This window comes from Artemia sp. Qi Xiang Cuo, chromosome 15 (genome assembly GCF_049724085.1).
Source record: "Artemia sp. Qi Xiang Cuo chromosome 15, ASM4972408v1, whole genome shotgun sequence".
NCBI lineage: Eukaryota > Metazoa > Arthropoda > Branchiopoda > Anostraca > Artemiidae > Artemia > Artemia sp. Qi Xiang Cuo.
In genome coordinates this window covers 55,593,108-55,665,196 of record NC_142808.1, presented here as the reverse complement: position 1 = coordinate 55,665,196, position 72,089 = coordinate 55,593,108, and the positions used below count along the sequence as shown (strand labels likewise).

The 72,089-nt window shown below is 35.2% G+C and overlaps 2 protein-coding genes across 4 annotated transcripts; both read right to left on the bottom strand.

Annotated features, from left to right (window-relative positions):
• Positions 1 to 25,039: 25,039 nt before the first annotated feature.
• On the bottom strand, positions 25,040 to 36,159 carry LOC148943876 (uncharacterized). Its single transcript, XM_089101271.1, has 4 exons — positions 36,063 to 36,159; positions 29,234 to 29,412; positions 25,871 to 26,365; positions 25,040 to 25,824 (listed from the first exon to the last, which is right to left on the bottom strand). Exons 1-4 carry the CDS (start codon positions 36,157 to 36,159, stop codon positions 25,195 to 25,197), a joined length of 1,401 nt encoding a protein of 466 aa, XP_088957397.1. The 3' UTR covers positions 25,040 to 25,194.
• Positions 36,160 to 37,006: 847 nt separating this feature from the next.
• On the bottom strand, positions 37,007 to 55,684 carry LOC148943875 (uncharacterized). 3 transcript variants are annotated; one of them, XM_089101895.1, is made up of 3 exons: positions 55,575 to 55,684; positions 38,939 to 39,145; positions 37,007 to 37,275 (listed from the first exon to the last, which is right to left on the bottom strand). In XM_089101895.1, the coding sequence occupies exons 2-3, from the start codon at positions 39,069 to 39,071 to the stop codon at positions 37,019 to 37,021; spliced, it is 390 nt and encodes a 129-aa protein (XP_088958021.1). In that variant the 5' UTR covers positions 39,072 to 39,145; positions 55,575 to 55,684; the 3' UTR covers positions 37,007 to 37,018. The 3 variants fall into 3 exon arrangements, with proteins under 3 accessions (XP_088958021.1, XP_088958020.1, XP_088958019.1); XM_089101894.1 differs by lacking the exon at positions 55,575 to 55,684 and adding an exon at positions 43,354 to 43,408; XM_089101893.1 differs by lacking the exon at positions 55,575 to 55,684 and adding an exon at positions 40,027 to 40,453.
• Positions 55,685 to 72,089: the final 16,405 nt, after the last annotated feature.

The following is a 72,089-nucleotide window of genomic DNA, read 5'->3' as shown; positions in this document are numbered from 1 at the left end:
ATTTAGACCTCTGGTTGGCAGTAGGAATAATACTGACCTCCATTAATACCCTGCTTTTTTTTCAGACAGAGGAGAAAACTGTGGGTCAATCCAATCCTCAGTCAGAAGGAAAGAGAGGAAAAGGGCCAGATTAGACCGGGTAACATAAACAAATTCAACTACAAACAAAGGAACGGTTTACAATAGATTTCAGCAAGACCACAAAAGTTGCTTTTGTAGATTATGAACTAGCAGGCTTTGTCTGAGAATGGATTGTTATATGATTATTAAGATTTGATTTAGAAGAATATCCTCTCTTGTATATATTACACTTAAACGGCTTCACCCGTGTTTACTCTTTGGTGTTTAATCAAATTGCTTGACACAGAAAAGGTTCTCTCACATACATCACGTTTAAAGGGTTTTTCACCTGTGTGTACTCTTTGGTGCTTAATCAAGCTGCTTGACTGAGAAAAAGTTTTTTCACAGACCTCACATTTAAACGGTTTTTCCCCTGTTTGCATTCTTTGATGCTTTTTCAAATGGCTCGAATGATAAATGCTCTTTTCACATGCATCACAAATATATTGCTTTATCGCTGTACAATTTTTTTTAATATTCTAAGTTTTTTAATACGCAAGGAACTATTCAAATATGTCTTATGGTTGTCCAAGTTTTTTGCTTCAGAATCCAGTTCAAATGAATTTAAGCAAACACTTGTAGAAGGATTCTGCGTAACAGCTAGTGATTTACTTCCCTGTAGTTCTAACTCAGACATGCTTGGTAAAAAATGACCATGAATAACTAGATGTTGACTCACATCGCCAATACATTCACACAAACAAATAGGACCTCTTCTTGTCTCTCCCATCTGGTTTCCCATAATGTGAGCAAAAAAATTTCTTCAATGCCTAAATATTGCAGGGAAGATGTCACACTCTATTGGTGAAAGTTCTTCACAGCCAGTGTCTATGTGAAGATCTAGCATAAAAACACATTTTTCTTATTTTGAACAGAAGCCGCAACGCCATATACCAGCTGTTAATTCTTCAATAGCCTTCTCTGATAGCTTCTTCACCTTCAAGATTGGTTTTGGGCCAAAGAGTTTTGGTTGATCTACACCACCAGAACTGTACATAGTAGAATGAATTATCTATATAGTAAAAAATTATTCTATTAATATCAAATACGGTGAAAACTATTCTATAATTAGAGGAACGGTCAGCATATTAAATTGAAATTTCTGGGGATACTACTACTACTTCAGCTGATATTACTACTCTGAAACTAAATAAATAGTGTTTAAGAGCATCGAAGTTATCTAAATAGAAGTAATGCGATATCTCAGGAGTGGAATGTTGTAACAAGTAAAAATTTCAAGGAAAATTTATTTTGATATAAAATTAAGGTACTTTGGGCTACTATGGCAATATTGAAAGGCACTGAGTGTATATAGGTTGTCAAGGGGTATATGATTAATGTCTTAGGGACGGCTTAGAATATTAAGTTGGAAACTCTCAGAGCTTGTATTAATACTATTGCTACTATTACTATTAAACTAAAACAAAGAGTGAACTTAAAGTCAGGTTTTCAAAAATGGCACAGATTCAACGTTCCAGGAACAAAACAGGGTATTAAGTCTTATTTTAAGGAACCTTGAGGGGGTATAAAACTAAGCCAAAAGGTGCTATGTGTATCCGGATTTTAAAAAAGATGTATGTGCAATATCCAACGAAAATCTAGAGAAGTTATATTGGAAATTTCAGACCTTGTTACTAGGGATGTTGAACAAAATCAAAAGACCTTGTGTACATTCAAGTTCCTCAGAAGGTCGGGTTTGTTAAATTTCAAGAATGGCTAAATGTATTAAGTTGAAACTTCCAGGGCATGTTGTACATTCAAGTGTATCAGATGGTCGTGTTTGTGAAATTTCAAGAATTGGTAAATGCATTAAGTTGAAACCTCCAGGGTATGTTGAAGGGAATGTTTAAGTAAACACTGTTGTTAGAAAGGTGTATCTGCACTATCTGGAATTGCTAAGTGTATTAATGTGAAGCTTCCAAGGTATGTTAGATGCATCTTTAAATAAATTAAAATGCACTGTATGTATATGTATTAAACCACGCCTACTTACGATAGCGAATGCTTGTGACTGTCTTTACTTGTTACTGCTTCCTTCTATAACTACTTGAGACTGCGAATTCTGGCAATTGCAAGAAATTGTGTTTGTAACTACTTCTAACCGTAACTCCAACTAATTGAGACTGCGACCACTTACGAATGTGACTATAACTACTTGTGACCATGACTTTGACTACTTGATGCTGTGACTAATACTACTTACGGCTGCGGCAACTTATGATCACTACTGCGAATACTTGGGACTGCGACTGCAACTGCAAACTACTGTAACTGCAACTACTACTGTTTCCAATTGCTACTGTTGAACTAAATAAAAAATTTTAAAGTGAATCCAGGTTGTTAAAATGGCAGTTATGCAATATCTCAGGAATAGAATAAGTTATTAAGTTGAAACTTTTATAGTATGTTTTTAGGAATGTTTAACTAAATAAAAACACAATGTGAGCATCCAACTATGTCCAAAGGGCATACCTGTGATATAACCGGAGTTGCTAAAAGAGTTAAGGTAGGTGGAGTAAGGAAGTATTTGGGGAGGTTTTGGTCGCGGATAGGTTCGTATGTTTGCCCAATATGCAGAGAAATTGAAGATTTAAAGTACTTTTTGTGCAATTGTAAGGAGATGAAGGATTTGACGGCAGACATTTTTGGGATTGGGGTAAAAGGGAGGGGTTGGATGGTGGGAATTAAAAAAAAAATAATTGCAAAGTGGATATTAAGAATGTGGGAAGGTACGCCCATGTAGCCATGCAGCACAGAGAGAGATTTTTGTAGGTCGGGCGATAGCCGGGACAGCAAATATGTTGAAATTTGTTTTATAAGGCATGCTTGAAGTATTTCATTTTTTTAGCTATGTCCCATGTAGCTTTAAATTATTTACGATATATAGATCATATGTGCAACATTTTGTGTAATTATGTTAGTTTATGGTATTATGTTCCTTATTATGTTTGTTTTTGTTTTACAGTCGTTATGCTTTTTAATTGCTATTATTATATGACATGTTTTGTTGTGTGTTAGTATCGTGTGGTATTATTTTGTTTTATTTATCTTTTTTGCGATGTCCCAAAGCGGCTTTTGTTGTAATAAATATCTGTCTATCTATCCATCTATGCATGCTTATACTAATAGTCCTATTATTGCTAGTCTTGCAACTTCCACTATTTCTCAGGCTGGGGATATTTAGGTGAAACTTCCAAGAAAAGTTAAGGAGGCTGCTGAACTGAATCAAAACTCATCCTATGCATACATATTAGCAATATCTTAGGAACGGTTTAGGGTATTAAGCAGGAACTTTTAGTGCATGTTAAGCGGTATGCCGAAGTAGCAAACGCACTATGTGGGTTGTACTACTACCGCTTCTACAAATTTTAATGCTCCTGTTACTACAACTGCTACCTCTACTGAGGCTGTGGGTACTAAGATGAAACATTCAGGGAGTGTTGAGGGGGATGTTGAACCAAAAAAAAAAAAAAATTAGATGGACGCAGGTTATCAATCGGACTTTTCAGCTATATCCTAGAAACAGCTCAGAGTATTAAGTAGAAACTATACGCACAAATTAAGGGGAAAAGATGTTGAAATAAGGAAAGGCACTATATGCATTCTTATGCTAAGGCTAAGGGTATTAAGGTGAAACTCTCTGGATATGTTGAAGGAGATTTTGAATTGAATTAAAAAACACAGTAGACTGGGATGATGTCTAAAGATCACACGAGGGATAATATAATCACCTCTTATAGCATAAAGTTGAACCTTTCAGGGTATATTAAGACGAATTTTGAACTAATGAAGATAGTATGGGTATGCTATCACTTGTAGTTGTAGTAGCACTGCTACGACTGATCGTTTAACTAGTTTTACTATTATCAAACAGACTTTTCAGCTATATTCCAGAAACAGCTTTAAGTATAAAGTTGAATCTTTCAGTGCATATTAAGGGGGAAGGTGTTGAAACATTGAAAAGCAATATGTGCATGTTTATACTAAGGCTAAGGGTACTAAGGTAAGACTTTCTGGATGTGTTGAAGGAGATTTTGAACTTAATTATAAACACAGTATGTTTGGAAGATGTCAGAAGATAATATGAGCAATTTATTGTCACTTCTTAGAGCATTAAGTTGAACCTTTCAGGGTATTTTTAGAGGAATGATTAACTAATGAAAAGACAATATGGATATGCTGCTACCAGTAGTAGTAATACCGCTACTACTACTAGTTTTACTATTGCTAAGACTTAGGGTATAAAGGTGAACCTTTAAAAGATTGTGGAGGAGAATGTCAAACTGAATAAAAAAATACTGTGTATATAGAGGACTTCAAAAGCATATCGTGAATATCCCAGGAATGGCTTAGGCTATTAAGTTGAAAAATTTGGGTATTGAGAGGGATTTTAAACTAGCCTAAAGGCACTTTAACACAATATGTTGGCATGATGTCAAAGGATCATATGAGTAATGTGTCGTCACCTCTTAGAGCAATAAGTTGAACCTTTCGGGGTATATTAAGAGGAATGTTGAACTAATAAAAGACAGTTTGGGTATACTACTACTAGTAGTAGCAATAGTAGTACTACTAGTTCTACTATTACGAAGATTAAGGGTAATAGAAGTGATACTTTCAGAGATATTTGAGGAGGATGTCAAACTGAGTGAAAAAAACACTACGTACATGTCTGATGTCAAAAGCATATCGTGAATATCGCAGGAACGGCTTAGGCTATTATGTAGAAATTTTAAGGTATCAAGAGTGATTTTGCGCTTTCCAAAAGGCACTATATATATATTACTAAGTGCTACTACTGCTATTCAAGGAATGTTGAAAACTAAATGTATAAGGTGGAATGTATAATGCATACAAGTTTCGATATAAGCATTTTCTTCAGCATAGTTGCGCATGCTATAAAACTAATTGCTGCTTTATGACTAATTCAAAAGACACTAGCTGTGTTTTTGATCACTATTCAGTGAAACAGTTGAACTGAAAACTTTGGACGTTTAGTTGCTTAATTTTTGTTTTTACTGTAAGGTTGACGTTTATGAGGCCGTTCAGCGTTCTTTACTAAAAACAGAAATCAAGTATGGAAGGCTAAAGTAGCTCGGGTTGTTTAAATTACTGTCAACAGGGGCTGTCTTTTTTCAAGAAAAATACCAAAAAAGGCTTTATTGATAAACAGGATATCCCCCAATTTTTTTTTTCAAAGTTCAAGGAGAAGGTGGTTTCCTTTTTTAAAGCTTAGACAGTGCAGCACTACCATAAATAGAAATAATCTCGAAGCCTTTAAGAGCTTATCTGATGGGGAATTAAAATTTCTATTGCCTTTTTTAAGAGCCAAAACTGATTTGAGAGCGAGAAGCCATCTGCCGATGCGCATTAATTTTCTGAATACATCCAATCAAAGTTTTGATATCAGCATTTTCTTCAGTATAGTTTAATATGCTGATTTAAAACTAAATCAAAAGACACTAGCTGAGTTTTTGATCACTATTCAGTGAAACAGTTGAATTGGTAACTTTGGACGTTTAGTTGCTTAATTTTCGTTTTTACTTTTGTTGTACGGTGGACGTTTATGAGGCCGTTCGGCGTCCTTTATTAAAAACAGGAATCAAGCATGGACGGCGAAAGTAGCTCGGGTTGTTTAAGTTACAGTCAAGAGGGGCTGTTTTTTTCAAGAGAAATACCAAAAAAAAGGCATTATTGATAAACAGGATATCCCATAAAAAGTTTTTTTGCAAAGTTCAAGGAGAAGGTGGTTTCTATTTTAAATTGATGCCAATATTGGACTCTAGATCTAAACCTAAAATTTTTTCAGCCAGCTCAACTACTGTCCAATATAATAAAAAGGTCATCATCTAGCATTCAAACCAGTCTAGTCTTAATTCTTACCTTAATAATTTAGGTGAAGGCAAAGGACATTATTCCAACATGTGATAAAATCAAGTTTGATCTATATTAGCTCAGAAACTAAAGCCTTAAAACTGATGAGGATATTTATGATAAGGCAAATTTAAACTAATGCATACAAGTTTAATCGATTGCAAAGTTATTACATTTGCATATTAAATCTTTTATTAGGCTAATTATGGAATGTCTTACTTTTCTTTTTGAGCAGGAAGTTAAGTCATTTTAATAACAGGTTAATTTAAAATTAGCATATAGACTAATAAACCAGTTACCCCTAACTGGGGTAACTGGTAGCTCATGCTTGTCCATTTTATTGTCTAAATTTAATCCAGGCTGATTCCAAAATGAACTTCCAACGTCCTTCTAATCAAAGTTCAACGTTCTATTGCTTTTTGCCGTAGATGTTTGACATCACCGGTTACCGTTCACAGTTTTACTCGAGCAAAACGGAAATAAGCACAATGATGAACTTGCCGGCCATCAATAACAGATTTTAAGCAGGACGATGGTTTAACGGCGATCAAAAACGCAGCTACTGTGTGTATGCTGGTTGCCAATAAGACATCTCAGCAAAATCCCAAGAACGACTGAGGGCATTAAGTCGAAACTTTCAGGGCTACTACTATTAATAGGCCTACATCTGCTCTTATAATTTAATTAAATCAAAATATTGTAAGTTTATTCAGGTTGTCAAAGGGCATGGGTATAATTTTTTGGGAATGGTTTTAAAGGTATTGCTTTTTCACATGAACTCGAGAAAATATAGAACTAAATTAAAAACTACTAATTGATTCAAGATTTACAAAAGGGTGAAGATAAATCTTTTCAAACATAGAAATAGCAAACCAAACAATTGATTTTAATACAAAAAAAAGAAAAAGTATTATTATTTTCTTTTTCCATGAAAAAGATAACGTCAATAATAAACGAACAGAAAACAATTTAAAAATTTTTTCCACAAAATAAGTTTTTCAAAGAAGAGTAAAGAGCGATATTAAAACAAAAACGATAAAAAAAAGTCAAATAATTGTCGAAGCGTAAAAGAACCACAAGTTACTATCATTGAATAAATGAAACCCAAAAGAAACAGAAATGAAAATGGGGCTGACACCACCCATGCCTTTTAAGAGCAGAATATAATTTGTACTATACTAAAATTCAATAAAAGAATGTAGATTGACAGTTAAATGTCCATATGCTGATTTTTATTCCTCATAGTTTAAATAATTTTTGATTTATTAAAGTTAAAAATAGAAACTTTCAAGATATGTTTTGTTTCCAGTAAAGTGCAATTATGTTCTGGTCTTCAGAAGTCATGGGGGCGTCAACCAAGGGCATAGCTCCAGCATTTTGTCGGTGGGGCAAAAGGGGTCCACATCCGAAGATTTAAGGGTATATGCTATATAATAATTTTCATCTCCAAATTATTGGGGGGACAACTGACCCCCCTTGTCCCTCCCAAACAATGCCACTGGTGTCAACTCTACTCTTTGTTTTCAGCCCTACTCATATCAATTTCTGCTCGTTTGAGTTTGATTCGGTTAGTTTTTGTAGTTAATTTAAAAAACTTTTTCCACAAGATAAGTTTTTCAAAGAAAAGTAAGGAGTTCCATTAAGCCAAAAATGTGCAAAAATGAAGTCAAAAAAATCTTCCAAGCTTAGAACTACCGTAAATACTAACAATAAATAAATGAAACTCAAAACGAACAGAAATTAAAACAAATAACCTAGTCCAACTCAAGACAAGCGAAAAGTAATACTAGTAGGCCTAATAACCCCTATGCCTTCTCAAGATCAGAACACAATTTGCGCTCTACTGAAAAAAAAACAAAGAAATGACCGTCGATTGTCAGTTTAATTCACATATACTGACATTTCTTCCTTAACGTTTTGATAATTTTTCTTTTATGAAAGTAGGTAGGGTGAAAACACTTCAAACACATTTTGTAGTATTCCCAAAAGTTTCAGCTTAATACCCCTGGTCGTTCTCGATATATCTCGATATAGTGTCTTTTTGGCAACCATAAATAAAATGCCTTTTGTTTTATTTTAAAGCAACGTTTAGTCTTAAAGCATAATGGGCCAATTGCATAATTGTGGGAGGTTGACATTCATAATATTCCTAAAAACATAGTTCCTGGACAGTTCTAATATGCTGAACCAAACTGATGTCTCAAAAATGTTGTTTGGATGTGTTTAGAAAGTTAATGCGCTTGATAGAAATGCTGTTTGCCCTCCAGTCTCTTGTTACTCTTAAAAAGGGCACCAAACACTTGCACTGTAATTGGAATACAAGGGGGAGGATTTCCTCCTTCATATATCTTTAAAAACATTTAAAAAAAGCATAAACAAAGTGAAAACATTTAAAATTTATTTTTTTGTCAGTAAAAAGTAAATTATGTTCTGATCTTGAGAAGGTATGGGGGTTGTCAGCCCTACAAATGTTAATTTTTGCTCGTTTTGAGTTTGACTCGGTTATTTATTGTATGATTTAAATAAACAAAATACGTTTAAAATGTTTTAACTTTAATAAATTAAAAATTATTAAAACTTTAAGGAAAACATATCTGTACATGTATACTTAACTGACAATCCACAGCCATTTTTTTTTCAGACAAGTGCAAATTGTCGTCTGGTCTTGCAAAAGTATGGGGGCTGTCAAAGACATAATTTGCAGACCTTTCAACTACACTGAATAAAATTGCTATCTAAAAATTTTGATTAAATGCGTTTGGGGAAATGGTGGGCATGCAAGGGGGGTTAGTTGCCCTCCAATCACTTTTGACCATTAAAAAGGGCACGGGCTCTTTCAATTTCTAATCAAATGAGCTGTTTGAAAGTTTCTGAAACAAAAATGGCCATCCAAAAATGTCTCTAAGATACATTTTGGAAAAATACAAGATGGGTGTGTGTGTGGGGGGGGGGTGTTTATCCACGCTCCGATCACTCTGAATCTCAAAAAGGTCACTAGGACTTCTGATCACCAATCCAATGTAACCCCTCCAAAGCTTATATGATCACCCTTTATATATATCTATATATATCTATATATATATATATATATATATATATATATATATATATATATATATATATATATATATATATATATATATATATATATATATATATATATATATATATATATATATATATATATATATATATATATATATATATATATATATATATATATATATATATATATATATATATATATATATATATATATATATATATATATATATATATATATATATATATATATATATATATATATATATATATATATATATATATACCTTATATACCTTAAAGTAACAAGGACACCTAAAATGAAAACTAATTCATTAAATTAATCAAGTGTAAACTTACACAGCCATATACGTCTTAAATTAGTGTGAAAAAACCTATAATTCATTGTTTATGGAGAAAGATCGCCTGTTCAAATAATTTATTCCAATACGCAATTTCGTTGCAATTTTCAAAAATAAAGAACTTGTTATTTTAAACAGCATAAAATGACCAAAAAAAAAAAAAAATCAGTATATAGCCTTAGAAAGTGTTGTTTTCTTGTGTGTTCTGGTAAAAAAGAAATAGGAACCTAGTTTAGCAAAGCTCTTTTCTTGGAAAAATACTTGTAAGGAATGCTTCTTGAAAAGAGCTTGGCTAGACTAGGCCTAGTCTTGATGTTACTAGGATATTTGGCATTCCAGGATCTTTTAACCATGAAGCAGTGTAAAGGTAAACATTAATGATTCTAAAAGAAAGCATCAACATATAGGCTACCCTATTGGTAGTTTTGCAGACCTAATGACTTCCACTGATAGCCTACCTTATGTAGGCTAAGATAAGACACCTAGTAGGCTGTGTGATTTGCTTGAATATTTTGATATAAATCTACCTCATAGTTACTATATAATAGTAGCATATACATTTTATTCTTTTTTTATATTAGAAATAAAAATTATACTACTTGTGTAAGCAATTTTTGACTATGCCTATTATAGTCATTGGTTATTTATACTCTAAGCAACAAATATTGTCATTTACTCTTATATACAAAGCACTATAAAATCAAAACAATAGGCAATAGCCTATTGTGTTTCCTTTAAACATGGGGAATGATATAAAGTCTTCTCTATGACTTTTTAAACATCAAATTATTATAGAGAAACATGAATAAAGTTATACTGAATGCTTTTTGGTTTTCTTATTTAATATATGATCCACTAAAATGTCATACAAAAGAAATTACATTACCCCACTGATACATATAGAAAACAACAAAGTCATACAGATGGCTTTTCATAGTTCCAATTGCAGTTCAGGCAACTTGGTGGTCACATATCAATCCTAAAACTTAGTCAACCTTGATAATTTATGTGGCCAGGAAAATTAGGCTTAGGATGCTTCTTCATCAGCAAGTTCCATAGACATTGTCTGTTGTGAGTCAGCCCAAAAATCTTAGTCATCTCTATTATAATTCAAGCAGACTTTCCAAGTAGGCCTGTCCCCCTAGAATCTAAGGTATTTTGAACAAGTTTTAGGATTAATATGACCACTAAGTCACCTGGACTTGCAGTCCTCAGTCAGAAAACCAAATCTGGAAGCCAAGACAGTTACACTAAAACAGAGTTAATTGAAAATTGGTTCACTGAAAAGTTGCCTTGCCTTGTGTGCAAACAAGTGGTATAGGGTCTACCTGCCTAAAGTCTTAGACAGGCAACCCAGTTTATAAGCTCAGACATTTACACTAACACAAAATTCATTAAAAATTATTTGACACAAAAAGTTGCATGGATTTGCATGTGCACAAGTGACATAAGGTCTGACTGCCTATGGTCTCAGTCAAGGGCAGCTGAGTTTTCGGACTGACATATGAACATCAAATTCTCACAGGCAGACAGCAGCAATAATAATAATCAATTGCATTTTCAGAACATATATCCTATAGGCCTTCCAAAAATCATTGGTATTAATTAGTGGAATGGATGTCACGCTGTTATACTAAAGCAATGCATGGAAAAAAGGCACTGTTCTAATATCTGGGAAACATGCGAGAAGTGAAGTTTGGTTAATGCTAGTGAAATAAAACAGAATAGTATAAAAATATGACAGTTGAGAAACAAATTTTTGCTGTATATTTGCACATTAGGAGGTTGGGGGTAAAGCATAGCATATAATAGATACTTAACTTAAACTAACCTTGGGACCTTTTTTCCTCCTAAACCCCTAAAAACTAAAGCTTGAATATAGTTCCTGGAGTGAAAAACTTCTTGTTTGTAGACCATAAGATAAGAAATTACTGGGTAATATTATATGTTCTTGGCTTTTCTCAAGTTGCATTCTTGCATGTTGCCCATATATTAGAGCAGTACCAAAAAAAATTTAGTGGAACAAAACAGGAATTATATTAAGAACAAAATTAGAGAGTCATGGCTTCTCTGAATGACAAATGTTTATTAAATAAATCAATACTATTAGATCATTATCTGTCATTGTTATTATGTAATATATATTATTATATTATGAATCATATACAATATATTATTGTATTGTTTGTACTTGCCACTGTACACTGTTTATTCTAATTCAGCATTAGGCCACATAATTTTGTGGTGCCAATTATGTGAGGGGAGAGCAGTTGCCTCAGTTAGACTTTGAAAAATACCTTCTTATTTCTATTTTGCTACTTTTTATTTTATCATGGCTAACTGGTTATTTTTGCCCCATTGACATTTTGAGGATTGGAATCACTGACATAATTACCAGATACAGATCATCAGCACAACTGGGTTATATTTTGTTTAGTGATGAGCCTGAATAAAAGACTCTTGCTTAGTTACTTAATAATAAATAAATTATTATGGTTATTAGACTTTGAAGTTGATACCACGAGCCTCTGCTTTACTCCCCCCTAATATGGAAATATATAGCCTAAGTCAGCTTCAATCATTAGTCAGCTACATATGACCTATTTTTCTCCTTAGCGAGTTATTTGAAGAAGCAAATTTTTGAGCATAGGGTTACTAGGTTTCTATGGGCTGCTCTGAGTCTTCTAGCCCCTACATGGCTCAAAATTAATTGTCCCCGTAAAGTGATTATTTAATTATAAAAGAGCATGAAAAATACTCATTATTTTTAATTGTGCTGAAACGCTAAATTTTTTTGAAAAATGCAGTCTAGGCTATATACCAAAAATATGGTGTTGATTTATAATTCAGGGTATATTTTTCACCATTATGGAGGGAGGGAGGGGGGGAGTCTTGATAAATTTATCTATATATGGATTTGCAATGGAGTTCTGACTATACGTGCGTCTTATTTTTTAGGCCAGACCATCTTAATATTAAATTATGCTAATCAGAAAACTTTGAATATAGCTTTGAACTTAGAAGCTTAATTTTTTTATAATGCCCTTTCCCTATCACATTTAAAACATTTAAAATGGGTGACTGATATTGATTGTTTTTTTTTTGTGCTCTTTTGGATTCTTAAAAAGATGTCTTGTATTAAAAACAGGTACTATAAATGTACTATCACTTAAATATAATAGCTCCCTAAGCCCCCCCCCGCTTCTATACTATCTTGATAGGATACTGTCTGTGCTTTAAATAACAAAAATATTTAACTTATTGGCACCCCTTCTTTAAAAAAAATCGAGGTATTATGATTTAAATATTATAGCTCACTACTCCCCCCCCCCTCTCTGGATACCACCTTGATAAACGACAGTCTATGCTTTAAATTAGAAACAAAAAATTGGGGAACCCTGCTTTCAATAAAAAAAATTACGATATATTATCATTTAAATGTAATACTTCCCCCCCCCCTCTGGATACCACATTCATATGATTCTGTCTCAGCTTTCATTAGAAAAATAAGTTAATTAATAATTAACTAGGTAACTATATTGTTCAAACAAACATTTAAAATAACTTTAAAAAGATTTGTGTTCATTGAAAAAAATTGAGTTTTTGAGTAAGGGTGTACAAATACAAAAACAAAAATGTAAAAAATAATCATATATAAATCAAATTATAGTCAAACTGAGTAAGATAATTGCCGTGTCATTCAATAAGATCCAAAGAATATAATTAAAAGGGAGCACACACTGGAGCCGATTTAGGCCAGTAGCCCATGAGAAATTGTAAAACACCCAAGGCAATGACCAAGTCCTAATTGAGGGCCTTGAGTCCATCAAAATATTTCAATTGTTTACAAGTGTCTTTTATATAATTTTCTTCTGAATCTATTTTAAATGAGAAAAAAAATGACCCTTGTGGCATCCCCACTTTCAATAAAAAATGAGTTAGTATCATTTAAAAATGATAGACCCCTATCACCCCACCTATCTTAAATAAGTTACAAATTATTTTTTAATCATATGTTTGGTTTAAATTAAATTTCAATCTTTAATTAACAAACATTTTAAATAGCTTAGTCTATAGCTAAATTTGTCACAATAGAAGGTTTTTTTTGGGATTCAATTTGAAAATAAAATTCTTGACTGCAAACGATGTAAGAAATAACGATTGGGAAACTGCATTCTAAATGGTTTGAACTCATTTCATAAAGACCATCCTGTTTTTGTCAACATATGAAGATCTGTGTATATTGCACTATTGGCAATTGCATCTGTCTCTTATTTATGCAAAGTAACAAAAGAGACAAAATTTATGAACAAGAGAGTAGTGAAGAATTATGGTATGCAAACTAATATTTGGCAGGGAAAGTCAATGGTGATAAATCGCTAGGGGTGGAAAGTCACCGTGATTGCGTGATTCTCGAGAATTTGGGGAACCAATTTTTTTTCGGGGTGACGCATAGATTTTCAGGGAAATACCCCAAAATTTGGGGATAGTGCAAGCCCTGCTGGATTTCTAATCAGGAAAATCGAAATACTAAACCACACAAGAAGGAAAAGCTCCGAATTTGCGGTTGACGAAATAAAGAATTGCCGAAAAATTAATTTGAAATCGACCGAACGCCGCCGCCTCTGTCGGCGGCGGGGTGCCTTCAACGCGCCGTTGGCATTACGACACTTCGGTGGCGCCAAGCCTCTCGTCGGCGGCGTTTGATCGATCCACCGGCACGGTGTCGGGTTCTAGCTGGAACAAGTATCTTGAAATGGTATCTTGCATACCATCTAGCGCTTATATTTTCTGACACATCAGAATAGTCACTTTCTGAGCTTGAGGTCATATTTTTTCACAAAATGTATTTTCACTAATATATATATAACAATCAACAGATTTTGTAAATTTGAATTTTCACAAATGAAAAACAGTGTCGGATTCGTAGGAAATAGTTTTCGCTAATATTATTCAGCTCCGAAGTTTATTGTTGTTTTATTATTGACAACACTGTTTTGCGAATTTATTCAAACTAAAAATGCTAATAGCAGCTAAACAAAAAATCATAGGAAACCCGGATTTTCAGGTATGAATAGACCTAAAATAGATTAAGAGGGCTAAATGTGTTTTCATTTTGGTGTCCTTGGTACTTTAAGGGCATAACTTACAACCCTTGCCCAAAGGGTTGTGATCCTCAAAGAAATAATTTCCCGACCTTTCAATAACGTTGAACAAAATGGCTATCTCAAAATGTTTATTGGATGTATTTGTGGAAATTTTGGGCGTGGGAGGGGGATTAGTTGCCGTCCAATAACTTTTGACTATTAAAAAGGGTACTGGCTCTTTCAATTTCAAATCAAACGAGCATTTTTCGAAGTTTCTTCGACAAAAAAATGACCATCCAAAAATTTCCATCTGATGAATTTTGGGAAAATACGAGGTGTGGGGGGGGGGTATCAACCCTCCGATCACTTTGAATCTTAAAAAATGCATTGGAACTTCTTATTACCAATCTAATGAATCCTCCCCCGAAAAGTTTATATGATTACCGCAGCTCTATAAGATACAGTTAGAATTAGACCCCGGCGCCGCGCCGGCAGATCGACCGAACGCCGCCAACAAGAGGCCCATTTGACCGCCGCCGAAGTGTCCCTACGCCATCGGCGTGCCACCGCCAGCAGAGGCGGTGGCGTTCGGCTGACTTTGAATTAATTTTGCTGCAATTCCTTATTGCGTCAACCGCAAAGTCGGGGCTTTTCTTTCTCGTGTGGTTTAGTATTCCGATTTTCCTGATTAGAAATCAAGCAGGGCTTGCACTATCCCCGAATTTTTGGGTATTTGCCCGAAAATCTCTGCGTCACCCGAACAAAAATTTAGTTTCCCGAATCCCCGAAAATCACCCAATCGCGGTGCCACCCCTAGCGATTTATCACCAGTGACTTTCCCTGCCAAATATTACTTTGTATACATTAATTCTTCGCTACTATCTTGATCGTTATTTTTCGTCTCTTTTGTTACTTTGCATAAAAACCAGACAGATGCAGTTGCAATATACACAGTTCTTCATATGTTGACAAAAGAAGTATCGTCTTTATGAAATGAGATTAAATCATTTCAAATGCAGTTTCCCAATTGCTATTTATTACATCATTTGTAGTGGAAAGTTTTATTTTTAGTTGAATAGAACGCATTCACTACTATACAGCTTCAATTGGATTTAGAAATTGATAGTCGACAGATTGTTTCTACAGCTGAATCGTAAGTTTGCAGAATTTTGTTTTCTTTTGCTGTTTTTAGATAAGTTTTTCTTAATGTTTAATACATAATTGTTGAACGCCTGATAGATTAAAGAAATTACAATCTTCTTTCTGAAAACATTTTGCCCCTCCCTCCTCCCATAAAAAAATTTCTATTGTGACAAAATTTAGCTATAGACTAAGCTGTGTAAAAGGTTGGGGAATTAAATATTGAAACAGCAGTTACCCCAAAAATATGATTCATAGCAAAATTGTAAATTATTGCCTATAGGGGGGATAGTGGCTATCATTTTTAAATGATAATACCTCATTTTTTTATTGAAAGCAGGGATGCCAAAAAGGTAATTATTTTTTCATTTAAAGTGGAGACGGAAGAAAATGATATCAAATTCCCTGGGAAACCTTTGAAACATTATGATAGACTCAGGGCCCCCCATTAGGACTTGTTCATTGTCTTGGGTATTTTGCAATTTCTCATAGGCAACTGGCCTCATTTGGCTTTTGTGTGTGCTCCCTTTTAATTAGATTCTTCGGATCTTATTAAATGCCACGGCGAATCTATGACTCAGTTTTCCAATGATTTTTGGTATATCTGAATAATTTCGAAATTTTTGTTGTTGTCTTTGTACCCCTTTACTCATACCCTCAATTTTTTTTTCAAGGAACACTAAGCTGTTTAACGCTATTTTGCGCTATTTTGCGCTATTTTACGCTATTTTGCGTATTTAATGTAAAGTTGAGACGGTATTGTATCATGTTGGTATCCAGAGGGGGTGGGGTAGGGAGCTGCATATTTAAATGATAATACCTCGTTTTTTTTGAAAGCAGGGATTCCAATAAGTTAATTTTTTTTTAATTTAAAGCAGAGACGGTATCCTATCAAGATGGTATCTATAGGGGGGAGGGGCCTAAGGAATTATTATATTTAAGTGATATTACCTTGAATTTTTTTTTTTTTTGAAAGCAGGGATGCCAAAAAGTTATTTCTTATTTAAAGTAGAGACGATATTCTATCAAGGTGGTATTCAGAGGGGAAGGGGTAGGAAGGTATTGTATTTAAAAGGAATATCTCAAATTTATTTATTGAAAGCAGGGATGCCAAAAAGTTAATTTTTTTCTTAATTTAAAGCATTGACGGATCTTCTAGAATATTATATGACTGCTTTAAAAAATACCAAAGGGAGTGTGAAGGGACGTGAGATTTTTACAAGAATATGACAGTTTGGTTGCTACCAATAGCTACTAGGTAGAGTATCCTATCAAAGTGTACTGTCAGTGAGTAGAAAAAACAAATTTGTAAACTTAAGCTGTGATTTGAGAAAGACTGATGAAAACATTAATGTTTGCGGTCAACATTGATCGCGCCGGTGGCGCACCGCTAAAAATACCACAGAGAAGGAGAATAAACATCTTAAAGAAGAACTTAGTGAAAGTGCTAGAAGAAACTTTGCTGAGTTGCTTCTGGTTCCATGTGAACATTTGAATTTGATGAAAATACTTATTGTTGAAGTTTCAGCCCAAGATGAAAACCAGTTTCCAGTGGAAAGTGTAAGCTTCAACCAGTTGTTGCCAGTTGAAGATTGTTCTAATAGTGAAATTCTTAATGGCCTTGCTGGTGGTTTATTGTCAGGAATGGAAACAAGTGAAGCCAGCTTGAGAGAAGCTGCATTCCATGACAATTCTGCGTATTTCGAGAGAAGTGTGACTGAAATTCCTGAAAGTGTTTCTGATTCAGAAGGTGGTACTGAGCGGTCACTAAATGAAAGCCTAGGATCTCGCAAGAGCAACGGAAAAGGAAGGTCAAAGCCTGGGGTAAAGTGTTTGGACTAATACTACGCTTTATGTTAGGGAAAAGCATACATTGGAAGAAAAGTACAAAGCAAAAAGGGTGACAAATGGAGTACCACTGAAGTAACAAGGCCTGCTCGTACCCTTGGTCCTTGTTGCGTTAATGATGGGATGGACCCTGGCAAGATAAAAGACTTTGAATGTTCTGTTGTTTCGTAAATGGACAGAGAGCTTATCTTTACAGAGTATTGGACGAAAAGGTCGTGGGAGCAGAAGAAAATATATATTGAAACTCTTGTTGACTGTAGGTTCTGGGACTCTTAAGAAATATTTTAAGCATCTCTTTGGATCTTTGACTGAAATCCTCTCTGCTTACCAGACAGAAGCAGAGAAGCTTGGAAAAGACACTGTTGGCATCAGTGCGTTCAGAGATCTTTTAAAAGACAAAGGTTTGGCCATTTTCAAACCAAAGAAAGACCAGTGTGTTGTCTGCATTGCATACAAGCTTGGGATATTCTAATGAGGAAGCATATCAGTGACACATGACATGTAAAGAACATGCTAGGTCTGCCAAGAAGAAAGACGAAGATGATGCAAGTAAGATTGCAGGCAGAACTGTTGTCAAGACACACGATTTGCAGTTGACCCTTCTATGTCCCCGAATTAAGGCTTCATCCCCTTACTACAGAAGAAAAGTTGTCATTCGCAACTGGACTTCATAAAACCTAGTCTCGTTTGACGCACTGAATATAATGTGGGACGAGATGAAAGAACAGTTGAATGCCACATAATTCGCTACTTGCGTTGTAAAAAGAGTGGACGACTTGCGTGGAATTTACCCTAATGCAGATACGATTATCTTGTGGAGTGAGAATTGTAGTTAACAAAACCGGAATAGTGTTCAATCGAATGCTTTGGTAAACTATGCATGTGAGTCTAACATTACAATAGTTCAGAAATATCTTGAAATGGGAAGGGATATACGCAAATGGATTGCGACAGCTTGCATCAAAAATTGAAGTTCGCTGCCAAGATCGCGATATTTATCTTCCATCTGGGTATGTGTCCGAGATAAAGTTAGCTCGTAAAAATCCATTTCCGTATCGCGTGATACAAGCTGATCACGACTTGTTCAGCGATTTTTCTGATTTGAAGTATTTTCATGACTATCGCCCAGGCTCAAGAATAGTAGTGATATCACAGTGCATGAAGTGGTTGCTTACAAGTGTAGTCCAGGAATACTTGTCGAGTACAAACAGTGGCATGGTGATGAGTGGGCTCCACTCCATGACACGAATTGGCTGTTGACCCAGCCAAGCTACGTAATCTCGTGGATCTGCTACTGGTGTTACCGAAAGATTGCCCTGGTTTCTATGTTGGGATTCAAGCTAAAGCTGTTAAATGTTGACTTAAGGAATGCTAGTTTTTTCTTACCTGCTTTTGAGAACAACAATGTGTTTTTTTCTGAATTTAATTTCAAAAATAGCCCAGGGGCCATGCGTTTTTTTCTTACCCAAGTTGAAAAAAAACATGTGCTTTTTCTATGATTTGTAATATTCATTTCAAACAAGACCTCAGTGACAATGTGATTTTGAGTTGTTTTTTCTAATCAAATTTGAAAAATGAAAAAATATTTGAATATTTGCCGTTTTTGTTAATGAAAGGTACCATGCTTTGCCGCACTTAGTTGGCGTATTAACATGCGTTAAGGTACAGTAATAAAAACTTCTAAATCTGTGTAGACCCATTTTCCGAATAATAATGCTAAGCTGAATACGGCTCTAATTTTTGTAAGCCACGCTATTGCACCGTAGCATCTGTGACTAATCGCGTTGATTCACCTTAAGAAGTAACAGTGCACCTATTAAGACAATACTTTTGACAACACCTGGATTCACACTCATACAAAGGGACAATAACTTTTCAGCAGCTTTTTGATCAACGATCTTACTCTTCTCCTTTAAGTTTCATATAAAGTCTTGCTCGATTTAGTTTAGTCGTGCTAATAAATCTAACAACGGTTTGCGTGGGTTTACTTCGCATATTCTGTAGTTTGCCAAAAATCAAAACTCTATTCTGAGGCATACTAAAAAAGAAGCACCAGCAACCCTCCGTCCATTCGCTGCTGAACAAGCTACTGGCGATCCTTCTTCTGTAGGTTCAGGCGGTCTAGCCATGTAGTTGTGTTTAGCCGAAGTGATGTATAGCGTCTGCTTGTTGCCGTCGTCTGTTAAAACGTTGTCGTGCTGTTAGATAAACCCTCGCGATTGCCTAATTACTAAAATAAAAATAGTTTTTTGAGTCGTTACAAACCTCGTATGAGCGAAAGCAGCTTGTTTCCCACCTTGTATAAATGGAATGCTACTGAAGCAAACCATGTATGTACTGTCTCACGAACAAACCAACCCCAGATACTGATAAAAACTATATCATCACCTTCCAATGAATTTTATGGTTTTTTTTTGTGTAACTACCAACCTCCTAGGTTTTATGAAGATACGAGGTTTGCATGCGGTGACTGCAATATCAGCAATATTTTAGGAACAATTTGGTGCGTGAAATTAAAACTCACAGATCATGCTGTGGGTGATGTTGAACTAACCAAAAGACAACATTTACATCCTAATACTAATGCTTCTACTCGTACTACTGCTACTCTTACCGGTAGTACAATTACTACTGCTATTATAGCTAAGGCTGTAACTACTAATTCTGCTACTTTCAACTACTGCTCCTCGAGCTATTGGTAAAAAGAAGAAAGGGTGAGTGACAAGTATTGTCAAATGAGTGACAAGGCAATATCTCAAGAACAGTTAAGTTGGATCTTTCAGGGTAAATTGTGACATATTTTTAACTAGTCAGAAGGCACTATGTGTATACTATTAATGTTACTGCTGCGATTGCTGCATCTAATGGTGGCAAGGGTATTAAGGTGAAACTTTTAGGGAACGATTAAAGAAGGATTTTCAATTAAACGATAAAAATATTTGGACGAAGGTTTTCAAAAGGACATATAAAGCATAAGCAGCGCATCTACTACTACTACTACTAACAACTCATCGCAGCACCAAGCCGCCTGAGGTCAACACAGCTACGCATGCTCCTCCTCCGCCAAAATCTATTCAAAGCCTCCCTTTTTACACCCGCCCACGAAGTTCCCATTTCCTTTAAATCTTTTTTTATCACGTCCTCCCACCCCAGACAAGACTGACCTGCTTTCCGTTTAGTCCTAGACGGTTGGCCGAAAAGAACAATCTTCGGCAATGTGCCATCCTTCATCCGCATAACATGCCCCAACCCCCTCAACTTTTCTTTCATTATAGACCTAGAAAGCGGTATTGAACCACATTTTTCATATAGCCAATTGTTTGAAATACGCTCAGTCAGTCAGGTACCCAGGACAATCCTTAAGCAGTTTCTCTGGAAACATCTAGCAAATCTTCATCCACTCTTCGGAGCGTCCATGCTTCAGAGCCATATTTGACCACTGTCATCACTGTAGCTTCTAATATTCCAATCTTGGTTTGCAGACTTATCTTCCTATTCTTCCAAACTATTTTTAACTGTGAAGAAACACCCTGAGCCTTGGCTATTCTACTTTTAACATCTTCACTGCTCCCACCATCTTTACTAATAATACGACCAAAGTAAGTGAAGCTGCCCATCTGATCAATCTTTTCATTACCCAAAGTCACCTTTTCATCTTCACTTATTCCTAGCCTTAGTGACTTAGTCTTCCTAACATTAATTTTCAAACCAATACTAGCACCGTGAACTCGTAAAACCTCTAAAACTTCATTCATTTTGCTCACACTTTCATCTAGGATGCTTAAATCATCAGCATACTCCAAGTCCAGGAGACTTTTTCCTCCCCATTTGATTCTGTGGTCTCCCATTGCCTTTCCTGTGCTCCTTAAAACAAAGTCCATCAAAATCCATAGATAGTAAGTAAATCTGACGACACTAGACCCTTAAAGTCCAAACCGGCGGTGCTGATCTCTGTTTCGTCGCCCTTCAGCCAGGTAGTGCAATAGAGGGTTGGGGGCCAGCCATCCTGTGCTTTCGCACACCCTTCCTGCATACCTTCCCCAGATTTCTTCAGGTACCCGTCTAGAGCCGGGTTAGCTCTGGCTGAGCCTACAGAATCACACATCTGACCCTCGTCCCAGACCAAATAACTGATCACGCCAAGGATCGAACCCGTACCACTTGGACAAAGAATTCTCAACCCAGCGCACGTCCACTTAGCCATATTGCTATCTACCATAGATAGCAATATCATCGAAATTTTTAAGAACTTATCCGATTTAAAATTAAAAGTTCTAGTGCCTTTCTTAAGAGCCAAAACTGATTGGTTGACAACAAGCCCTCTCCCGTAGCCCGTTAAATTTTGTGAACATATCCAATCAAAATTTTGACATGACCATTTTTTTCAGCATAGTTGCAAGATCCAGTAACTGTGTCTCTAGTGATAATGGGCAAATCAACTCTCCAGAGTTATGCAATTTGCCCATTATCCTTTAAAACTAGATGTTGCTTTAAAACTAAATCAAAAGACACTGTGTACATGCTGGTTGCCAATAACACATCTCAAAAATAACACAGGAGACATGCACGACTGAGGGCATTAAGTTGAAACTTTCAGGCTACTACTTATACTACTTCTGCTATTATAATTTAACTAAATCAAAATATTGTAAGTTTATATCCAGGTGTTCAAAGAGCATGGGTAAAATTTTTGGGAATGGTATTAAATTTTATTTTTCACATCAACTCGAAAAAGTATAAAACTAAATTAAAAACTGCTAAATGTTTCAAGATTTCCAAAAGAGTGAAAAGGGCGAAGAAAAATCTTCTCAAACGTAGAAATACAAAGTCAAACTATGGATTCTAATACAAAAAAAAAAAAAAAAAAAATATAAAAAATATTTTTCCCATGAAAATGTCAATGCCAATAATAAACGAATAGAAAACAATTTAAAAAGCTTTTTTCACAAAATAAGTTTTTCAAAGAAGAGTAAAGAGTTTTAGTAAACCAAAAATGATCAAAAATGAGGTCAAATAATGGTCAAAGGGTAGAACTGCCACAAATTACAATCCTTGAATAATTGAAACCCAAAACAAACAGAAATGAAAGTAGGACTGACAACAGTCATGCCTTCTAAACACCAGAACATTATTTGCACTTTACTGAAATGAAATAAATGAATGTGGATTGACAGTTAAATGTTACAAATACTGAAGTCCAAAGATTTGCGCTTTGCTGGAAACGAACTATTTTACAAATATTTTCTTTTGTATTTACAACATTGAAAACAAAAATAAAATAAAATCTTGGAACTGCTAAGCTTTCAGCAATTAACTTAATTATATATTAAATATTCAGTTTCATATATTAGTTGTTGTCCAGGACTGTTTAAGACACCACCTTGAAAGCACACAGTTAGGTTTTGCCCTCCTTGAAAGCACTATTATGTGATCTTTGAACTATTTTGAACAAAATAGCTATATCAAACTTTTGATCCTATGCAATTGGTGAAAGAAGGGCGTAGGGGGCTGGTTGGCCTATGATCATTTATGACTCTTACAAAGGCAACTAAAACTTTCCATTTCCAATAAAATGAACATCTTCCAAAGTTTATACGACAACTCCTTCAATAAAACCCTATATACAACCCTTGTCTCCGGGCTCTGGGGTGTTGTCCACCCCGCAGGCATTTTCGTATGATATGTGGACAATTTTGAACAAAATAGAAATCTCATAATTTGGAATAGATGTATTTGGGAAAAAGAGAGTTGGGGAGGGGGCTATTTGCCCTCCAATCACGTTTGACTTTAAAAAAGGGAACTATAAACTTTCAGTTTCCAATCAAATGAGCCCCCTGTAAAGTTTCTGATTGCAGCATTTCCATAAGAGTGTTTCCTTCTCAACAGCTTCAACTACTGTACTTCTTATTCTTACTGGGTGATTGTTAGTTGCTGTTAAAGCAATAATAAAGAATAAAGTCGCCTAGCAATTTTATAAATTATAACATTTTTAGGCAAATTTCTATTTTAGGGGCTTTTTGCTATCTTGGAAAGCAGTTGAATTAAGTGAAATAATGTTAAGAGGAACAGCCTTGTTTATTTATTAATTATCTTTTGCTATTCAGTGTGTTCAAATCTTATCTCTTTTGAAAGAAAACAATATTAAGGTACATCTGAGGTCTTTGATATTACTTCTTAGGCTGGTTTTTTTTCTTTGCAAACCTCTTCTTTTAGTCTTTTCTGATGGATAACTCTGAAATTGTTCATCCAATTACTAAACTTTTTTATTACTAGCTCATTTTGGTAACAATCAGTAATCTTAAATTGAAAAAAAACTGGGTTTCTCTTGTGTTCACTAGTCATTGTTAGATGACAGCAATTTGCACATTCTTTAGGAATTTTGACCACCAGGTATATTATATTGACTTTAGATTCAATGAAGTCCATTTCTGGTTCTAAATTTCAAGACGAATTCAGCTACCATATTTTTTCTAGTCAGACTATTTTTTTCAAAGGAGCAATAGCTTTGTTTTTGCTATTTTGAGGGATCTGAAGCTTTGTTAAGGTGCAACATTAAGGCTCAAACATTGTGGTATTTAGTAATGTTACATTTGAGTAGGGTCTTTCATACCAGGCAAATCAGGTGTTGAGCAATAGTCTGGATAAAGTACTTCCTCCTATCCACATGAATTTAGACCTCTGGTTGGAAGCAGAATAATGCTGACCTCCATTAATACCCTGCTTTTTTTTAGAAAGAAGAGAAAATTGTGGGTCCGTCCAACCTTCAGTCAAAAGGAAAGAAAGAAGAAGGGCAAGATTAGACCGGGTAACATTGCTACAGACGCGCAGATCAAATGATATTGCTTTCTGAAACTTTTTTTAGGGGAAAGATCAAGTAAACTGTTCATTTAAAGAGAATAATCATATGCAAATAAAGTGACATGTTGTTAGATAAGGGATAGTCAAATACCAATCTATCACTCAATTATAAACACTTCACAACGAAATTAATGAGTACAATTATATTGCTTTCTTTCACACTGCTGTGTATCCAGTAGAAATCACAATAACAATATCATATCCAAACCTTTTTCTCCTAGCCTTTTGGATAGTTTTGCACTATGTTAACTATAAAGCACCGTAAAATATGTTAGTATAGTATTTGAAATATGTAAAATAGGTAAAGAACCAATTTTAAGGGATTCCATTAAAGTACGGCAAAATACCCGGTTTTACCCATTACAACACTAGAATAAACCAATATTTCTCTTTCTTTACTTCTGCATTGGTTTCCCCAAGGATATATAATCACTCAAAAGGACATCCTCCCCTTATCTCTTGATTAGAAATCCTGGTGACAATCAGTTTTAAGGATTTATGAGGACAGATCAAAAACTACATACATCTTTGTTCACAATTTTTCAATCCAAATGATAAGCAAAGAGATTTTAAAGAAAGGTGAGAAAACATTATCAGAAGAATAAAATTGATTTTACTGGGGTATTTGCTCAAACATTGATACATGTAGTGACTAATTTTTTTTTTTTGGGGGGGGGAGGGAAGTCAAATCCAAAAGATGGAACAAATTGAAATAAAAAGCTAAAGAAAATCCCTGAACAAATAAACAAAAATAGTCCACAAATCAATTTATGAACTGAAAAAAATATATAAATGAGTAGCAACAAAACAGACGAACAGTTTACAATAGGGTTCAGCAAGACCACAGAGGTTGCTATTGTAGATTATGAACTAGCAGACTTTTTCTGAGAATGGGTTGTTTTATGATTGTTAAGATATAATTTAGAAGCATATTCTCTTTTGCATATGTCACACTTAAAAGGTTTCTTACCAGTATGTACTCTTTGGTGCTTAATCAAACTGCTAGACACAGAAAAGGCTTTATAACATATACCACACTTAAATGGTTTCTCACCAGTATGTACTCTTTGGTGCTTAATCAAACTGCATAACTGAGAAATAGGTTTATCACATATATCACACTTAAACGGTTTCTCACCAGTATGTACTCTTTGGTGTGTAATCAAACTGCTTGACTCAGAAAAAGTTTTCTTACATACATCACACTTAAACGGTTTCTCACCAGTATGTACTCTTTGGTGCTTAATCAAACTGCCTGACTGAGAAAAAGTTTTCTTACATATATCACACTTAAACGGTTTCTCACCAGTGTGTACTCTTTGGTGCTTAATCAAATTGCCTGACTCAGAAAAAGTTTTATCACATATATCACACTTAAACGGTTTCTCACCAGTATGTACTCTTTGGTGTGTAATCAAACTGCTAGACACCGGAAAAGCTTTATCACATATATCACACTTAAATGGTTTCTCACCAGTATGTACTCTTTGGTGCTTAATCAAACTGCTTAACACAGCAAAAAAACGTTTTCTCACAGACCTTACATTTAAACGGTTTACCCCCAGTTTGCACTCTTTGATGCCTTTTCAAATTGCTCACATGAGAAGGATTCTGTGTAACATCTAGTGATAAGCTTCTCGGTCGTTTTAACTCAGACGCGCTTGGTGAAAAATGAACATATATAACTAAATGTTGCCTCACATCACCAATACATTCACACAAACAAATAGGACATCTTCTTGTCTCTCCCATTTGGTGTTCTATAATGTGAACAACAAAATTTCTGTAATCCCTAAATATTGCAGGGCAGATGTCACACTCTATTGGTGAAAGTTCTTCACAGCCGGTGTCTATGTGAAGATCTAGCATAAAAAACGATTTTTCTGCTTTTGCACAGGAGGCACAGCGCCAAATTCCAGCTGTTAATTCTTCAATAGCCTTCTCTGTCAGCTTCTTCACCTTCACGATTGGTTTTTGGCCAAAGAGTTTTGGTTGATCCCCACCACCAGAACTGCACACAGTAGAATGAATTATCTATATAGTAAAAAATTATTTTATTAAACTTAAATAAGGTGTAAGTAATTCAATAATTTGACATCATAGCATTATAAGTGAAAGCTGAACATTGTATAACTGGTACCTGTTTTGGATCTACAATACCTACCACTTTCGAAGGAAACAAAAATGAAAGAACGAAACTTGAAATTAGTTTCACTTAATATAAGAATTAGAATTTGAATAATAATATAAAAAATCTTTATCAGCTTTAAAAATTGAAAATCATACGGGATTAAAATAAATTTTGATAGGTTTTAACGAACAATTTCCTTTCCTACCCCTCTCCCCTAGTTGAACTTGAATTAAACTTGTATCGTAATTTAACTTTGACAACTAATTAAACGGCAACTTTAAATTAAAATAAAATACAAAATAAAATAAAAATTAAGCCCTTAGTCCCATTTTAGGTATATTCGTAACTGAAACCTCATTTTTTAATATTTTTATTTTGGTTGGTTCAAAATTATGAAGTTTTTCGGTGAGTACCGCATTTTCGCCACTGTTGTCACCTTGAACTGTGAACATTAATAAGCAAAATTATTTAATTAAATTTGACAAAGCACAAAAATTTAAAAATTAAAAACTGAAGTCTCCCACACTTTTATTGTTATTTATTGTTTAACCTATTTTTGCTTCTTGTCATTTGCTCGTAAGGTGTAAATCTTTATCAAAATTGCTCTATAACTAATTTTTTTCTTTCGTAGGACATGAGCAGGGTTGTGCCGATTGCCAAAAATTTTCCTCTTCGGTCAACCATCTACTGTTAAACGAAAAGCAGGTCGTCCGCAGATGGGGTGGGAAGACCTCATAAAGAAAGATTTAAAGGAAATGGGGACGTCCTGGAAGGGTGCTAAGAGGGAGGCTTAGAATAAATTAGGATGGAAGAGGAGCACGCGTAGCTCTGTCGGCCTCACGCGTTTTGGTGCTTCTGTGAGTCGTTAGTAGTACTCATTGTAGTGTTTAACTCTGGAAAAGAATAATCAGCAATTTTACTTGCATCTGATCTTTTGCAAAATTCTGAGTAAGCACGAGAGGAAATTGACAGTAGAAAGCATAATAACTGACATCATTTTCTAGTGCTACATTGCACTTTATTTTGGCGCTACCATAGACAAGTTTATAAAAAAAAAGGACATAGAAATAGACTAAGTATTGGATTTCAAACACTCCATTGGGCCTAGGGTTTATGTTCCCCTTGAAAGATATAATGCAGTGACAAGCCTACAGATCTTACTTGCATCAAGTGAACAAGACACTTGTATAGCGGAATTCATTCTTTTCGAATCTGTGAATTCAACGAGTAAGAAATACGAAATTACTCAGAATTTTCAACACATAATTATTTAAACTTGCTTAAAAATTGGAAATTTTACCTATATTTCATGTTTTTAACTCATTTTTCACTATGAAAAATTCAAAGTAAATTTCAAAAATGTGCTTGGATGAATGGCTAACACTGATTCTCAACTATCAAGTGATACCATGAATGTCCACATTAACAAACAAAACTTGCAGAAGGAACAAACTTTAACAACATACAAGCTAAGATTTACACAACCAATGCAGAAATGTAATTCTGTTTTCAAGAAGGAGGAGAGGTATGCAATGATGCCAATTCGAATGAGATACTTTTCATTTAAATCTGACATGATTTTTGATCAGCTTCGGGAGCTTTTATTTTTTAATTCTGAAAAAAAAGATATTTAAACAATAAAATATTAATGTTCTGCTGAACGTAAATAAAAACTATTGCTCTGAATCAGTTTCCATTTTGGCTTAAATATAAGATAAATGTCCACTTTGGTACCTAAATCCACACTCTCCATGGTGGCTTAACTTTTTAGTTACTTAAAAAGGAAGTTTAGTTACTTTTAATGATAAGAGCCTCACAAGGAATAATGTCTTGGAATTTTTTTGCGCTTAACATTTGAGTTATTTTGACGAGCTACCGTATCATTCAAATTGCAAACTTAGTTTGTCAAAGACTTTTGGTAATACTACTTAAACGCTTTAAAAACATGAAAAATGTGACGTGACATTTAAAAAAAACTTTTTTATGTAATGATCTTTTCTTTGTTTAGCTATTCATTATGATCCTTCGCTATCCCTTTGTCAAACAAATAAATATAAAATTCATTCTTTCTTGCATCTCTGCAAGTTTGGGTATGATAATTTCTCTCCAAAATGTTTTGACTAGAAAGTCATTAAATTATGTTTTTAATTCTGTAGCTCTACCTCAAGATCTTCTTTATTTGGTACGGTTACTATATTTTAGTTCTTCTAATTCTTCAGAAAAAAAATTTTTTTTTTTTAATTTTGGAAAATTTTTATGTCAACTTTCAAAATTTAATTCTACGTCATCACTGACAAAACAATATAGTATGAACGATCCCATTGTGATAACGAATAAGAAGCAAAAAAATTAATTTGCTAGGGCCATCGATTTTCCTAGATCGACTCTGGAATTTTTTAAATTATTAGTATATTTTTTTTCTTTAGCTGGTTGGCATTATTTTTATTATTTCCAATAATTCCATTTTTTTTAGATTCGCTGCTTGTTTATGTTTAAATTTACGATGTTATCAATGAAATGTAATGGAGAATTATTAGTATAATTTTTGTTTGTGTATATTGGCCTGTATTTATATTTGTTTTATATTTATGTGGTCAGTTTGTTCATTTTTATTTTTATTTATAATCCCCAATTTTGGAGGTTAATAAAATGCTTGAACTTGAATTATGTTATGTTGTTTATATTGCTTGAAATTTGGTTAATGTTATGCTTATAAAATTTACAAAAACTTTCATGTTTGACAAAACATTTCCTTTTCAAACTAAGTTCACAAAACTAATAGTTTCAAATATACCTTCGTCAGTGTTGTCCAGACTTTGGGAGTCCGATTCAGACGTTAAACTGGTTGTTCTGGATGCAACAGCCACAGGTAGACGTTGAGGCTCAGATAATAGGATATAAATAGAACTGTCTATGGTCGTTTCAACTTCAATTGATAAAAGATCTCCAGCTTCAACAACAAAAATAAAAAACAAACAAAGAGAAAGAAAATAATAAAAGTAGGATTAAATATTCTCAATAACTTACCAATAAATAATGAATCATCGTAAGATTAAAAAACAGACTATAAGCGTGAAAAATACCACTAAACATCAGACGTGAACAAATTTAAGCGTTATAATTTGATGCAACCGTGATAATTTTATAATAATTAATAAAAAGTAATTTGATTAATAGAAAACCAATTTCCTGATTTGGCACTTTAGTCACAAATTTTCATATCCAAATGATATCTAATTACTTTTTGGAAATGTAAATAACTAGAGCTAACCTATGTACACATACTGAGAACTAGCGTTTGGGCACTGGAAAGGCATAACAGAAAATTATCAGTGCTTGTACCTTTGGCTTATTTAAAAAAAGGTAGTAGAAACTCTATAGTTTAACAAGCATCTTTTGAGTTTACAATTTAGTCAATGTTACTCTTATAGTTTCTGAAGCGCTCTTGAAGAAATTTACTGAGGTGTTCCAGAAATATTAAGAATGCCCATATTCACAGTGGCGAAGGTACCGCTGTACTAAGATCTCACGCATTTATATCATAAAAGCAGCTATGAGGTTACGACGTTCTTTTTCTATTCAAACAGGATCATTTGCCACTGGTCTCTTTATGATCGTTTTTCTGTTTTAATAGAATGGGTCTACTCAGATACCAGAGTGGGGTAAAAAACACGCTTGCAACAACTTATTTTAGGAGGAAAGGGATGATTATCTGGTAAGCACAGGAACCAAAACAACGCCAAGCTATCAAAATAAGGAATTGTTCTAATTATAACCATTTTCATGTTTTTTCGAGTCCCTTTTGAAATTCACACAAAATCCTTTTCCCTAGACACTTATTTTTCAAAAAGCGTTTTCATACTTTAGGCTACTATGCACCATGGTTCGCTCTGATTTACTCTTTACTAGGCTGCAGCAATTATTCTATTCTTTTTACTTCTCAGTAAGGACTTTAAAGGATGCACTAAATTTCAAATAGGAACAAAATATACTTTTTGTATGTATTGGCTGTATGTATGTCTGTTGGATACTTAAAAAAAATAATATTAAGGGTGTAACCTAAATTTAAAAAAATAAGGGTGTAAAAAAATCGAAGTTTGTCACGTAAAAGGTGAGATTATCCAGAAAATTTTGGGTAAAAATTTCTAATTTGATTTAGTTATTAAAAGTTTTCATTATGCTTAAAGCTTAAAGTCTAAAGTCTAGCTTAAAGTCTTCATTATGGGCCCGACCAAGCTCAACTGTTACTTGATTAGTTATGCTGTACCTTATAGCGATGTACAGTAATTTTAATTTGACAATAATGATAAGTATACGAAACCGAATAAGCGCAACTTTCTTAAAATTTAAGAACCGCATTAAGCGTATGACCAGCACATTTAAAGTCATATAATATTTAAACCTTAAAAAAACCTGAAATAATAATCAACGAAAGAAGCAAATAGGGAGATCAAAAACAAATAGGAAATACATACATCTCAAAAGCCTCCAAAAGGCCAGAGTATCATTTGCCCTTAGCTGGCAATGTTTTTTTTGTGCGGTGTGTTCTTATTTTGCATTACACCAACGAAAACATAGAAACAAAAATAATATCTCAAGGCTTTTCAAGTTTAACAAATAATATACTTACAATATACTCAAGTAATTTCACTTCTGTTTTTATTTTATTTTGTTTTTTAACTTGGCTTTACAAAATCACTTTTAGTTTCTTTGGGGAAATGCATCAGTAAAAATTTAATTTGTAGAGTTTAATGTTTGCTGATTAAAAATAAACGAAAGATTGAAATTGTACCCGTTTCTTTGATTGCCCTTCCAAAACCCAACAGCATCCACTACTCAGTGGTGTAAAAAGCAAGGTTGCCGTCAAAATTGGACTCCTTTCTTAGTTTAATAAATGACCACCTTTCCATATCTTAAACTTGACTATTTTAGAAAATAATGGGAATAACACTGTTTAACTTTATGTTTTTTTGTGAACATTGAACTTACAACAGAGTTGAACAAATATAAAAACCTGATAAATGATTGTATAACGTCCATGATGCCCAGGGATGAAAGTAAATTGATACTATGAGCTCAAGGTTTGTGACTCAGAGCATGTGGGACCGCAGTTTCGGAGATCAATTCTCTATCAGTGGACTTTCCCGTAACTGGTATCTTCTTTTCTCTACGTCCGTAATGCCCAGAGATGAAAGTAAATTGATACTATAAGCTCAAGGTTTGTGACTAAGAGCATGTGGGACCGCAGTTTCGGAGATCAATTCTCTATCAGTGGCCTTGGCTGCAACTGGTATCTTCTTTTCTCAACGTCCGTGATGCGCAGGGATGAAAGTAAATTGATACTATGAGCTCAAGGTTTGTGACTAAGAGCATGTGGGACCGCAGTTTCGGAGATCAATTCTCTATCAGTGGCCCTGGCTGCAACTTGTATCTTCTTTTCTAAACGTCCGAAATGCGCAGGGATGAAAGTAAAATGATAATATGAGCTCAAGGATTGTGACTCAGAGCATGTGGGACCGCAGTTTCGGAGATCAATTCTCTATCAGTGTCCCTGGCTGCAACTGGTATCTTCTTTTCTCAACGTCCGTGATGCGCAGGGATGAAAGTAAATTGATACTATGAGCTCAAGGTTTGTGACTCAGAGCATGTGGGACCGCAGTTTCGGAGATCAATTCTCTATCAGTGGCCTTGGCTGCAACTGGTATCTTACTTTTCTCAACGTCCATGATGCGCAGGGATGAAAGTAAATTGATACTATGAGCTCAAGGTTTGTGACTCAGAGCATGTGGGACCGCAGTTTCGGAGATCAATTCTCTATCAGTGTCCCTGGCTGCAACTGGTATCTTCTTTTCTCTACGTCCGTAATGCCCAGGGATGAAAGTAAATTGATACTACAAGCTCAAGGTTTGTGACTAAGAGCATGTGGGACCGCAGTTTCGGAGATCAATTCTCTATCAGTGTCCCTTGCTGCAACTGGTATCTTCTTTTCTCTCGAAATTTCAGTAAACTTCATTAATATGTAATCAACGATGATGCTTCCCAGGGTTAAAAATAAGGGACTCTAGACCTTGGCAATTAAACCCGCAAACTAGAAATCAACCCTCAAGATAAGGTGAAAAAAACTTTTTAAACATATATTAAGAAAAACAATCATTTAGTACCGAACAGACTAGAGCATTAAAACTAAAAGCATTATATACCTTAAAATATATAAAAATCCCTCTACCTATTCAGAAACATTAGCAAGGCTATCATTTATGATCGCAGTGAGGAAATTGATAGCATTTTCGGATTTGATCCTTTTAGTTATTCGTCAAATTAAGTCAAGTTTTTGATCTGAATGTAAGATCTGAGGAAACAGGTTTCATGGCCACAAAGGCAAGTGATGGGTGACAGAATGCATTAGTAAGCCAGTAAGTAAGTATGACGGCACTAGTCCCTCAGGGTCCAAACCGGTGGTGCTGATCTCTGTTTCGTGGCCTTTCAGCCAGGAAGTGCAATGGGGAGTTGGGGGCCAGCCACCTTGTACTTTCGCACACCCTTCCTGCTTACCTTACCTAGATTTCTCCATTTAGAGCTCAGTTGACTTTGGCTGAGCTTACAGAGTCGCGCAACTGACCCCCGTCCCAAACCAAATAACCGGCCACCCCACGGATCGAATTCCCCCTCCCTAGTTTCCCCTTGGAAAATTCCAGATCCTCCCCAGAAGAGAAATTAAAATTTCTACTCTCCTGTTTAAGTCAGAGGCAATCGTGTTGCATTATCTATAGTAAAGACCCCTAAAGGTTCAATGTATTAATATTTGTTAATTTATCTTTTTCCCAAAGACACCTGATGTGTAAGGGGTGGTCGAATAAATTTTGGATAAACAGATAAAAATAAAACAAATAAAAAATATTTGGAAAACAGGTTTCCAAATATTTTGCTAAAATTCGTTTAAAACTTTAGGTTCTTTATTATTTTGATGAAATTCTTTACAATTTTGCTTCCTTTTTCTATGTTGATGAAATTGATTTAGCACTTTTATGCTTTATCTTAGCCAAGAAAAAGTTTCTTTGAACAAAATAATTTCCTATTAAAACCAATTCGACATCAATGATAGTTGAATTGTACATTTGTCAATCCTAACCACGTCCTGGGAGTCCAACTCAGAGGGTAAAGTGAACATTCTGGAAAAAAATATCCACAGGTAGATTTTGATGTTTTAATAATAATGTGGAATTATATGTTTCCATAAGTATTTCCGTATCTCTAGAAGAATCATCTTTAACTTCTATAACAATAAATAAGAGATAAAAAACAATTAAGCAACAATCCAAAAACAAAGAAAATTATATCAACATGAAAGCATGCAACAAACAACAATGTAGAATCAACAAGAGGTATCAATAAATTCATTCCTAATAATTTTATTTTTCCGACACTAATTTCGTAAATTAAAATTTATTAACAGGTTTCCATATCAAAATAATTGTTAATTAATTTTTAGGAATAAAATATTCGGAGATAACAGATTTATACTCACAAAGGAATGCCCTTATGGACTAGAATAGCAAAGTCAATATGTGTAACTGAGCCTAGTGCAACATAAACCATTTAATTAGACATTCGTCAATCTGAACCCCTATAAAATTGAACCTTGGTTCAATAACTCCGTCTACCTTAACCTCCATGCAACTGAACTCCTGATGAACTCAACCCCATTTAACTGAACTCCCTCTTAGATCAACCTCTGTTTAACCAACTCCATATTTAACTCACCCTCCATTTAAATCAGGTCCCGTTTGACCCAACTAAACCGAAGGCCTAAGAATAAGTTTAAATTATCACTGATTAGAAGCACAAAGATTCGTTTCTCGCTTCGTTCCCAATTTCTAGCTTCTATAACCCTTTTCGGTAAACAGAGAACTTTTCCAAATTGAAAGGAACTGTCGCAAATGAGTTTATTGCCAAAATTATGGCCTGATTATGTTTTTCGCTTTTATTGCGTCTAAGCTTTTCAATTAGCGAACGGGTAAGGATTGGTCAAGGGGCAAGTAAAAGCTTATTCTATACCCCTTTCCCTGAGCTGTTTCAGATTATGTTTTGAAGCTACATAAAAATACTTTGTTTGGGCCACAAGATAGACAAGAAAATGACACCCACATTTAGGTGATGGGAGAAATAAAACACGAATTCTCAAAACCTCGGATGGTTGCCCATTTCAGCGTCCCTACGATGTTCCAGTGACCCCCAAAAGTGCTGAAAAAAAAGAAAACTTTTCTGGGTATCAAGCACTTTTTCGAAATTCCCAAGTACTTGTTTCGTAATTAATTTTAAGGTTGAAATGAATATAAATTGCATCTATCATTAACAAATGAGCTTTTTGTTTGAAAAATTTTGTTTTCGCTTTGTTTTTTTTCAAAAATTTTTTGGTTTAGTGATCCACTTTTAAAGGTGACTGAGAAGAGAAGTGGATTCAAGAAGGGGATTTTAAACACCAGTTTAAGGGTTTTCGATCATGAAGATTTCGGTGCTAGACCTTTTATGGTTTCGAGACTTTATACTCCAGAAATGACACTCAAATCGCATTTTAGTACCACAAAACTTTGTATGACGGTCTTGTCTAGACGAAATGTCTTACATAATCATATTCAGACATTCCCCTTTTCCTAACGGAAAGCTCTACAATTATAAAAGGACAAATTGTATAATTTACAATCTTTGAACTGGCGGGCTTTAGGGGCAATGCATCCCCAGAGTCCAGAGTAAGTTACTAGACATTTTACATATTTTTAACAAAATCACTTTTTAAATTTTTGATCTGTTTTGAGGGGAGGGGGATCTACACACAACCAGGTAGGGGTTTTTGTAGTCGTCTGATCATTCTTCAACATCCCTTGTAACTCTCAACTTAATATCCATAGCAGATCCTTAAATATTCCTGATACGCTCTTTTGACAGCCAGCAAGCATATAGCCTGTTTTGATTTTATTCGGCATTACTCTTCAAAGTTCTAGAGGGTCATGTCATTCCCATAGGCATAATTATTTGAATTTTCAAAATAGACTCTTTTGAATGAGAAGAGTCTTTCAAACTCTGATTGAATGTTTTTGGAGAGGGCAGCTAAACATGACATGAGAGGGGGACTGGCAGCCCTTCCAAATTCCAAACCACTTCCAAATCTCTCCCTCAACACGTGCTGAAATTTCCAACTTAATACCCTCAGCCGTTCTTAAGATACATCACGTCTGTTTTTCAACAAACTGGATGTATATAGTACCTTTTGATTTAGCTTAAGATAGCCCTGAACATTCTTCAAATTTTCCCCTTAGTACAGTTGGCCTTATCAGATACAGTCAAAATCAAAACTTACCCTTTTTACTAATGATAAATCCTGCATGTAAACAATTTATTAATTGCATAATTTACGATCCTTCCCCTGGGGAGTGAAGGTATGGCATCCCTGTACGCCTAGCTATTACACATTTTGTGTAGTTTGAACAAAATGTAAGCTAAAGAATTTCAACCAATTTTGAGGAGAGAAGCTCATGAAAGGGGATAGGAGGGGGACGAGGGTAGGTTGCCTTTCAATCTCTCTTCAACATCCCCTCAACATACCTGCAAAGTTTTGACCTAATGTCCTCAGCCTTTCCTTAGATATTACTGATGTTTTCTTTTCACAAGTTTTGATTGTATTTGGCATCACTCTCCACATTTCCGTAAAATTTCACCATAATTCTCTAAGATCTTTAGAGATCCGGAATCAAACATGCCCTTTTTTCTTGATAAATGACCTTATATGTTAACAATGGGCAAACTTACAGAACTTGCAGCCTTTTCAAAAGGGGGTTGAGGGGGGGGGGTTCAGCCCTGGGGGCATAGTTATTTGACATTTGGAATATTTTGAACAAAATTGAAACGACAAATTAGATCAGAAACATTTACATCTGGTTATGATTTCAACATAACCAACTCTGGGCACTAGTCCAAGTGTCAAATAACTATGATTCTGGGTTAGATACCCCCCCCCCCCCGACTTAGGGGCAAGGCTGGAAGTTATGCAAGTTAATTTTGAAGGGGGTTCTTTCAATTGGAAATTGGAAGTACTAGTTCTTTTTTACTTTTGTTTACTTTTACAATTTTACAGTTAAGTTTTAACAATTTAAAATTTAAATTAGGGAAGGAGAGAGTATCCATACTCTTGTTGGTAGTTATTTTGTTTAGAGCATTCTGTGGCTGAGATATGGGGCCGAGATCGAACGAGAATTTGGACAAAACCTAATCTTTACATCAGCAGATTTTCTGAGTCTAGTTAAACTGCATATATCGGGATCTTTGAAGAGCATTAAAGAGTCAGAGTAAAAAAAAAATCCTTCTACAATCGAAAAAATTTCTTTGTGACAATATTTGGCAGAGATTCTGATAAAGTTTTGACTAGCTTAATTCAATAAAAATTGCAGGAGCTAATGCCTCTCCCACCAGCTGGTACCCCTGTATCCACCAATGAATTAATAGCTATGCACCGAGAGAATCCATGAAAAGTGGGACTTGTCCCAAAAAAGTTGAGGATCAGGTCAAACTGCTATGCGACTCCCATTATTCAATAGAAAGAATAGCATACCTTCAATATCTAAGTGCTTCTTTCTGGATGATGGATATAAGACAGTATAGTCATGATCTAATAAAGCTGGAACATGGCATTTATATGGCAAAAGACCTTGATGTTCATATGATGAATTGTCTCCACTTGATAGCACCTCTAGATCATCATTTGATGCAAGCGAGCCACTCTCTTTCAGCAAGGGGCTACTAAAGAGTGATCGTGATCGAACTGCAAAATTATTGGCAATTAATATTCATTTTATTACTGTCACAGGCTCACTGCTGTCAAACGCATTTTCTTGCACATTTTGGGTTTAAGTTTGAATCTTATGTAAGATTTGGCTTAGGTCAAGTTACACTAACTTAGTTTATATATATTAATATTTTAGTACAGATAGTTACATACTTGAAAGCCTTATAAAATTCAAAAGAAGAATATCAACGGTAAATTTTAATAAAAACAGAAACTTAGCGAGTTAATTTACGAGAAAGCCTCCAGAGGTAAAGTGAATAAACAAGACATTTAAAATGAATTAAAATAAAAGCCAATAGAATAAATTGAAATGATAATTTAGCACCCAATACTTTTTTTATACGACATTGAAATAGATTTACATGGTTAAAAAAAGGAACAGCTTCTCCCTTGTGCTTTAAGCCCGTAGCTTAAGAGGCCATAACGGTTTTTTTAACAGATAAATGTCACTCTTCCTTTTTGGCTTAGATTTACCTACACTTTAATTGTAGTTTTCAAGAAATCTCTCGTCGTCAAGGCAAAAATTTCATAAGAGAAAATAACTTGGCTTTGTATTATGATTCCGCATTAGTCATCACGCGGGTTTGCAAGATCCTGGCCCATTGATTTTTATGTTATGGGGAGTGTGAATTCAATTTTGGAGTTTGATACATTAGATTGGTCTGCGTCACAGAAGGACACGCCTGTGGCAACTCTCTCTTTTCATGTGTTCATATATTTTGAAGTTAGTTCGTTTTTCGAATTCAAAGATCATGTTGAGAAGTGCTAGTACTGCTATCAACTTTGGTAACTAAAATTGAGTTATTTTGCTAGGACTGCAGTAGATTATTTTCCCCAAACCCTGGCAGGATTAGGAAAACGGTTTGGAGATTTAACATCATTCCAATATCGACAGAAAAGTTCATCCCCCCCCCTAAAAAGAAAGGTATTTATGGAAGTATTAGTGGTGACACAGGTCGTTAAACCTTGAGCAAAATAGCTTGCCCCTTACTCCCTCCCCCATAGCTAAAACGTTTTTCATATTTCCACTGATTTTAATATCAGTGCTGAAGAGCTTGTGGAATCTGGTAACACCCATGAACTTTTCATGTATCCTGAGCATTGTTCCTTTGGTTATTAACCGAGGTTAATGAGCATCTACATGGTCAAGAAATGACCACTCTAAAGCACTTAGATCTCGTCTAACCCGGCTGTAATTAGTACAGTCATGTCAAAGTACTGATTTCCTTAGAAAACAGCTTGAATTGACCTTCAGTAACTATTTGATTCCTTGAGTCAAATAGTGGCTGGGATCCAATGTTGATAATAGATTACAGACCACGAATTACAATTACATCACCCAGTGATCTATTAGGGATTCCTCAAGTTGGAATCTAGGGATCTGCCGAGACCATTGCCTAGTAGTGGAAACTAACAGTCAGATGAAGTAAATATTCTTCTAGGCATTTAAGCACAGAGGCTACAGAATTTTTACTTGAGTACCCATGTCCTTGATCCTACTCTAGAGACGGGAGCTTCAAATCTCAAGCAATAATAAAACTTTTTAAAAACTAGGAAAGGTTATTGATTTCCATTATATAGCTCTTAAAGAAAAGGAAACAACAAAAAGAATGGAAAGAAGAAATTTCTTAATTCATACCTTTAACATATGGGCGCTTCCATCTGGATGGATTTAAGGTTGTATAGTCATGATCTATTAGGGCTGCAATATGCCGTTTGTAGGGAGAATTATATTGATTTTCATGCAACAAGTTGTCTTCAGTTGATGACATATCTAGAGCGTCATCTGACTGAAGTGAGTCTGTTCCTTTCAGCAAGGTGCTCTGAAGAGGGGCTCGTGATCTGACTGTAAAATAAACAGAACTTAATTCTTATTTTTATACTTTAACCAGCTCCTTCCACTGTCAACAGCTCCTTATTGTCACTGCACAAAAATATCAACTTCCAAATAAAACGCAATTAAATGCGACATACAAGTTCAACCAAAAGTTATATAATTGCTAATAGGAATAAAACAGAAAGACCCAATTGCTGAGTGATTGGACGATCCACTATTTTCGTTCTTATGTATTTTAGGTTTCGATTTGAATCCCCTGCAAGATTTGGCTTGGCTAAAATTAAAAAAATTTTTTGTTTTGGCAAATTGATACTTCAGTACAGATAGCTAAATCTTTATAAGCCTTTCAAAGCTCTAAAGAAGAGAATATATGACATTTTGATGAGCACAAAAAATAAAATATTTTTTTAACATGATTACCACTGTTAAAGATGCTTCAAATGACTATACAATTGGAGTTTATCTAGTTAGTTTGAGACATAGTCTCCAGAAGTACAGTGACTAAACTTGAATAATTTCGCCTGTCTCTAACTTACGTTACAAATAAGAATCAAGTAAATTGAAATAATAATTAAGCAGCTACCATTTAAAGTAAATATATAGGGCTGAGGAAAAATAACAATTCTGTTTTGTGCTTGTTATTAACGTGTTGTCGTTTGCCCTTTAATTTCCTTTTAATCAGTGACAATTTCGTAAGATTAATATTATTTTCATTAATTGTATGTTTCAAAACATTTTATTTCGGGGAATCCCATAATTGCAAAAATCTTCATACAGAGAAAAGAAAATAGTTTTTTAGTCATTATCAAGAAATTATAAAAACAGATATACTAAAGGATATACAGTGATATAGCCATACTTATCCTAGAAATTAAATTTTTTATATGCACCTTCCGTGTCCATAGAAGTTAGAGCAAATTCCTCGGAGTGAGACTCAAGTTTAAATGGTACTGAACTATTGCGGAAAGGACCCAAAAGACTATCTTCAGGTTTTGGAGACAAATTAGAGTTTTGAATGTCAAACAGGATCTCACAGTCACTTGGTAAAGAAACTTCAACTTCTAAAAGAAAACACAATTGAAAGGGATAAAAAAATATATTGCACAAGGAATAAAGTGACTGACAGAAGTATAATAGCAAGATCCAGTCACTCATAATTGTATGATCTATTTTTTTTATTTTATTTTGGGTTTACATTCGAATCCTATGTAAGGTTGGGTTCAGATTAAAGCTGATATAAGTTTTGTTCAACTCTTGCCCCAGGCTTTACGGGACTTTGTCAATCCAGAGGGAAAGTTATTTGACCTTTCGACTATTATAAACAAAATGACTATATAAAAAAAATTCATCGGGTGCATTTGGGGAAAAGAGGGCACTAGTTGCCCTCAGGTCACTTTTGAAACATAAAAGGGAACTAGAACTTCCGATTTCCAACTAAATTGGCCCCTTTCACAGTTTTTACAACCATCCCTTTTGTAGAGGGTGTCTCTGAAAAAAAAAACTAAATAAATAAGTACCTTTAGAAAACATAGTCTGGGGAGAAAAATACAAAGCAAATGAACAATAAAACATTAAAGCCTTAATTATTTTTACTATAATAAATGAAAAAATTTTGCCTCTAGCTGTATTATTAAAAATGAAACAAAATACATTTTTTATATATTTCCATTTTTATAATGGCAGCATAATTAAAGGCAGCCCTGTAAAGAATTAACCCCCCCCCATAGAAAAAAAAACGTTAAAATAAAAATTGTCAATGTGTGGATGATTCAGGAATGATAACTATTATATAAATTATTATTAATATTAAATTCTAATTTAAAAACAAATTTGTGGAAATTACAGAAATTATCACAAAACCCCTGAAAAATGCCATCAAATCAAACGAGTACATAACTTAAAAGAACATGAATTACAACTTAAACTGGCGAACAAAAGAAAGAGAATATTGGTTCTACAATGTCTTTTCTTTTAGTACAGTTGAATCACCCGAATGGTCCTGGTAATATTTTATCCAAGTTTTAAAGCAGAAGAGGCATTAATTATAAAACAGACGTCTTTCCCTCCCGTTGAACTAATCCCAAAGGACCCAAGCTTACAAAATAACTGAATAGTGTCCTATAAATTTATATTGTCGTGTTCTGTTTCCCTGACTAGATCTTAAGAGTTCAATAACTACCACTAATAATAAAGTTAGATAAACTAACAAATAAATAAATTAAAAAATAACTAATACTAACTAATAAAGGTAAATGGCGTTGCACCGTTGAGGCTATGCATGCCATACTACTTTAGTATAGCTTGTTGGAGTTGGAAATGTAGCTCATCCTGAGCGATGATCGTTTCAACCATTTATGCAGTGACTATACTGCTACATTTATTGATAAAAATGACAGCAAAAGAAGCCGACGCTAGCACAAAAAGCTTTCTGAAAAGCAAGCGTTTCAGTTCTGGACCACTGGCTCCATCTATCGTCGCAAATTTAATCGCATACCAGATGGCGCCATTTATCGTCGAAAATTTATTGGCATACCAACTTTACAAACCTAGCGAAGATGTTGCATCAATTCATCGCAAATCTAAAGCGAAGCGGAGACGGAGTGGGAAACGCGCAGGCAGGAGAGTCCAAGCACATAGAAAGCGATGTGTACTTCAAGGTGGTGATCACTGTATACCGGTGATATCCATAGTTCGGAACAACAACAGAATCAAAAGGCCAAGAAGTAACCGATGCTTGACACGTGTAGTAACTACAGAGTATTCAGCACCTATGCCAACGCTGAGACCTTACTCTCCTAATAATCCTGTGGACCACCTCCTCCTCCCCTCGAATAGTTCCCCTCCCAAACTAAAACCTGTAACGCTTAATGCCCAGACATATCTTCCAAACCTGATTCTTTGCAACGTCCGGTCCCTAACCAACAAGATTGATGAATTAGAACTTGTCTTGCGCATAAAACTTAGCACCATTAGCAGTAGTTACTGAATGCTGGGATATGACAACCGAAACGGGTGCAATCAAAGGATATCTGAACTTTTGAATACCAGACGCGAGAGAGGGCAACCAATGTGAAGGTGGCGTAGGAATCTATTGCCGCGAAGACTTACCATGCAAACAACTTGGTATCCCCTCAGATTCGTGCCACGAGACAATCTGGCTCTGGTGCAAGCCGAAGGGGCTACCAAGGACTTACTCATGTATCATAGTAGCAGCGATATATACTATCCAGAAGGTGCGCGTAATAGGCGAGAATTAGTGACGTATCTGCAATATCAAGTTGACAGTTTTCGGAAACAGTACAGCAATCCAGCATTTATCCTAGCAGGAGACTTCAACTTAACCGACAAAAAATGGATTTCTCGTGTGTTGGACCTTAAACAAGTTGTCGATGTTCCCACTCATGAAAGTGGAAGCATACTGGACCTCATACTGACCAATCTCGAAGCGTACTATGAACCGCCATTTTCCTTAGGACCACTTGCAAAATCTGATCACAATATTTTATGCTGGAAGTCGAAGAACAGAAACCGTATACCTAAGCCAAAAAGACTAGAATACTGTACAGACGACTGAGTGAAAGCTCTGTCCAAGCGTTTGGCAGATGGATTGCGAACTTCAATTTTGCTGCAATCTGTGCTATTACTGACATTAATGAAAAGGTTGAGACACTATATTCGACTCTGCAACAAAAATACAGCGAGTTCAATCCTGTCAAAATGCGCTTGGTCTGTGAAACAGATAAGCTGTGGCTAAGCTCAGAGCTCAAAATAATGATCAAAAAACGATGCAATCTCCATGCCGTAGGAGAAGTATCGGAGGGGAACAAGTTAAGAAACAAAGTTGTTTCAGCCCTCTGCGTATCTAGGAAAAGGTATATACGGGAAAAAGTAGCTCCGCTCTTCAAGTCAGATTCCCACAAGTGGCACGACGCAGAAAAAAGGCTTACTGGAAAACAGAAAGAGACTGAAGTCCAAATAAGCAACATAGACGGGAGTTTAATCAGAGCCTTGGATGTTAACGAGTTTTTTTACACACATTTGCACTTCTTACCCCACCATAAGTGACGAACAGATGAGCAATATCATCAACAGTTGTAGTGCCGATGATATTGTAGAAGTGTCCGAAATATTGGTCTTCTGTGAAATTGAACGACTACATAACAACTGTGCCACATACCCAGGTGAACTCCCTTTAAAGCTACTGAAAGAGTACTCACCTTTTCTAGCCAAACCCATGGCATAAATCAAAAATCAGTGTTTCTCAGAACAATCGTTCCCAAAATTGTAGAAAGCTGCCTATATGCGGGTCATTCCGAAAGTAAAAGCACCCCAGTCCTGCGACCAGCTGAGACCTATATCCATAACTCTCAACATGGCTAAAGTAGCCGAAGGTTTTATACACCGTGCCCTAATACAGCCGATTGCACCCTCAATAGACACTTACCAATATGGCTGTATACGAGGCAGTAGCACGACAATATACCTAGTGCGGATGTACCATTTGATAGTTGAGTGGCTGGACAGGCCAAACAGTGTTATCGATTTCCTTTTGTAGACTACAGGGAAGCATTCGACCTTATAGAGCACCTCATTGCACTGAAAAATCTAAAAGAGATGGGAGCTGGAAAAAAATTGCTGCTATTAGTGAGAGATTTTCTTCGAGGGCGACAGCAATCGGTATATCCGTTATTTGCCGATGGTATCCGCTCTGAGTGGACCGAACTTACTTGTGGCTGTCCCCAAGGAACAAAACTAGCTACCTTTTTATTCCTTGCAGTCATCAATAAAATCCTTGCGGAATTTAAGGAGCGTTTCAAGTTCGTTGACGACTTGTCTTCGCTTCTCAAATACATAGTAGAAAACGCAGTAACAAAACAGCAGTTCTACGAATCGAAAGTTCTACGCTTCAACCCGCTCAAACGAGATATTACAATATCAGATGTTCCCTTTCCAACTGTTTCGTCCACGACAATACTAGGCGTGACTTTCACAAGTGATTGCTTGTTTAAACTGCACGTAGACAATATCGTGGGCAAAGGACACTACTCAATCCGAAGTCTAACGAGTATGCGAAGGCTGGGTTTCTCAGATCATCAGCTCTTACTGGCTTAAACGACATACATCAGGCCAATCCTTGAATTTTGTTGTCCTGTCTGGGGTCCTCAAGCACAAAACACTGCCTACATATCAGAGGAATTAGAAGACGTTCAAAAACATGCTACTAAAATAATTCTTGGACCCAGGTATGAGAATTACGAGCATGCCCATGTGGTTATGAGCTTGCCCACTTTGTTCGCCCGAAGACACGATTTGATAATGAGATTCGGGAAATCACTCATGTCAAACGAGAAAAATCTCTCAATTCTTCCTCCAACCGAACCGACCCCCGAACTCACCAGGCATCAGAACAGACTACAACCCGTCAAGTGCCGAACGAACAGATTTGCATGTTCCTTCGTACCATATTTTTTTAGTGTATTAAATAAGTGATATATTTTTTTTTCTTAAATGACTGTAAAAATAGCATAATTTAGCGTTCAGTTTTGTTTGCTACGAAAGCTATTTGACTAAACGAATACGAATAACAATAACTCATCTCTTGACGGGTGGCCGAAAAAAAAATCTTTGAAAATGTGTCATCTTACATTTGCAAAACTTGCCCTAGCCGTCTAAACATTTTTCTCATTAGAGCCCTAACAAGCGAGACTGAACCACACTTTTCGTTGAGCCTACTGTTTGAAATAAGGCAAGTAAGTCGGTTACTAGGCCTATACAAAAACTTTGCTTCGGTTGCAAACTTTCCTTTGCAAAGTTTCTGTTTCTTGACCCATTGATGCCTTCAACGTTTTTCCTCAGGCAACTTCTTGTAGACCCTGGACTTGGCCTATTTAAGTAAAACCTTTATTTTTGATTGCTTCTTCGAGTCTTCCATTAAACTCCTGACTCTAGGACTTTGGGTTTATTCTGATAATTTGTTGTTAACCAGGAGCATTCTCTTCAACCTCATGTAGATTTTTTTATTCATTTATATTAGTATCTATTGTATGGTTGTTTGCATTTATTATTTATCTGATTTTTGTTCGTTTTGGGTCTTGCACTTTACTGAAAAAATATAAATGTTCTCAAAAATATAAATGTATATGTATATTAAATTGACAATACACATTCATTTGTATTTTTTTCAGTAAAGTGCAAATCATGTTCTGACCTTAGGAAGGAATAGGGGTTTTGAGCCCTACTCATGTTAATTTCTGCTCGATTTGAGTTTGACTCGGTTATTTATTGTAATTTATGTTGGGTGTGGGTTTCATTTATTTATCGATGCTGATTATTAGTACTTTCATGCTTGGTAGATTATTTGATTTTATTTTTGCTCATTTTTGGTTTAATGTAGTTCTTTACTTTTCTTAGAAAAAAATAATTGGTGGAAAGTTTTTTTTAATTAACTAATGCTTGTCTAACACTGACACAGTCTTTTCAAAGAAAAATAAAATATTTCTGTAAATACTTTCTTTTTTTTAAGACTTTATAGTTTCGCCTGCTATTAGTATACTGGAGAAATATTTTCATTGATTTTTAACAACATACACCCTTTTAAAAATCTAGACACAAATAGTAGTGTTTAATTTAGTTTCATACCTCCTCTAATTGACCTGAAATAGAAAACTTGATACTATTCACAAAAAAATCTCTTTACTTTCTTTAATAGCTAGGGTACATTTACGCAATTGTGATTTGGTTAGATATTAAGAGCAGAAGTAGCCCCGAAAGTTCTTGGATACTGCTGACATGCCTTATTGGGAATTAGCATTAACACAGTGCATTTTGATTTAATCTTAAGGCAACAGTTAGTTTTTAAACATAATGGGCAAATGGGAGGGTGAGCGTGGGAGGAGGCCTAGTTGCCCTCGTTTCGACTATTAAAAATGGCATTAGCCCTTTCTATTTTCAATCGAATGAGCCCTTTTCGAAGTTCCTTCAACAACTCTTTCGATACGAAGTGCCCTGGTCTAAAAAATGCTCTATGCCCTATTTCGGGCGAAGTGCCCTATTTTCGGGAAATATACTTTTAAAAAGCACTTCATAGGTGTAAATATTTAGTTGAAAAAGAAAAAGATAGGCTTTTAGTAACATCAGAAGGCTCCTTTACTCTGTGAATGAAACTTTCCCGAATGGATCTAAAGCCCAAATAACAAGAACGGCAGGAGGAGTTAGAATGAATCTTATATTTCATTCACAATCTTTATTCTCAAATCTTGCTCCACCTATGATTACTTTCCCTTCACGTGACAAATTGGTTCCTTCTCTAAAAAGAGAAGCTAATTTCACAAAACCACCAAAGAGGTTGGATATTATATATTGTTTTAAATTTGGATACAGTAAATGCAAAACATACAGCCATATTACAAATTACTAAGCATTTTAAATAATCATCGTTTCCTATTAATAAAAAAAAAAATACACAACAAAAATGAAATGACTGCAGATTAAAATTTAGAAATTACTAAAAAACAAAGAAATGACCAGCAAGATGAATACAAATTACAGTAGAAGTTGAAAACGAACTTAAAAACTATATGTATTTACATAAGTGAATCAGGTGTTGCTTCAGCTCCAACCGAATAAAGTTTATTACCCACACGTCATTACATCAAAATTACCTTAAATCGCACTTGCTAGCAACGGGATGAAGAAGCCATCATTTTTCTTGGTTTAAACCAAGTCTAAACTCAGTTTTCTTAGTTTAAATTAATTTTGTTTAAAAAACAAATAAAATAAATTAAATAACTAAACAAACTTCAGAAATCAAATACAAAAACAAATTTAAAATCATAATAAATATTTTTAAGAATCACACAAAAAAAAATATTAGGAATAATATAAATATAAGAAAAAAACAGTTAAATTTAGTAATCTTTGATCTTAAATTACATAAAAATTCAAACGTATAAGGTACTAATTTTTCAGTCATTATTAGCCAATTATAAAAACAGATATACTAAAAGATACATGCTGATATAACTGTTATTATCCTAGAATACAAAATTTGTACATGTTCCTTCCGTGTCCATAGATGTGAACCTCAATTCCTGGGAGCGAGGCTCAAGTTTACATGGTACTGAAATACTGGGGAAAGGACCCAAAAGACCATCTTCAGGTTTTGGAGACAAATTAGAGTTTTGAATGTCAAATAGATTCTCACAGTCACTAGGTAGAGCAACTTCAACTTCTAAAACAAAATACAATTGAAAGGGACAAAAATATGTTGGACAAGGTATAAAATTACTAACAGTTGTGTAATAGCAAAATCCAGTTATTGCATAATTGGATGCTCAATTTTTTATTATTTTGGGTTTACGTTTGGATCATATTTAAGGATGGGTTCAGCTTATAGCCGATATAAGTTTGATTCTTATATATTTAAACTTCAGCACAATGGTAGATAAACTTTGAGACTTCAGAAGCCTTTCAAAATTAATAAAAATATAACAGATTCCACTGAATACCTAAGTCTTTATTTGAATTACAGCAAAATAGAGGAAAATTGAATCGAAAAAAATCTAAACGAAAATCTTTCAGATATTTTCTCAAATTCTTGACCTATCTTAGACTGTTTTTTCAGGTAAACAAAATCCCAGGGTGGCAATTAAAAACAAAGATGAGCTATTTTGAACAAAACATATATTTCAAAATTTTGATTGGATGTGTTTGGTGAAAAAAGGGCATGGGACGAAGCGTGGGGGGATAGGTGGGTTTAGCCCCCCCCAACAAATTGACGTTTAAAAGTAGAGCTAAAATTTTTTATTTTAATCAAATGAGCCCCCTCCAAGGTTTATAAGACCATCCCTTCTAAAAACTTAAATGCTAACAATTGGTAACTAGCATAAATTACAGCCCTTGCCCAGAAACTGAGGGGGGAGGGGAGGAATTGTCAACCTTAAAGGCATAGTTATACTGCTTATTGACTATTTTAAACGAAATAGTAATTTCGAATTTTTACTCGAAACCATTAGGGAGGGGGGGGGCCTGGTTGTCCTCCAATCAATTTTCACTCTCAAAAAGAGAACTAAAACTTTTGATTTCAAATCAAATGAACCACCTTCAAAGTTTATACGCAACACCTACTATAACAATCTTATGTGTAAACAGTGGGCAACTTGCTTAACTTACAACCCTTGCCCCCAGGCCTCAGAGTTTTGTCAACCCAGCGGCATAGTTGTTTGACCTTTTGTCTTTTTGAGCCAAATGGCTATCCAAAAATAATCAACCGGATGTATTTGGGGAAAAGCGGTTGGGGGGGGGGGAGACTAGTTGCCTTCATATCACTTTTGAAACTTAAGGGTACTAGATCTTCTGAATTCCAATCCAATAGGCCCCTTTCAAATTTCACATGACCACTGCTTTCATATAAGTTGCCTCTGGAAAAAAAATCAATAAACAAATGCATCTTGAAAAAAAACGATAAAACATGTCTCTTCAGTATAAGCAATGATTTATGCCTAGCGTTGCTTATTAACGTAGTAGTAAAAATTATTTTTTTTTTTTCTTAAGGATGATTATGGCAACAGAAATAAATGCAGCCCTGTAAAGAACTAGCCAAGGCCCACAGTAACCAAAAAAAATAAGATAATCACGTTTAAAAAAAAAAATTGGCCATTTGTAACTGATGCAGGAATACTAACCATTATCTCTTTAAGTGATCAAGTGATTATGCTTATTTTTTTCCTTTATCCTTATGATATCCTCCCACTCTTGGCTAGCACTGTGGATTAGAATGGAGATAAATTCTTTGAGCTTTATTCCCATTATGATCGAAGAAAGAAAGGAAGATAGACTCAAATATTTTTCAATTTAGTTAGTAGCCTCAGTAATCTTTTTAGCAAGTACTCTAAATCAGTCGTTTTCATTTTTAATCCTCCTTGCCTTAAAATATAAATTCAAAAACAAATTTGTACAAATTACAAAAAATATCCCAAAATCCCTCAAAAATGTCATCAAATCGAAAAACTACATAACTTAAAAATACCTGAATTACTGCTTCGAACTGGCAAACAAAAAAAAGGATATTGGTTGTACAATGGCTTTTAATCTAGTATAGTTGAATATATGGAAAGGTCCATGTTATATTTCATCCAAGTGTTTAAACAGAAGAAGCCTTAATTATAATACAAATGCCCCTGCCCCTCCCGTTGAGGTATTCCCAAAAGACCCAAGGTTACAAAATAACTGAGAAGTAGCCAATAAATTTCTACCGTATACCTTCTGTTTCCTGACAAGATACTACAAGTACTACAACTACTATTACTAACAATAACTCATTGCAGTACCAAAGCACCTGAGGCAAACAGAGCTACTCAAGCTCGTAATCCATCCCAATCTATTCAAAGCGCCTCTTTACACCCTCCAAGGAAGTTGCCATTTCACTGAAGTCTTTCTTTACGGCATCTTCCTACACCAACCACAGAAAACCTCCTTTCCATATAGCCCCTGACGATTGGCTGAAAACGACAGTCTTTGGCAATCCGTCATCTTACATCCGCTTAATGTTCCCTGGCCATCTAAGCCTTTCTCTCATTATAGCCCTAAAAAGCAAGATTGAACCACACTTTTCGTAGAGCCTACTGCTTGAAATATGGTCAGTCAGTCGGGTAACCAAAACAATCAGTAGGAAATTTCTCTAGAAAATATCTAGCAGATCTTCAACCATTTTTTAGAGCGCCCTTACTTCAAACTCATATTTGGCCAAAATCATCACTGTGGTTTCCAATATTCCAATCTTAGTTAGAAGACTTATTTTCCAATTCTTAAAAACCTTCTTCAACTGTGAAATAACGCCCAGAGCCTTGGCTATTCGACTTTTAACATCTTCAAGGCACCCACTGTCTTTACTAATAAGACTACCAAGATAAGTGAAGCTGTACACTTGATTTATCTTTTCATTACCCAGATTCACCTTTTCATCTTCACTTATTTCTAGCCTTAGCGACTTAGACTCTCTAAACCCCTAAGACTCTCTAAAAGTTTATTTATTTTGCTCACACTTTCATAGAGAATGCTTAAGTCATCAACATAATCTAAGTCCAGGAAAATTTTGATTTCGTGTTTTCTCATTGCCTTTTATGTTAAGCTTTGCTATAACTATACAAAAACTTTGCTTCGGTTGCTAAATTTCCATTACAAGGTTTCTGTATATTTACTGTATATATGCTGTATATATGTATTCTGTATATATGTTTCTGTATTATATACTCTTTCTTCGGCTACATCTAAACTCATATCCTTCTAGGTATCTGTGTACGACTTTTTTCATTCCCTTAATTAAGAGTTAAAACGTTATTCCGTAATCACCATTTGAAACTGAGATGGGCCTCCAGCTTTTGAATCCATGTTATAACCTCCGTTGAAGAGGAGAGATATCACCCTTACATTGTCCTCTGTATATCCTTGTTCAACGTAGTGTCTTACTACCAGATTAAAAGGTCGCCAATCTCCAAGAAGAATTCCATTTCCACAGACACTTCCAATTGGCTCTAAAAGTTTATTTATTTTGCTCACACTTTCATAGAGGATGCTAAAGTCATCAAAATAATCTAAGTCAAGGAAAATTGTCCCGTCCTATTTCATTTCGTGTTTTCTCATTGCCTTTTATGTTAAGCTTTGCCATAACTATACAAAAACTGCTTGGGTTGCTAAATTTCCTTTACAAAGTTTCTGTATATTGACCCATTGATGCCTTCAACGTTTTCTTCAGGCAATTTCTAGCAGACCCTGGACATGGCCTATTTAAGTAAAACCTTTATTCTTTATAGCTTCATGGAGTCTTCCTATTGACCCTTGAATCCATAATTTTGGATTCATTCTGATGATATGTCCTCAACTAGGAGCAATTTCTTCAACCTCATGCAAGTTCAATTTTTTCATTAAATAGCTAGTTCCATTTTTCCTCCATGTTAAGACTCTCTGCTTCTGCTGGTTGAACATCAATATGTTTTCATAGAGCGAGTTCTTTGCAGATCAACCCTTTAAATATTGAGTTTCGTATGTTATTTTGCAACGATTGAGTTTTGTGCAGTGTAAATATTTTGTGTCTAAGTTTCTGGTTACGTTTTACCTTGATTGAACTTAACGGGCTATAACTTTTCCATTGCTCCTAACAATCTATAATTGGGTAATAAACACTATATTTAAAAGAAACCCCATTGTTTTAGTTAGGTTCTGGATATTTTTTTAAAAGTAATGCTCCACTTTATTCAATATTTTGGGAATAGGAACAGACAGGAGACAAATTCCTGTCCAAAACTGTTCAGGAACGGTACAACAATATCAGGCTTAGGCCTAAAATAGATTATGTACCAGCAGAGCCTAGTAGTGATTGGTACAGTGTCCTCAGATTTTTCACTATAAACACTTTGGATATAAAAGTTGAATAGATACTAATGTATGTTAGAGTTTATCTTTGGTGAAGGGAGAGATTATTGTGGCTAAACATTTATGACAGCATGTTTTTTTTGTTTTGTTTTAAAGGGGCTGACTTATTTTTTTAAAGAAATTTTTTTTCCCATAATCTTCAAACCCATCAAGAGAACATCTGTTTGATAAAATTAAATTATTATTATGATCGATGTCACAGTAAAAAAAAAAAAAAAAAAAAAAAAAAAAAAAAAAAAAGTAAATGAAGTAAAATTTTCTTTTTAAAAAATACAAGCCACGCATAATCTGCATTCATTTAATGTAATTCCCCATTTCATATAAGTCAAGTTGAACGCATAGATACATCAATGAAAGCTTAAGAAAACCTTAGATTTTAGGGTGACAAATATCATAGAAAACACAGGCAAAGAAATATGTAGAAGCAATAAATGTTTAAATTTAGATTAAGACATTTTGATGAAAATTTAACTAAAAGTTCCTTGTCTTGACCAAATTAAGATTCCTTTACCATATCTTATTAAGCTTCCTTGAATTTTTTTTTGAAGCTACTATATGGCATTGTTTTTTGGGAGGGGTGTCCTTCTCAAAAACATATTTTCTATCTGGAAATCAACTATGCTGAACAAAATGGCTATCTCAAAATTTCGATTGGATGTGTTTGGGGAAATGATGGGCGTGGGGGAGGGGGCTAGTTGCACTCTAATCACTTTCGACTATTAAAAAGGGCTCTAACCCATTAAATTCCAATAGAATGAGCCTGTCTTGAAGTTTCTACGAAAACACCTTCAATAAAAATCGTATATGCCCCCAGGGCATAACTTACAACCTTTGCCCTGAGGGCTGTGGGGGAGTGTCCTCCTCAAAAATATAATTTCTATCTGGAAATCAACTATGCTGAACATAATGGCTATCTAAAAATTTTGATTGGATGTGTTTGGGGAAAAGGTAGGCGTGAGAGGAGGGTTTTTGCCCTCAAATCACTTTCGAATATTAAAAAGTGGCACTAGACCTTTGAATTTCCAATCGAATGAGCCCTTTTTCAAGTTTCTACGACAAAGATTTCAATAAAAATTTCTATGCCCTCAGGGCATAACTTATGACCTTTGTCCTGAAGACTGTACGGGGAGTGTCCTGTTCAAAGGTATAATTTCCTGAACGTTAAACTGCGTGGAACAAAATGACTATCTCAAAATTTTGATTGGATGTGTTTGGGGAAATGGTGGGTGTGGAAGGGGTGTACAATGCCTTCCAATCACTTTTGACTGTTAAAATGGGCACTAGCCATTTCAATTTCCTATTGAATGAGTCCTTTTTGAAGTTTCTACGACAATGTGTTATATAAAAACCTTATATGCCCCCTGGGCGTAACTTTAAAGCCTTGCCCTGAGGGCTGTGGGGGAGGGGGGGCGTTGTCATCCTCAAAGACCTAATTTCCAGAACTTTCAACTACGTTGAACAAAATGGCCATCTTAAAATTTTGATTGGATGTGTTTGTGGAAAAGGTGGGCGTGAGAGGGGGGTTAGTTGCCCTCCAATCACTTCCAAAAGGGCAATAGCCCTTTGAATTTCCAATCGAATGAGCCTTTTTTGAAGGTTCTACGACAACGCTTTCTATAAAAACCTTAAATGCCCCCAGGGCATAACTTACAACCCTTGCCCTGAGGGCTGTTGGAGAGTGTCCTCCTCAAAAACATAATTTCTATGGAAATCAACTATGCTGAACAAAATGCCTATCTCAAAATTTTGATTGGAAGTGTTTCGGGAAATGGTGGGCGTGGAAGGGGTGTTAGTTGCCATCCAATCACTTTCGACTATTAAAAAGGGCACACATCACTCCGATTTCCAATTGAATGAGCCCTTTTCGAAGTTTCTAACACAACTTCTTCGATACAAAGTGCCCTGGTCTAAAGGAAAAAAATAATAAATAAAACATTGTGCCAACATCATTTTTATATGCCCCCAGGGCATAACTTATAACCCTTGTCCTGGGGGTTGTGGGGGAGTGACCTCCTCAAGAACATATTTTCTATCTGGAAATCAACTATGCTGAACAAAATGGCAATCTTAAAATTTTGACTGGATGTGTTTCAGAAAATAGTGGGCATGGAAGGAGTGTTAGTTGCCTTACAATCACTTTCGACTATTAAAAAGGGCACAAGCCACCCTGATTTCCAATTGAATGAGCCCTTTTCGAAGTTTCTACGACAACTTCTTCAATATGTAGTACCCTGGTCTAAAGGAAAAAAATAATAAATAAAACATTGCACCTACATCGTTCTTATATGCCCTCAGGGCATAACTTATAACCCTTGTCCTGGGGGTTGTGGGGGAGTGACCTCCTCAAGAACATATTTTCTATCTGGAAATCAACTATGCTGAACAAAATGGCTATCTCAAAATTTTGACTGGACGTGTTTCAGAAAATGGTGGGCGTGGAAGGGGTGTTAGTTGCCTTCCAATCACTTTCAACTATTAAAAAGGGCACAAGCCACTCTAATTTCCAGTTGAATTAGCCCTTTTCGAAGTTTCAATGATAACTTCTTTGATACGAAGTGCCCTGGTCTAAAGGAAAAAATAATAAATAATACATTGTGCCAACATCGTTCTTGTATGCCCCCAGGGCATAACTTAAAACCCTTGCCCTGAGGGTTGTGGGGGAGTAACCTCCTCAAAAAGCAGTAAAATGGAATGACAGTAAGGTCATTTGTTTTGCCACTAATCATGATTCGATTGAACCCCTACACCCAGCTAAGAGCTTTTTATCTGCAGAGAAGAAGGATATAACCGTTGGCCAACCGAGGTTCATCAGAAATTATAACCAAGGCATGGCTTGTGTGGATCTTCTTGATAATGCGCTGTCAGCTTATCGGCCAGTTCTACGTGGAAAAAAGTGGTATTGGTTTACTGGACAAAACCCTCTGTGTATACTACTTGTTTCTTCCTGGAAATTTTATCGTCATCTTCACGAGGATGATGAAAACGGAAGAATAGGCCAGCTTGATTTCATCAGAAAGTCTGTCCAGGGACTTTTAAACAATGAAACATTCCATGTACCGAGTTCCATCCCAGGCACCTCTGGCACTTTGAAAATTTTCCCCAAAAAATATGTGAGCCAGTCTCTTGTCACAACTCTCAAGTAGGGACTTTGTGTTGTTTGCAAGAAAAATACACGATTAGCTTTGGTTCGCTGGCAAACTACATTGTAGCTATATTTTAATTAAATATTTAGTTGGTATTTTGGTTAGGTTAGGCTAGGTTAGTTTAGGTTATTTATTTAATATAATGAGGTCTGGGCAACCCCCTTTTGTAATTCTTTGTCGAAGTTTTCATAATTTTGTTGATTAAGTATTATATTTTCATCATATTTCAGATTAGCATTAACCAAAATTCACTTCTCAACAGAACTTGAGTGTGGTGGCTATGAGACACAAGTATCGAAACCACAAAAAAAAGAAATATATATTCTCTTTCTCCATTCAATACTCTTTACGATTATGTTTTACAAAATTTCCAAATTTTGTTAAATTGATTAAAAATATACAAAATAGTTTCTAACTCCCCCACCCCTGACAATACCACTTATGGGCATGGCTATGTATTATGGCTATATACAAAAGTTTAGCGATATTTTTATAAAACCATTATCTTTTAGTACCCATTTCTTTTTTTAACAGTTGGTTGTTCTTTAGCGTAGTCTAGCATATTATCCTACATCAAACTGAAAATTATTAAAGGTATTAGCTTTTACCTCCCATTTACATCAGAAATAAAATTTGCCCCCCCCCCCCCTAATGTGAGAACTTTGATGAGTAGATCATCATTGTTCTATATGGTGAAACAGTGGTGGTCTTCACACTTTTTGCTAACATCAGTGAGCTGTAGGATCTTAGAACAAAGATGAGTTAAAAAACAATAGTCTTTGCAGAAAGATGTAAGATCTTAGATGTAAGGGGTAAGGTTTACATTAACAGACTAATCAGCTAGATAAAAAAAAAAAAAAACATACCACTAGCATCAGAATTTCATCCCGAGTCCAAATATAATACTCATTTCTGTCACAAATTATTTTCAAAATTACTTCTAAGCTTCTTTAAGTTTCTTCAATTTTCCTGTTTTTATCACAGAAACATCAGGGCGGCGAATCAATTTGAAAAATACTAAATTTTGCTGAAAGCTGCGATTTGAATTGAAATATACTAAATCTTTTTAAGCAGTGATTTGATATGAAAAATACTAAATCTTGTTGAGAGGTGATTTGATTTGAGAAATACTAAACAGTTTGAATTATTAATTTTTTTTGGAAAAACTTACCACTTGCATCAGAATTTCATCCTGAATCCAAATATGACATTCATTTCCGTTGCAAATTATTTTCAAAATTGCTTCTAAGCTTCTTTAAAAACACCAAAACTTCTTTCATCCAAACAAACACTTTATGGTAGCTACATATACAGTTTTACAAATATCAAATAAATAGCACTTAATATAAACAAACTAATCTCTCTTTCTGATGCACTAGGGGTGTGACTGTCTGGTTCTTTAGGGGCCCTATCGATCCCAGGGGGATAGAGCCTTGCAGCTTCAATCAAAAAATTATGAAGTCAGTCTTTTCGCTCAAAATTTTGCAGAAATAAGAAGCGCAACACATACTGCTCCATGTATGCTGTTTGCATCCCTGGTCTTTTAGACTGCTTTTTGAAGCATCTCCAAAGACTTTTTTTATTTTGAGTATTAATGGAACAGTCCTGTGGATCAACAAACTTGGCTGAATGATTGATTTGGAAATGAGTATATTCATGGCTGGACAATGTACTATAAACTCCCTATTTATCATTGTAAATAATGATTCCAGGCTTAATATATTTTTTATAATAGGAATTAAAGTTTCCTTGTTTCTGTGGAGGCCTTCTTGGCCATTAGTCAGGGCTACAATAATTTTTCTTTTGCTCTCTCTCTCTAGTCCACCAAAACCCAAACTTGCTGTGAAATCCTTCCCCTGTTGTACTTTCTTCTTGCCATTAAAGTTCATCGATTTCAACATCAACACCTTGCCCTCCTATAGGTTCTTGGTTTCCTTTTCAAGCCGTCAGAACTTCTGAGCAAAAGGACCTCCAGTCAATGCTTGTTTTTTTACTTATCTGGAGTTTCTCAATAACCGTTTGATGGTCCCAATGATCCGACAGAAAGTCATTTATAAATATCAGGATTCGATTAGGCCTAATCCTGGCCTGATGCAAAAAACTCCCTTTTCTATTGAATACTGAATAGCTCCAAATTCTTCTCTTTTGGGTCTTTGGGATGACATAGCTCTTGCTGCATTTCCACATATTTTCAGATGTGTAATAGTTGTATGGTGTATTGCAGGTTTTGCACATTATTAGTGATGGTAAGACACTATGAGTCCTGAAAAAGTTGTTGCTTGCTTCATCATTATTTATAAATCTGTTTATTGCAGTATAGTACGACATTTCATATGACTGGCACATAGACATTTTCTAATAACTGGCAATATACAAATCAGAACAGTTGAAAATGATATTTTTCTATCTGAGTAATCTGAATTTTTTTTTTTGCTAGCTTTCAGCTTAAATATCACCAAAGCCCAAATTCTAAACTGTATCTTAGTTCTGAATCAAGAACAAACTAAACAGGGAAGACCTATTTTGTACAGCTTCACACAAAACTAGGTTAAGTTATGAAACTAGGTTAAGCTATGAAACTAGGTCACTTTAAAGTGACCTATCTAGCTGATTAGTTATTAAGTTGAGAAACTAGATCACTTAATTAGGTCACTTTAAAGTGACCTAACTTATTTAGTGGTATGTATGTGTATTAGACTAAAAGGCCCGGTTGACCGCCACCGAAGTGTCGCAATGCTGCCGGCGTGAAAAAAATTTTGTTCCCAAAATCCCCAAAAGTCAATCAATCGCGGTGCCGCCACCGAAGAGCCGCAACGCCACCGGCGCCCCACACGCGGCGTGTGTGGAACTATGAGCATCCAGTTTCAAACAGTTCGTGGTAGCAACCTGTAAGAAGGGAGCGACCCGGCTCAATAGTAATCAAAACTATAAAAACTGAAATTTGATACCAATGCAACATCAACAGAATCGGATTTGTATCGAGTAACCTAGTGACCTAGTGAACTAGGCTGACTAGAAAGTTAGGACTAGGTCACTCGGATAAAAATCCGATTTTGTTGATGTTCCATTGGTATCAAATTTAAGTTTTTTAGAGGATTTGGGGAACCAAATTTTTTTCGTGCCGGCAGCATTGCGGCACTTCGGCGGCGGTTAACTGGGCTTTTTACTGGTGGCGTTCAGTCCATGCGCCGGCGTTGCGCCAGGGTCTAATACAAATACATACCACTAAATAAATTAGGCCACTCTCCATCACTCCATCACTTACATCACTCTCCTTTTTGCTGTATCTGCTTCTCAACCTATAAGACTATCCAGCATGTCATGTTTGATTGTCAGCCACTGGTGTGGAGACTATATCCCTTAAGTGCCTCTGCTACATGGCTAATATATCAAATACCTACACTACGATTCTGGATTCTAACCTGCCTTGGCCATTGATAGATATGTTTTTATGGCTTCTAGTGATATCTTAAAGAAGAGACAAATTGATTAGTGATCACTAATGCAGAATGAAGACAATAAAAAGGAGTTATTCATCATTTGTTTTGGATTGTGAAAAAGAAAGCGGGAGTGAGTGGGAAGAACCGTATTGGTACCAGCCGGCTTATAGGCCTAAAACTGCTGGGAATAGGTAGCTCAAATGACCGCACTTCCGACAACCCACCAATAGAATTAAGGACTTTAATTGGGACTGCTGGTTATTAACTTACAAAAAAATTTATTTATATCCAGGGCTTGGTTACAGATGAGGATGAAGGATTTCTATTTATCTGAAGATTCTTTTTGCGGAGTCAAAGGGATATAAGGACTAATTAAAAGTTTATATACCCTGAACACAAATTTTGGAAATGGAATTTGAGCTTTTTGGTGCAACGATTTTTTTGGAAATTGAAAAGCAAAGACTAAAAGAAACCTTTTAAAAGTCTTATTTTAGACTGGTAAAATTCTGCTAAGACTCTACTCACCATTTTAAGTGTAAATGGCCCATATCGGCTAAAATACCTTTTTTTCTGAAACAAAAATCATACCATCCAGGGGCCAAAAAATTTGTTTCGGATGGGGATCATATAATCGAAATGACAAAAAAGGAGTAAATTATGAAAATATGAGGTAAAATCGTAGTTTAGAGATTTCTTGCTATCTTTAAAAGTAGTTGGGTTAGGGGAAAGACAAATTCAGAAATGAATCCATTGGGTAGTTATTGACAAGTCTCTTTGTCTGCACTCTTTTTATTTCTGGGGCCTAGAGGATTACATACATGACAGGTTTTGCACAGGAGGAAAGCCAAACATATGTTCTTTACAGGTCTGAACTTTTATAAATTTTGTCAAAAAGTGTTTTACCTCCCTTTGAGTTTCGATCTCCTTTTAATTGGCCTTAGTTTATAATAATGCAATTCCTGCTATTTCAGTAGAATTTTAAGCCATATCAAGGGTTTTTCCTAAATAAGAGAGTGATCAGAAAAGTTGGAGAGATTGTGAATAGTGAGAGTGCAATTTTTTTTTACTTGCACTCTTTTTCGCAGAAGTCCCTCTTTTTCAGCCTTCTTTTGCACTGTTTTGAGACATCGTTAGTTGGCAAACATGTTCTTGATAAAAATGTTTTAGGAAAAAGCAGGTGGAAAAAAAAGTTCAAAATTGTTTGTGAAATTTTTTTATAGTTAAATCAACCGGTAAATATTGAATAATTCACATAAATGATTTACAAATAAAGTGAACATACCACTCAATGTCTTTGTTATGCTCTTTCAGGGTATAATAATATTTTCCCCCACAAATTCAATTTTAAGCCCTTTATGGACCCCCAAAGATGACACCTTTTTCTTTTATTTCAAATATGCTATTTCCAAATATGGTAAAATTCTACTTTAGCTACTTTTGGGTATCTTGGAAAGGGGTTATGTTAGGAAAATGAGACTTTCAGGGATGGGTCTACAGGCTAAAGTATGTCCCGGGAAGGTATTTTGAAGTACCTACCTCCACTCCTCTCTCTAGACGGTCCTGAAATTTGCCTACATGACAGGTCTATACCCATTGGAATTTTGACAAAACAATATTTTAGCTTAATTTTCAGTTATCAGTTTCTTTTTCTCTGGCTTTAGCTCTGAAAATGCAATTTCAAATATTTGATCAGAATTTTAAGAGATATAAATAGTTTATTTCCAAAATTTAGGAAATTTATTTGCATATCTTTAAAACCTTATAAATTGGGATTGAGCAAAGTTGTGAAGCTGAAAACAATTTTGTTGTACTTCATTTAAGCAGAAGATCTATTTTGCTAGGTTTCACTTCTATAACTCACATATTTTTAAAGGTCATCAAAGGTCAGGACCGTCTAGAGGGAGAAGGAGTGGAGGTGGGTACTTCAAAATATCTTCCCAGGACATACTTTAGCCTGTAGACCTATCCCTGAAAGTTTCATTTTCTTAACCTAACCCCTTTCCAAGATAGTCAAAAGTAGCTAAAGTAGAATTTTACCCCAAATATAATAATCATTTTGGTCGGAAATGAATTTTACCCCACCCCTCAATAAAAAAATGGCATCAAGTGGTATAGGCTAGGCCTATTTACTTTATTTGTAAGTCAATAATATAATTTGGTAAATATTTACCTAAAATTGAATATTTAGGTAAAGCAATTATTAAATTCAGAAAGAACATAAAACTAGGATTGAGTAATATTTTCACTTGATTTGTAGGTCATTCATGTGAACTGCTCAATATTTACCCAACCAATCATTTTGTTTTACAGTTGGGTTTCACCTTCAGTGTTAACATTCATTAGACTAGGCTACCTCTTTATTAGAAATTAGGTGGCAAGATTGTAAATAAGTGGCTTTTGGCAGGTAAGGCTTATATTAACAGAATAGGCTATTAAGCAGCCTTCACAAGCATGTCTAGCTAGAATCCCATGTCTAGCCAGAATTCAATGGCTAGGCAATGACCATTCACAATTAAAATTTGGTCCTTATCTAGACATGCTAGATAATGCACTTTGCTAGACATTGAGTTCTATACTCTAGAACTCAATGTCTAGGATTTTTGATTACAGCCAGTCAGAATGTACCAAGTTCCACAATATTCATCATTTATGTTTGCATTTTTAAACTGAAGAATTTTAATTTTTGTTTTCTCATTAATTGTTTGTTTTCATTTTAGGCAAATATGCAACATCAGACATAATAGTGAAGTACACTAAGGCAATTGTTTGGCTTATCTCATCCATTATTTTGTGACAGTAAAATAGGGATTACAATTTGGGAAGTTTTGCCTACATAAGCTCTCTTGCTTTGCTAGAAATAACAATTTGAAACTAAATTTGCAGCTTTAGCTAAGCACCAAATTTTACTTGTGAATGGCTGTTGCCTAGACATTGAATTCTGGCTAGACATGGGATTCTAGCTAGACATGCTTTTGAACACTGCTTTAAGGTAGCTAAGAAATAAACCTTACCTCTATTGTAAGAATTGCATTCTGAATCCAAACTTAACATACGTTTGAGTTGGAAATAAATTTTACCCCTACACCCACAGGAGTATACCTAATGGATAATATCAAAAAATTTCTATTCTATAGAATGAAAAAATACTATCTCACCATACTTAGTTATTGCCAACATTATCCAATTAGTTAGCTATCTGAAAAGTCCTTTTAAGCAAATAAGAAATTATCCAACTAGGAAAATAATCAAAATTTAAAAGCAAAATAGTTTTAGCTTGCTAGCCAAATACAATAAAGTATAAGAGCCAACTAAGTATCTCTAACCAGGTGGAAAATACTTTAACTTAATGCTTCTGATACATATCTAACTAGACAGATAAGTAAATTTTTTATGCAAACTAGCGATAATATCCAACTAGCCAGATAATAACATTTTTAAGACTCTTACACCTTTACCTACCTAGCTGAATATTTGACTGTCTATGTAATATACAGAATATCTACCTAGTTGGATAAAAATGTAGCTTAGTGTTTCTGATATATATCCAACTAGGATGATAAGAAGATCCTCTAAGCAGTTTGGGGTTAATATCCAACTAGCCAGATAATTCATTTCTCTTAGGCACAGCATGAACATCTAACTAGGTGGATAATACCAAGTCTTAACACTCCTGATATATATCCAACTAGAAGGATAAGTAAATTCCATTATGCAGTTTTGGGATAATATCCAACTAGCCAGATAAATTGTTTCTCTTAGGCACAGCAAGAATATCTAACTAGGTGAATAATGGTGAGTCTTATTCTGATTTATATTTAACTAGGCAGATAAGTAAAATCTCAATGCCATCAGATGACAATATCCAACCAGCTAGATAATTAATTCTCTCAGAATAAGCATTGACATTTAACTAGGTGGATAATGAAGTAGCCTATTGAAGTCTTTCTTATATATATCCAGATAGACCTTACCTTAGACCTTAGATCCACCTGTGCCTCCAGAGGCACCCAGGGCATCAAGAAGGAGCCGCCAATCTTCCCGCTGGTTTGCTGCTGTCAATATGTCCTCCCATTGAGGTTGGATTGATGCGTGCAGGTTACGGAGATCTGTCTGGTATGTTCGACGCAGGGTGTTTCTGGGTCTGTCCCTGCTGCGTGGACCCAATGGCTGCCAATGGAGTGCTGCATTTGGTGGTCAGAGATTATCCATACATAGTACTTGGCCAAGGTATCTCCATTGGTGGACTCTTATGATATATGTCACAAGAGGCTGGCCAGTCTCTTCACAGATGGATTGGTTTGTTATTCTCTGCTGCCAATGGATGTTGAGAATTCTTCTGAGACATGTGTTTTTGAAAGCAAGTATTCTTCTCTCTTGTTCCTGGTTCAGGTGCCAGGTTTCGGCTGTATAAAGCAGCACTGGCATAACATTGCTATTGCAGAGTCATAACTTTAGCTGTATAGAGAAGCTTTGGGACTGCCATACTTTCCATAATCTATTGAAGGCCCTATTGGCTTGGCTGATTCTTGTGAGCACTTCTTTTGTGGTTGATACGGTACTTTCTATTATGCTTCCCAAGTATTTGAAATGGAAAACTTGCTCTATGTGTTGGTCTCTGCAAGTCATGCTCAGGGGTGAATCTGTGGTAGCCATGCATTTTGTTTTCTCATTATTTATTTTCAGGCCGACATGGCCACCTCTCTCCCTCACTTTGTCAAGGAGTTCTTGAAGTCTTTGCTTGCATGATTCTAGGATGGCAATGTTATCAGCAAAGTCTACATCACTGAGACGTGTTTCTGGATTCAGCTGGATTCTGTCTGCGCTTGTACTTTGCAGTATGTAGTCACTGACGATTAGGTGGACAATCCATTTTCTAAACAATTTAATAATAATATCCAGATAGCCTGATAATTAGTTCCTCTGGAATTACTTAATAAAATGCAACTAGCTGGATAAGAACTCTTCTAGGAAACTGTAAATTATTCAACCATAAATTTATTTCTTCAAAAACAATATCATCATATATGCAGCATTGCAGACAACTAGCGTTTCAAGTGAATTAAGATAATGCCCAGAAAGAATAATTTTTGCTAAAAAATACTGAAGTTTAAAATATTTAGGGCAGGCGCCCCCTCCTCCACTTCTGATCATTTCCAATTCATCTGGGATTTGATATAGCTCTTTTTATGGCCATTGAACCTTATCAACATTTCTTTTCATTTTCTTATGTATTTGAAATGAAGATTTTGGAGGACTCCAAAATAAACTGAACTGCTAAATGATCATCTTCTTCTTCTAATTCACAGCAGGCGGGCTATTCAGTTGGTACTATTTAGCCCTCTTCTTTTTGCTTCACTCTGTGGGCTACAGAGCTGCTGTATTATTTATTTATTAGATATTCTCAGATATCTTTCAGTAGATCTTTTGACTCAAGGAGTTCAAATATAAGATGATAGATATCGATTTCTGTGCTCTGTGTGCAGGTATAGTTGGCTAGGCTCTTGGCTGATGGTGAGATTTTGTGATGTTTGAAGCATTTTAACAGTTTACAAAGCAAGGTATATTGTGCAGACGTCAGCATATTACATTCAAATAGGCAATGGTCAATTGTTTCATAATTCATATTACAATGCCTGCAAAGAGGGGACAGGGGAATTGAGCCACTTGAATCAGAAAGCTTATATGAGAATGCAAGGAAATTTAGTCCATTTGTTCCAGAATGAATTCTATGATAAATTTTAGAAAGATACTTATTGGGAAAGGGTGAAAGAATAGGATTAATCTTATTAAAATTAATATCTGATAGCCTCCATTGGTAAATATCTCTAATTGGGATTGGCCTCCCACTTGGCTGGTCAATATTTATAGCATTTTTTGCTATTTCATCAACCTGATGATTACCACTTATGCCAGAGTGGCTAGGAATGTACTGAAAATAAGTTTTTATGCCACTTGAAGTAAGATTTTTATGCCACTTGAAGTAAGATAATACTGAGACAATGATAAGTGTCAATGTCCAACTTATATTGAGGAGCTGAGGCCAGCAACTCAAGGCTCGATAGAGAGTTGGAATATATGATAATATTATTTGAATTTGCTATCAAAGGTTGGTTTTCCTTAAGGTGTTCTAATGCCATAATTATGGCATTTAACTCAGCAGACATTATAGATAAATTATTATATAATCTCTCGCCCATTGCAAGTTTCAGGTGAGGAAGAAAAACACCGCTTGCAACCTTCTCATTCTTTTTTGACCCATCAACAAATATTCGAAAGTGATTTTTACAGGTAATTCTATTAATTTCTGCAAATTTTTTCAGGAAGAAAGCAATGGGAGTTAAATATTTATTCCACTTTGAGAATTCATTATATATTATGGGACTTGACCAATTCCATGGGGGGGGGATCGAGGGAAAGTGGGTGCACCAGACTTTACTGGTATGGGGAACTTCTTCTGAATATTGGCATACTCATCTCCAATGCCTCTATACATGTCTGGATTTCTTAACCAATTATGTATTGTGTGTGAGCTATTTGATTTAATTTTTGTAAGAGGTTTTGTCAAGAGAAAGCTACGTCTCTCCCTTATTGTTGTTAATCAAATCTCCATAAGCAGATACTTGGTGCTTGTGGGTTTCCTAAGACCAAATATGAGACGTATTATATCGTTTTGTGTTGTTTAAATTTTTTTCATCTGGGTCTTTGCACATGCACCATAGACAATAAGCCCATAGTCAATATGGGGTCTTATATGTGATTTATAAAACTTGAGTAAGGTTTTCTCCTTACAGCGCCAGGGTGTGGAAAGAAGTCTTTTTAGTATATTTGTTTTTCTATAGCATTTTTTTATTGTGTTTGTAATGTGGAGGTGGAAATTAAGTTTTTGGTCAAGCATGAGACCTAGGTAATTAATATGATTATCTTCTCGAATAGTTGTTTTATTTAGAGTTAGTTTTGCATAAACACAGTTTCGCTTCCGGTGAAATTGGATTATTTTTGACTTGGTAGGTGCAATGGGTAAATCTCAATGTTGAGAGAATTTTTCAAACTGGAAAAGTGACTTTTGCAGATTTGACTGTGCTATCTCAAAGGTGTTGCCAGATGACCATAGCACCAGATCATCAGCATATTGTAGATTCGTGTGGGGTAGGTTCGTGTCCCAGAGATATAGGGCAAATAGGAGGCAACTAAGGACTGCTCCCTGAGGTAGGCCTTTGGTTACTGTCTTTTCGGGTGAAGAGGCTGAACCAACACAAACGATGAAACTTCGCCCTTCTATGAAGGATTTAATAAAAGATACTAGCTTAGGGGATACTCCCTGGTTTACAAGTTTACTTAAAAGGATTGGGTGGTTCACATTGTCATATGCCCTTTCAAAATCTAGGAAAGCTGCAACTGGGACATTATTTTTTTAGAAAGATTCATTTATTGCATTATTTAGCAAAATGAAAGCATCTGTTGAGGAGTAGTGTTTCCTGAATCCAGTTTGAGTGTGAGGGATCATATTATTTTTTTCAACAAACCAGAGGAGTCTGTGATAGATCATTTTCTCCATTATTTTCCCCATCACAGGAGTAATCATTATGGGCCTATCAGACTCAGGGTTATCTTTTGGTTTATTTTTCTTTAGGATTGGTAGGAGGGACGAACATTTCTATATATTGGGGAACCTAGAAGATGCCCAAGCGTGATTATAACAATTTAGCAATTCTTGTTTGTATGAAGGTGTGAGATTCTTTATCCATGTAGGATGTATATTGTCATAGCTGCTGCTAGATTTGGTTCTAATATGATGTATTGCATTATTAAAGTCCTGGATTGCAAATGGATTTGTTATGCACTCGGATCCTTGGCGTGGTTGGTAACTTGGGTTAATTAGGAGTTGCGGACAGATTGTTTTGACTATTTGATGTTAGTTTATTAACAAAAAGAGTTGCAAATAGGTTAGCTTTTTCATTATCATTGTCATAATGGGTATTATTATGTATAAGCTCATACAGGAGTGGGTTGGGGGAAGTCTTTTCCCCACAGATGTGGCTTTTGACTTTATGTATTATTGGCTCATGTGTTTCTCTGGAGAGATTATTTGCAAAATTATTCCAGTATTTATATTTAGCATCTATTATAGTCCTTTTTAGATTCGATTCTGCTTGTAATTTTTTAAAATGTGTAGTAGGTGATGGTTTTTTTTTATAAATTATGTCCTAGCTGCCTTTTTTATCCTCCATTTATTTAGGCACTCATTTGTCTACCATGCTTTAGGAATTTGTTTAGGGAATGTTTTCTTAGGTGTTGTCCTGGGGATAGCATGATTAGCTGTATTTATTAGTAAAGATGTCAAGGCTTCAGCAAGTATGTCAACTGTTGTGTTTGAAATGCATACACTTTGAAGGAAACTTGTAATTTAATCATTTAGCTTATTTTGGAACATACACCAATTTGCTTTAGTGTTGAAATATTTGGAGGTATGAGATAAAGTTTCAGCAGGTTCATTTAGGGACCAAACTATAGCAAAGTGGTCAGTACATAGACTATCAATTTTATTTATGTAAATTTTTTCAAAAAATTTAATGACACAATTTGTAGGTCAATTGTGGAGAATCTGCCACTTTTGGGGTTGAAATATGTATTCAGGTTTGGAGGGGTAGCAACAGCTAATTCACTATTATTTGAAGTCATATGCTCAATGAATTTACCAGCTTTATTTGCTGGTTTATTCCCCCACAAAAGTCTGTGGGCATTGAAATCTCCACAAATAATGATATTTTTTAACATATTAGAATTATTTATATAATTAAAGAAATCCTTGGCATCTGTAGTTTGGCCATTAGGGTTATAAAAGCTTATTATGTAGGTTTTTAAATTATTCAGCCAAACACTGATACCAATTACATCAACATCATTTGCAAAATCTGGAACATTGATGCCACAAAATTTTATATTATTTTAACTAATAAAGCTACCCCACCTCCTTTTCTCTCTGAAGATCTATCCTTTCTGAGGATAGTATATCCCAGAGACTTAATTTGTTGATTTTGGGTTAAATGAGTTTCCTGGAGGAAAGCAATATTAATGGAATTATTATTCATAAAAGATATTAGTTCATTTAGCTTATTTTCTGTGAGTGATCTTACATTCCATTGGAGTATTGATACATGTTGTGTTGTTGATTTATTCTTCATATGGCTCTTTGTTAATGTTCAGATCTATTAGAACTAAAGCAAGTCTTTTTTTGCTTGAATGAGCATATCATCAGGGATGTAGATTTTTTCCAATTCTACAAGGATTTTTGTTTTCTGTAGTTGATTTATGTTCATTGCCTGAACTTCATTACAGTTTAGAATGAATAAGCATATATTTGGGGATTGTATTTTTGGTTGTGCATCCTGTTTGTTGGTTAGGGGAATGATTCCTGGTAGTATTTTTGGTTTGTTTCTTCTTGGGAGGGGGGGGCCAGGCTGACCTCATCTCACCGGACAAGGATGCTTGTTGGCTTGGTGATTCCTTCTGATAGGGATTTGAGCTAGGGAGCTTAGAAGATGGTGTTTTATATGGGGTGTTTTTTGCATTGGGGGCGTTTGACTTGGGGGTTTTGGTTGGTTTCATTACAGGCTTTATTTGGTATTGTTGGGCAGCATTTGCTTCCATTGCTGCAAAGGGGTATGGGATGGCCTTCTCTTTTGATATTTGGAGTGTTAGAGCTCTTTTCTTGTATGCAGGTCATAATGATTTATTTGTAGATTCATGTGGGCCTTTGCAATTGATGCATGTAGGCCGAGTGTTGTTGCAAGTTGTCAGCTCTTTAGGATGGAAAGCTTTACAATTACTACACTCTCGGAGAATTTCATTGCATTTGTTTGTTGTGTGTCCCAGTTTGTGACACTTCTGACACTGGATAGGCTTAGGTTTGTATTCCTTGCGTGGTTTGATTTGCCCAAATAGGAATATTTTTTTCCTTCAGTGTGAATAAGAAGGATCTACTAGTTTTTAGGCCATTAGAGTTAGGTTTGCCAAGTTGGGTAACATCCTCAACTGGGATTGTGTTTCCAGCCCTATCTGAGAGGCCTTCTTTTAACTCATGAGTGGATATCTCTGGGGGAACATTATAAACTACTATCTTTGTTGGTGAGTGTTTTGGGTTCCAATTAGTGCAATAATTGGGGTATTCAGAAGGGATTTTAGGTTAATTATTGTATCTGCTTATTTCTGATCTTCTACAGATATTAGCAGAGATCCATCACGGTTAATATTAAGAGAGAACATTGATTTTAGCAATTTAAAAATTGCAGCTCTTATTGCAGTGATCATTTTTATTTCAAAGGGGGTAGTAGGAGTAATTTTAAGGTAAATTCCTAAGTTTTTGGAGGAAGGATCTTGGGCAGGGAGAGGGGAATTGCTTTTGATTGGGGAGATTTTTTCCTTTTTTTAGAGCTTCTAGAGAGGACCTCCTGAAACCCATTATCATCATTTATGGTTACATTAGCCCCTACACTTATCATTGTCCTATTCTCCGAATTGGAGCTATCATTTGAACTTTGAGATAGTGTGCTTGACCAGCCAAGATGGGTATCTTTCACTGTGGTACTTTCACTGTAATTTGATTTGGGATCTGGTGGGACTTTTTTTTTGGGGAGGAATTCTAAACATTGCATATTGGAAAAAGCTTTAAAAAAAAAAAAAAAAAAAACTAAAACAAGAATGGAAGATAGAATGAAAACAAACCGTCTGCACTATACTATGGGGAGGAGAAACACCACAGTATAGCTCTGAGGATGAGTTGAGCAGGATTGGTTTGGTACAAGTGCTGATTAGAAGCGATAATAATTCACAAGAAAATATATTTCAATTCTCTTATAAGGTTGCTGTTGTTGCCATCATTTAATCATTTAATCTGTTGTTGCGATCATTTAATCATAGGCAGCACAATTGCGCTGCCTTAGTAAAGAATGATGTTGGCACTTTGTATTTTTTTTCCATACCAGGGAACTTTGTATCAAAGGAAGTGTCATAGAAACTTTGAAAAGGGCTCATTCGATTTGGAAATTGAAGTGGCTAGTGCTCTTTTTAATAGTCGAAAGTGATTGGAGGGATGCTAGATTTGTGAAATTGAAGAATTTCACAGGATTTTGGGTACTTTTCCAGAGGCTAAAAAGTTTGTGGTAATAAAACTAGTATTTTCCCTACAGCACCACCAACATTTATTCTTGATCAGGGTTGTCAATTTGCACATTTCCATACTTTTTGCACTCATTTCTACCTCAATGCATTATTTCTCTCCCCAGACGAAAATTGCACTCTCTTACGAATATTAGTTGGAATCCCTCTTTTTTGCATCCTTTTGCGAAATGATGATGGAAAAATTGCTTGCGAAATAAAAACCTCCAAGTTAAATTATTTGAGTGCAAAAGATACAACTGATATCCGGCATGATTTTTCTTATCTCTGCCTCTGCCTATGTCCAGTTGTTTCTCTAGGATTTCCAACAAGCAAGTAAAGAAGAAGTATATCAGACCAAAGTCAAATTCAAAAGTCAACAAGTGGAAATGCAAAAAGTGAAAATTCACATTTAATAAAAGAACTCAAAAGCTTGAAAAAATTCAAAACAATAGAACTGCCTATGATAAGGACTTATACATCATTAGAAGACAGATTCTGAACCTTCAGATTAAAGGCAACGAGATTTATTTCGAACATATTCCAAGTAATAAAGGCATCAAATATAATGATACTGCTGATTTACTAGCAGCCAAGGCTGGTTTGTTAAACCCAAGTCCTCCCTCTGACTTCAATTCACAAGACATTATTAGGTAAATATCTAATTTTAATTACATTAAATCGATTTTATCACCTTTTGATACTAGATTACACACAGTAATATATTATCGTCTGAAATCAGGTGCCCTTCTTCTCAATAGTTTATTATTTTGTTGGAAGTTACATCACTCTCCTCTCTGCTGTGTCTGCTTCTCAAACGATGGAACTATCCAGCATGTCTCAGCCACTGAGTGTGGAGACTATTTCCCTTAAGTGCCTCTGGTACATGGCTAATATACCAAGTACCTAAACTGCAATCCTGGATTCTAACCTATCTTGGCACATTGATAGAAAAATATTAAGGCTTCTGTTGATATCTGAAAGAAGATACAAATTGATTAGTGATCACTTATGCACAATAAAGACAACAAAAAAAGGAATAAAGAATTTTAATTGGGATTACTTGTTATTAACTAACAGGAAGACTTTTTCTATTTCCAGGGCTTGGTTAAAGATAAGTATGAAGGATTTCCGATTATCTAAAGATACTTTTTGGGAAGTCAAAGGGGTATAAGGACTAATTGGAAGTTTATATACCCTGTCTACAAATTTTAGAACTGGAACTGGAGCTTTTTGGTGCAACCATTTTCTTGGAAATTAATCTTTAAATGTCTATTTCTAGACCTTGCAGATAAAATTCTGCAAAGACTCCACGCACCATTTTAAAGTACAAATGGCCCATATTGGCGAAAATATTTTTTTTAAACCAAAATCATACCATCTAGGGGACCAAAAATTTGTTTCGGATTAGGCTCATACAATCAAAACGACAAAAAAAGGAGTAAATTATGAGAAAAGGAGGTAAAATCATAGATAAGGGATTTCTTGATATCTTTGAGAGTAGTTGGGTTAGATGACAGACAATTTCAGAAATTAATCCATTGGTTAGTTATTGATGAGTCTCTTTGTCTACCCTCTTTTTATTTCTTGGGCTTAGAGGATAACATACATGACAGGTTTTGCAGAAGAGGAAAGCATATATTCTCTACAGGTCTGGACCTATATAAATTTTGTCAAAAAGTGTTTCACCTCGCTTTTGAGTTTTAATATCCTTTTCATTGACCCTTAGTTTTTAATAATGCAATTCCTGCTATTTCATTAGAATTTTAAGCCATATCAAGGGCTTTTCCTTAATAAAAGAGTGATCAGAACACTTGGAGATACTGTGAACTAGGTTTGCACGGAGGTGTACCAAAAAATACACCAGACTCTTTGAAAAACACGCCAACAATACGCCAGAATCTTCCAAAACCATGACTGCCAAAACGGTCAGTTCCTAAAGTGATAAAATTGCCCAAACTTGAATGTTTCTCAACAATTTCCAGTGCTACAGTCAAAAAAAATTTTTGCCCGCTTTGTGCAGTTGGGTTAGTTTTAGGTCAATTTTTTATTTGTATTTTTTCTGCTTCTGACGAAGCCCAATTCTGAACCTTTATGTCATGCGCGGAAGAACAGTGTAAGGCCTGGAAGAACTTTGCGCCATATATGGCACTCTGAGGCTGAACACTGGGTTTCATTAAGGGGGCAACCACTCGAGCTACCTTTGCTTAAATTTAGAGCTCTTTATTTCTGGTCAAAAGCTTGTCCATGATAACAAATAAAACCCACCTGGAAAAAGAATAGGGCATAGTCTAGTGCTATATTTTAGAATTAAGGGGGTTGGGGGTATACTGTATGCGACTCTGAACACCCAACAATTAGAAACTTTCTATAAAGATTTTTTTTTATTTTACTGTTCAGTTCAGATAAGAAATCTTCGATCTCTTTCGGATATAATATACACTCCAGATATTCAATCACGAATAATACAAACAAGACACAAGAAACTCGTCAAGCAACTTCTTTATACCAAAGAATTAGCTTCGGCTGGGTTGGAAAATAAATTGTACCTAAATTTTATTTAAGTATTTACTTGGTATTTTGGTTAGGTTATGTATTTAATATATGCTATATTTTACCCTCACACCCCTTAATGTGCATAATTGTTTCTAAAATATTATATTTTCATCATATTTACTTTGACTTCATCAGCATTAACCAAACTTCACTTCTCAAATGTGTATTATACAACCGACAAGCACTAAATATTCCAGCAAATTGCCAAATTTGGTGACACCGACCACTGGC

Bases quoted from the DNA above. Each gene is read 5' to 3' on its own strand.
- LOC148943876 (XM_089101271.1), bottom strand. From the start codon at position 36,159: ATGTGGAGAGTGATGCCAAATACAATCAAAACTTGTGAAAAGAAAACA. The intron at 26,366-29,233 runs GTGAACTTAGTT...TTTACTATATAG, and splicing joins TATTTGAAACTATTAGTTTT to ATAATTCATTCTACTGTGTG. The intron at 25,825-25,870 runs GTCTGTGAGAAA...AGTTTGATTAAG, and splicing joins GTAAACCGTTTAAATGTAAG to CACCAAAGAGTACATACTGG.
- LOC148943875 (XM_089101893.1), bottom strand. From the start codon at position 40,291: ATGAGTGACTGGATCTTGCTATTATACTTCTGTCAGTCACTTTATTCC. The intron at 39,146-40,026 runs GTGCATATAAAA...TTTATTTTACAG, and splicing joins AACTTCTATGGACACGGAAG to TCAGATCACGAGCCCCTCTT. The intron at 37,276-38,938 runs GTATGAATTAAG...ATAATTTTGCAG, and splicing joins GAAGCGCCCATATGTTAAAG to TTCGATCACGATCACTCTTT.